Genomic DNA, 72,089 nt, shown 5'->3' on the forward strand with positions numbered 1-72,089 from the left:
GGAGGAAGGACAGATAATAACAACGGCAACATCCGGGATGATTAACAGATCTGCGTAAGACAACAGAAAACATTGTTTGAAATACAGTATCTTTGTGCTAAGAGATGGAAGTGAAGGTGATTGAAACAATATTAAAGCAGAATAGATAAGGAGATGTACATTAGGCAAACAGGATCTCTTTCATCTCCATTTTTTTTTTGAGAGGGAGAAGGAAAACTAACTGAAGACAAGATAAAAGAGGAAAAGACAAGTGCCGAAAGGCAGTGAACAAAGAGAAGGGACAGGCCAGGATACACTCTTAGAAAACAGGGTTCCAAACGGGTTCTTTGGCTGTCCCCATAAGATAACCCTTTTTGGTTCCAGGTAGAACTGTTTTGGGTTCCACGTAGAACCCTCTGTGGAAAGGGTTTTAGATTGGACCCAAAAGGGTTCATCCTGGAAACAAAAATGGTTCTTCAAAGGGTTCTCCCATGGGGACAGCAGAATAACCGTTTTTGCCCTAGCACTAAACAGCTGATTCAAATAATTAAAGCTTGATGATTAGTTTATTATTTGAATTAGCTGTGTAGAGCTAGGGTAAAAACCAAAATGTGCATCCCTTGGAGTTTGGGAAACACTGCGCTAATAGATTTATAAAAATAAGAAATCGAAAACCTAAATGCAGGGATGTGTCTAATTTAAGAGGCTTTTGAGAGAGAATGTCATAGAACACATACTTGATTGATGTAAATTGTGATTTAAAATAAGAAGTTATTTGAAGAAGGGGATTTCTGGGACCCTTGTTAGTATTTTGAGCTCAATGAGCTTATTATAATGACATTAGAAATGTTTATACTCATGACTATACGTGTGTGACTATACAGTACCATTGAAAAGTTTGGACACACCTACTCATTCAAGGGTTTTTCTTTATTTTTACTATTTTCTACATTGTAGAATAATAGTGAAGACATCAAAACTATGAAATAATATATATGGAATCATGTAGTAACCGAAAAAGAGTTAAACAAATCAAAATATATTTTAGATTCTTCAAAGTAGCCACCATTTGCCTTGATGACAGCTTTGCACACTCTTGGCATTCTCTCAACCAGCTTCACCTGGAATGCCTTTCCAACAGTCTTGAAGGAGTTTCCACATATGCTGAACACTTGTTGGCTGCTTTTCCTTCACTCTGCGGTCCAACTCATCCCAAACCATCTCAATTGGGTTGAGGTCGGGTGAATGTGGAGGCCAGGTCATCTGATGCAGCATTCCATCACTCTCCTTCTTGGTCAAATAGGCCTTACACAGCCTGGAGGTGTGTTGGGTCATTGTCCTGTTGATAAAGCAAATCATAGTCCCACTAAGCGCAAACCAGATGGGATGGCGTATCGCTGCAGAATGCTGTGGTAGCCATGCTGGTTTAGTGTGACTTGAATTCTAAATAAGTCACAGACAAGTGTCACCAGCAAAGCACCATCACACCTCCTCCTCCCTGCTTCACGGTGGGAACCACACATACGGAGATCATCTGTTCACCTACTCTGCGTCTCATAAGGACACGGCGGTTGGAAACAAAAATCTCAAATTTGGACTCATCAGACCAAAGGACAGATTTCCACCGGTCTAATGTCCATTGTTTGTGTTTCTTGGCCCAAGCAAGTCTCTTCTTTTTATTGGTCCTTTAGTAGCGGTTTCGTTGCAGCAATTCAATCATGAAGGCCTGATTCACGCAGTCTCCTCTGAACAGTTGATGTTGAGATGTGTCTGTTACTTGAACTCTGTGAATCATTTATTTGGGCTGCAATCTGAGGTGCAGTTAATTGCCGATTTCTGAGAATGGTAACTTTAATTAACTTATCCTCTGCACTCTGCAGCAGTGGTAACTCTGGGTCTTCCTTTCCTGTGGCGGTCCTCATGAGAGCCAGTTTCATCATAGCGCTTGATGGTTATTGCGACTGAACTTGAAGAAAATGTCAAAGTTCTTGAAATGTTCAGGATTGATTGACCTTCATATCTTAAAGTAATGATGGACTATCGTTTCTCTTTGCTTATATTACCTGTTCTTGCCATAATATGGACTTGGTATTTTACCAAATAGGCTATCTTCTGTATACCACCACTACCTTGTCACAACACAACTGATTGGCTCAAACGCATTAAGAAGGAAATAAATTCCTCAAATGAACTTTTAACAAGGCACACCTGTTAATTGAAATGCATTCCAGGTGACTACCTCATGAAGCTGGTTGAGAGAATGCCAAGAGTGTGCAAAGCTCTCATCAAGGCAAAGGGTGGCTACTTTAAAGAATCTCAAATATAAAATATATTTTGATTTGTTTAACACTGTTTTGGTTACTACATGATTCCATATGTGTTATTTCATAGTTTTGATGTCTTCAATATTATTCTACAATGTAGAAATTAGTAAAAATAAAGAAAAACCCTTGAATAAGTAGGTGTGTCCTAACTTTTGACTGGTACTGTATATACTTTATCATTATCAGTATAAGAGATTAGAGAATGGTGACCTACCTTGCTATGCCCTCCAAATTATCCTTCCTTTGGACACAGAAATAAAATACAGTAAATTAACACACTTTTAAGAAATTAAAATGCATGCCACCATCGTATATACTCAATATAACATGAAATGGACACTAAGGACAGTAGTTTTACACATCCTCCTCCAACCTTACACATCTCAATCTCTATCTCTGTCCTGTAGCAGAGAATACCAGTGAAAAACAGGACTAAGCCTATAGCTACACTGAACACAAAAATAAATGCAACATGCAACAATTTCAAAGATTTTACTGAGTTACAGTTCATATAAGGAAATCAGTCAATTTAAATTAATAAATTAGGCCCTAATCTATGGATTTCACATGAATTACAGATATGCATCTGTTGGTCACAGATACCTTTAAAAAAAAGGTAGGGGTGTAGATCAGAAAACCAGTCAGTATCTGTTGTCACCACCATTTGCCTCATGCACCGCGACACATCTCCTTCGCATAGAGTTGTTCAGGCTGTTGATTGTGGCCTGTGTAATGTTGTCCCAGTTCTCTTCAATGGCTGTGCGAAGTTTCTGGATATTGGCAGGAACTGGAACAGTCTATATTTTACGAAATTTGCTTGTACAAAGATTTCTGATTGCGAAGGCCTTTTTTTCTCCCTCGGGCCGCTCATAAACTGTAGCCTACAACTTTTTGGAGTTGGAGCGCGCCGAGTCAGGAGCGTCTGTCCGAGGGTAAGGCCTGCTACGCAAGTGCAGGTGTGCACTGAAGGCTAGGAGCAGAGAAGCGGTTGCCAGATTGGAAAACCTGCTGCACTGTGGGCCGTGGGAAAATCTACTTTGTTCTACAGAATGTCTACTGGTAGTTGCACACCTGTGCTGAAACACCTCTAAAAACCAGCATTATGTATCTGTTACTGTGCCTGCTCTTTACTCAATGCCATACTGGATTAAATAGGCTGAATGATCAGTGGGTGAGTGAATTATCTTTACCTTATGCCCTACAATTTGCAAACACTCCGACGAGACCATCATGTCAATACCACCAGGAACTTGGTCTCTCTCTGCAATTGCATTTGTACCACTCTCAAACGCAAGTGGACCTACACTTGAATGACATTTTTTCTGTGTCGAAAGACAGCTCGTTTTATTGACAGTGATGCTGGCTCCACAAAGTCCTCACTCATTGGGCAACTGAAATGTATTGTTATGTTTTTATTGTTGATCTCTGGTAATGTGCGACCAAACCCTGGGCCGGTAGATACCATGCAATCCCTACCGACTCCCTATAGTTTTAAAAACAGATCAGGTATTGGCCTCTTGCATGTTAATGTCAGAAGTCTATTTACAAAAATAGACATGATTAGAATATGGGCCACTACGACAAATGCAGACATAATGGTTTTATCAGAAACTTGGCTAAAGTAATCTATGTCAAATAACTTGTAAGGTTCTGTATTTATTTTCTTAGTCAACCTTGTGTTCTTGATCGTAGCCCTGTTTCTTTGTGTTCTTGAACGTAGCCCTGTCTTTCATTTTTGTTAATTGATTTCACCTGTGTTAGTTACTCACCTGATCTCATTAGCTACTTATTTAGGTCAGTTCATTCTGTTTGTGCCATGTGAGGTATTGTTCATTTTGGCTCTACTAAGCCGTTTCCTAGCTCGTTTGTGAGAACCTGTTATAGCCTTCAGTCCTAGTTTTTGATTCTCCTGCCTGTTTGCCTACCTGTGACCATGATTCACTTATCCAAGATGGCATAGCACTGCGGTCGTGTTTTTTGTGTGTCTTTTTTGTATATATTTCTCAATCTCCATCCTTTAACTAAATATAATTTCCTGCAACCCGCCTCACCCAACGTGGAACGGATTCTATTATTTCTTCATACATTTTTATCCAGAACCTCTGGCTGAAACTAGCCAGCTAGCCAGCTAACTAGCTACTTGCTATTAGCCACCATTGTCCGTGGCAGTGGCCTGCACTACCTACCAGCCAGCTCTAGCCTGGACAAATATCGGCCAGTCTGCATATCGCGCTATCGAGCCAGAGCATATCGGATTTTCTGCCGGAATCACTGAATCACTGGACCTTAACACCGGATCATCGCAACTAGCTAGCTGCAACAAAATGGCTGTTGTTGGCTAATCACTCTAATCACCACTATCCTGAAGCTAACCCCAGTTAACCTTGAGCTAGCCTCGAGCCAGGCCCATCTCCCGGCTATCTACCTCTCTGTCAACCGGACGGGACCTCCTAGTGTTGACACGGAGTCCCGCCGATCCATCACGACTGGTCTGCCGACGTAATCGTCTGATGTGGTTTCAACAGGCTTCCCTTTGCGACGACTACGAAGATCCATCTGCTAGCCCCGGCCCGCTAGCACACGCAATCAACTACCGTGCCTCCAGCTCGCCTGTAGCGTAGCAGCCACTGAACTGCTCCCGGACTTACTTATTGCTGTTCACTGGACCTTATGATCACTCAGCTACACAGCTGATGCCTGCTGGACTCTTCCTTTATACGGTACCCCATCCTGTTGATCTGTTTAGCCTCAGCTCAAACTTTCTTCACCATTACCAGCTGTTGTCTTAGCTCTCTCGAATAACAACTGTGACTGCTTTATGCCTATCTCCCATGTCAATATGCCTTGCCTATTGCTTTTTTGGTTAGTTCTAACTGTAATTTTTCAATGTAGAGCCCCCAGTCCTGCTCAACCTGTCTCAGATAGATCCTTTGTCCAACCCCCCACAAACGCGGAGACCGGCTCAATCAGTGCCTCCAGTGATGCTATCTCTTTCATCTTTACCCAACGTTTAGGTTTACCTCCACTGTACTCATATCCTTCCATATCCTTGTCTGTACATAATGCCCAGACTCTATTCTACAACGCCTGGAAATCGGCCCCTTTTTTTTCTCTGTACCCAACGCACTAGAAGACCAGTTCTTAAAGCCTTTAGCCTTAGCCTTATTCTATTCCTCCTCTGTTCCTCTGGTGATGTAGAGGTTAACCCAGGCCCTGTAGCCCCCAGTATCACTCCTGCTCCCCAGGTGCTATCATTTGTTGACTTCTGTAATCGCAAAAGCCTTGGTTTCTTGCATGTTAACATCAGAAGCCCCCTCCCTAAATTTGAGTTATTCACTGCGTTAGCACACTCAGCCAACCCTGATGTTCTAGCAGTGTCTGAATCCTGGCTTAGGAAGGCCACCAAAGATTCTGAAATGTCCATTCCCAACTACAACATTTTCCGTCTAGATAGAACTGCCAAAGGGGGCGGAGTTGCAATCTACTGTAGAGAGAGCCTACAGAGCTCTATCATACTATCCAGATCTGTGCCCAAACAGTTTGAGCTTCTACTTCTAAAAATCCACCTTTCCAGAAATGTCTCTCACTGTTGCCACTTGCTACAGACCCCCCTCAGCCCCCAGCTGTGCCCTGAACACCATATGTGAATTGATTGCCCCCATCTATCCTCAGAGTTCGTATTGCTTGGTGACCTAAACTGGGATATGCTTAACACCCCGGCCGTCCTACAATCTAAACTAGATGCCCTCAATCTCACACAAATTATCAAGGAACCTACCAGGTACAACCCTAAATCCGTTAACATGGGCACCCTCATAGATATCATCCTGACTAATTTACCCTCTAAATACACCTCCGCTGTCTTCAATCAGGATCTCAGTGATCACTGCCTCATTGCCTGCATCCGTAATGGGTCCGCAGTCAAACGACCACCCCTCATCACTGTCCAACGCACCCTAAAACAGTTCAGCGAGCAGGCCTTTCTAATTGACCTGGCCCGGGTATCATGGATGGATATTGACCTCATTCCGTCAGTAGAGGATGCCTGGTTGTTCTTTAAAAGTGCTTTCCTCTCCATCTTAAATAAGCATGCCCCATTAAAAAAATTCAGAACTAAGAACAGATATAGCCCCTGGTTCACCCCAGACTTGACTGCCCTTGACCAGCACAAAAACATCCTGTGGCGTACGGCATTAGCATCGAACAGCCCCCGCGATATGCAACTTTTCAGGGAAGTTAGGAACCAATATACACAATCAGTTAGGAAAGCAAAGGTTAACTTTTTCAAACAGAAATATGCATCCTGTAGCACGAACTCCAAAAAAGTTTTGGGACACTGTAAAGTCCATGGAAAATAAGAGCACCTCCTCCCAGCTGCCCACTGCACTGAGGCTAGGAAACACTGTCACTACCGATAAATCTACGATAATCGAACATTTCAACAAGCATTTTGCTACGGCTGGCTATGCTTTCCACCTGGCTACCCCTACCCCAGCCACCAGCTCTTCCCCCCCCCCCCCCCCCCCCGCTTCTCCTTCACCCAAATTCAGATAGTTGATGTTCTGAAAGAGCTGAAAAATTTGGACCCCTACAAATCAGCTGGGCTAGACAATCTGGACCCTTTCTTTATAAAATTAGCCACCGAAATTGTCGCAACCCCTTTCACCAGCCTGTTAACCTCTCTTTTTTATCGTCTGAGATCCCCAGAGATTGGAAACCTGCCGCGGTCATCCCCCTCTTCAAAGGGGGTGACACTCTAGATCCAAACTGTTACAGACCTATATCCATCCTGTCCTGCCTTTCGAAAATATTTGAAAGCCAAGTTAACAAACAGATCACCGACCATTTAGAATCCCACCGTACCTTCTCCGCTATGCAATCTGGTTTCCGAGCTGGTCATGGGTGTACCTCAACCACGCTCAAGGTCCTAAACGATATAATAACCGCGATCGATAAAAGACAATACTGTGCAGCCGTCTTCATTGACCTGGCCAAGGCTTTTGACTCTGTCAATCACTACATTCTTATTGGCAGACTAAATAGCCTTGGTTTCTCAAATGACTGCCTCGCCTGGTTCACCAACTACTTCTCAGATAGAGTTCAATGTGTCAAATCGGAGGGCCTGTTGTCTGGACCTATGGCAGTCTCTATGGGGGTGCCACGGGGTTCAATTCTCGGGCCGATTCTATTCTCTGTGTATATCCATGATGTCGCTCTTGCTGCTGGTGACTCTCAGATCCACCTCTACGCAGACGACACCATTTTGTATACATCTGAATATACCTCCAAATGAGCTTCAATGCCATACAACACTCCTTCCGTGGCCTCCAACTAAATGCATGCTCTTCAATCGAACGCTGCTTGCACCCGCCTGCCCGACAACAATCACTACTCTCGGCGGCTCTGACTTAGAATATGTGGACAACTACAAATACCTAGGTGTCTGGTTAGACTGTAAACTCTCCTTCCAGACTCACATTAAGCATCTCCAATCCAAAGTTAATGTCTATCACAGTGCATTCGTAAGCCTTTTCCTAGCTCGTTTGTGAGAACTAGTTATAGCCTTCAGTCCTAGTTTTTGATTCTCCTGCCTGTTTGTCTACCTGTGTATGACCATTGCCTGCCTGTGACCATGATTCCTGCCTTTAGGGAAGGCGAAATAAACACCTGCCGTGCTCTGTGCGTGAACGCACACCTTTTTCTCATGAGTATTCATTACATAACTCAATTTCTATTGACGGGGACACGGATTTGAGATCGGATGAGTAAAGGAGGAGGGGTTGCAATTTATGTGAAATCCAAGTTTAACACCTCTGAAATTCTTTCGATTACCAAAGCCAAACAGTTTTTAAGTGCTTGCGGTTAAAGTGAATTTATATAAGGACTCCCACATCACTGTAGTCGGCTGCTACAGACCGCCCTCGGCTTCGGGAGACTCATTTAACTCTCTTTCTGATGTTCTGCACAAGCTAAATGACTGAACAGTCCCCTCCTGGACTCCCTGTTCACCCATGACTGCATGGCCAGGCACGACTCCAACACCATCATTAAGTTTGCCGACGACACAACAGTGGTAGGCCTGATCACTGACAACGATGAGACAGCCTATAGGGAGGAGGTCAGAGACCTGGTCGTGTGGTGCCAGGATAACAACCTCTCCCTCAAAGTGACCAAGACAAAGGAGATGATTGTGGACTACAGGAAAATAAAAGAGGCCTGAGCATGCCCCAATTCTCATCGACGGGGCTGTTGTGGAACAGTTTGAGAGCTTCAAGTTCCTTGGTGTCCACATCACCAACAAACTATCATGGTCCAAACACACCAAGACAGTCGTGAAGAGGGCACGACAAAGCCTATTCCCCCTCAGGAGACTGAAAACATTTGGCATGGGTCCTCAGATCCTCAAAAAATTATACAGCTGCACCATCGAGAGCATCCTGACTGGTTGCATCACCGCCTGGTATGGCAACTGCTCGGCCTCTGACCGCAAGGCACTACAGAGGGTAGTGCGTACGGCCCAGTACATCACTGGGGCCAAGCTTCCTGCCATCCAGGACCTCTATACCAGGCGGTGTCAGAGGAAGGCCCTCAAAATTGTCAAAGACTCCAGCCACTCTAGTCATAGACTGTTCTCTTTGCTACCGCACGGCAAGCGGTACCGGAGTGCCAAGTCTAGGTCCAAAAGACTACTCAACAGCTTCTACCCCCAAGCCATAAGACTCCTGAACAGCTAATCATGGCTACCCGGACTATTTGCAATGCCCCCCCACCACATCTTTTTACGCTGCTGCTACTCTGTTAATTATTTATGCATAGTCACTTTAATTCTACCCACATGTACATATTACCTCAACTACCTCAACTAGCCGGTGCCCCCACACATTGACTCTGCACTGGTACCCCCCTGTATATATAGCCTCCCTACTGTTATTTTATTTTACTTCTGCTCTTTTTTTCTCAACACTTTTTTGATCTTGTTTTATTTTACTTTTTTACTAAAAAATAAATGCATTGTTGGTTAAGGGCTGTAAGTAAGCATTTCACTGTAATGTCTACACCTGTTGTATTAGGCGCATGTGGCCAATAAAATTTGATTTGATTTGATGTATTTATTATGTATGTATTTCAATATTGGACTTTTTTGTATTTATTTACAAGATCAATATTCAAACTTACTAATATAACAAGCCAATGGCCGGAGGCCTTTTCATGGTCTTTGAAAGTTGTTAGTATGGCCAATATCAAACATCCCAGGACAATCAAAATCTGTAAAGACAGAAAACAGATTAGAATTCAGGAGATTGTATGAACTGCAATTTGATACCAAAGGTGCCTATATGATGTAATAAGAAAGTTTGCTGCATTAGTACATGGAATTGAATTTTTTATTAACTAATTGTCTACAGTGAACTCAATTTGATACTGTATTTTGTCCTACGCCCAACACCTTTTCGCCATATTGTAATCACAAAGTCTTGCCACTAGAGGGCGCTAAGTCCCTTCTTATGTGTGGGTTACAGACCTCCAAGAATTCCAAGAGATCTCTGCTTTAGTATTTAGTCAACCACCAATTGTGCAAGTTCTCCCACTTAAAAATATGAGAGAGGCCTGTAATTTTCATCATAGGTACACGTCAACTATGACAGACAAATTGAGTGAAAAAAATCTAGAAAATCACATTGTAGGATTTTTAATGAATTTATTTGCAAATTATGGTGGAAAATAAGTATTTGGTCACCTACAAACAAGCAAGATTTCTGGCTCTCACAGACCTGTAACTTCTTCTTTAAGAGGCTCCTCTGTCCTCCACTCGTTTCCTGTATTAATGGCACCTGTTTGAACTTGTTATCAGTATAAAGACACCTGTCCACAACCTCAAACAGTCACACTCCAAACTCCACTATGGCCAAGACCAAAGAGCTGTCAAAGGACACCAGAAACAAAATTGTAGACCTGCACCAGGCTGGGAAGACTGAATCTGCAATAGGTAAGCAGCTTGGTTTGAAGAAATCAACTGTGGGAGCAATTATTAGGAAATGGAAGACATACAAGACCACTGATAATCTCCCTCGATCTGGGGCTCCACGCAAGATCTCACCCCGTGGGGTCAAAATGATCACAAGAACGGTGAGCAAAAATCCCATAACCACACGGGGGGACCTAGTGAATGACCTGCAGAGAGTTGGGACCAAAATAACAAAGCCTACCATCAGTAACACACTACGCCGCCAGGGACTCAAATCCTGCAGTGCCAGACGTGTCCCCCTGCTTAAGCCAGTACATGTCCAGGCCCGTCTGAAGTTTGCTAGAGTGCATTTGGATGATCCAGAAGAGGATTGGGAGAATGTCATATGGTCAGATGAAACCAAAATAGAACTTTTTGGTAAAAACTCAACTCGTCGTGTTTGGAGGACAAAGAATGCTGAGTTGCATCCAAAGAACACCATACCTACTGTGAAGCATGGGGGTGGAAACATCATGCTTTGGGGCTGTTTTTCTGCAAAGGGACCAGGACGACTGATCCGTGTAAAGGAAAGAATGAATGGGGCCATGTATTGTGAGATTTTGAGTGAAAACCTCCTTCCATCAGCAAGGGCTTTGAAGATGAAACGTTGCTGGGTCTTTCAGCATGACAATGATTCCAAACACACCGCCCGGGCAACGAAGGAGTGGCTTCGTAAGAAGCATTTCAAGGTCCTGGAGTGGCCTAGCCAGTCTCCAGATCTCAACCCCATAGAAAATCTTTGGAGGGAGTTGAAAGTCCGTGTTGCCCAGCGACAGCCCCAAAACACACTGCTCTAGAGGAGATCTGCATGGAGGAATGGGCCAAAATACCAGCAACAGTGTGTGAAAACCTTGTGAAGACTTACAGAAAACGTTTGACCTGTGTCATTGCCAACAAAGGGTATATAACAAAGTATTGAGACACTTTTGTTATTGACCAAATACTTATTTTCCACCATAATTTGCAAATAAATTCATTAAAAATCCTACAATGTGATTTTTTTGATTTTTTTTTCTCATTTTGTCTGTCATAGTTGACTTGTACCTATGATGAAAATTACAGGCCTCTCTCATCTTTTTAAGTGGGAGAACTTGCACAATTGGTGGCTGACTAAATACTTTTTTTCCCCACTGTATATTTCAACCGTACTGTGATGTTTTACAAAAGTTCTGAACCTTTCTATTCTCATTGCTTCTACAGATTGTTGCTAAAAGTATTATTATATTATTGATCGATTGACTATGACTTTTCAGATCACCCAGTAATGCTATCTGCAAGGTTAGCTCCAGGTAAATATTGCAATCCTTTAGCCATTCCTGGACCTGTGTCCAAAAATAAACTACAAATGGACAGAACCAAAACAAATGATCTAATGATTCTGTCTCTTCACAGCAAAATCTGCAGAGCTGGGAAGATTGTATCCCCCATATAAATAACATTCTATTGGTAGCAATAATTTTATATATATATATATATTTTTGAATCCGGTGTCGTTTTGCGTGTCAGTTCATAAACACTATGCCATGGGATCGGTACGTCAAAAATCTCTTCCCAACTATTTTGCAATCTATATGGGATGGCTGTCAATCCTTTGGTCCTTAAGTGAAACTGATATACTTTTTTATTTATCACAGTTTTCCTTAACCAATTATGTTCTTTAAGGCAAGGCCGACAGACAAGTTCCTTACTTTCTCCCCCTTCCACTTTCCTCTTCCACTTTTGCGGTAAGGCTGCAATTATTTGGTTGTAATTTTGGGTAGAGCAGACATTTCCATATGTTTTTGTTAGCTGCATGTGCGACATAACTCCACCAGTCCTACCGATGATATCATTTATGAAGATTATACCTTTTTTAAACATTCTGTCAAAAAATTAAGTTTTTTTGTCAATTAGAATATTTGAATTTAACCACAATATTTGTTGCATTATTCGTTCTGTCGTTTCTGGAGGATTAAATTGAAATTGCAACCAATTTTCTATGGCTTGTTTTAGAAATAGTGATATTTGGGAGATGATTTCCTTTTCAAATAACTGAAAATGAGTGGATGTAATCTGAATAAAGGGAAAAAGGCCATTCTTGAACATTGGGTGAGACAATCTTACTAATTTGCTTGAGAACCAGTTCGGATTTAAGTATAACTTTTGTATGACTGAACGTTTTAGTGATAGGTCTAATGCTTTAATATTTAATAATTTCTGTCCTCCGAATTCATATTCATTATATAAATAGGCCCTTTTAATTTTGTCTGGCTTGCCGTTCCAAATAAAATGAAAAAAAAAAAAAAATCTCATATAATTTAAAAAACTGTTCGCTAGGCGTAGGCAAGACCATAAGCAAATAGGTAAACTGGGATAATACTAAAGAGTTAATCAGGGTGATTTTTCCACAAATTGACAGACCTTTCCATGGTAGCATGATCTTATCTATTTTTGCTAACTTTCTATAAAAATGTATTGAATTGAGATCATTTATTTCCTTTATGTATTCCGAGTATATCCATATATTCATGCAGATCTTGGTAGGATACATGTTTTGGAGAATTTCAATTATGAATTTTATTTCAAAATGATAAGTGAAAAATATTTTAAACACTTTTGACCCGAATTAAAAAACATGGCATAAAATGACGTTTGAGACCATGTCTACCATAAAACTAGGAGAGGACTGATATGATATATCAAATTGTGTGTGTTTTAAAGGATACATATAATTTATGATACATTGTTATGATCCAACATCATGTTAGAGGAATTTCCCAACATACAACTCACACAGGAATGGTAGACGACATGAATTGGAGAATTTGAACAGTGGAAAATCTGTTTAAATGATATTAGACACTGTTGTGTGTTTTAAACTTGAAACATTATTTTAAACACAGTTCTGATATGAAGATGAAAATTAAGAATAGGATTTATTTGATTTATTTCGGTTACTTTCTTCATTGTAAAAACAATGTCACAAATAATTCAACACACACAACATAAGCAGATTAACTTGGTCAAAACATGTATTTATTAAAGACTATCAGAAAGAATGTTGCTACTTATTTATTTTGATCCAAAGCCACGAATGAGTGAGTCACTCAGCTTTATGCTGACAAATATAGCTTTATGCTGCGAAATAGCCTACTAAATAGGCCAAGCCTAAACGAATATATTAAATTGCCTAAATAAACTAGTACATTTCAGAAATAAATGAAGTAGCTCAGGTCTTGACAATATGGACAACCTTTTTCCCCTCCCTATCCTCACTGGACTCTCTTTCATTCAGTTTCTTCTTCACATCAGCAAAGAAGGATTCCATGTTTCAGAAACTCACTTTATATAGAGGGGCTATCACTCTTTCACACTGTGGTAAATAAAGCCAGTTTGTTATTGACAATTATTTCTTCCTGTTTTTAGAGGGAGAGAAACCAAAAGCCTATTTTTCGAAAATCGTCAGTCCACATGTCAAGTGTAATTGCGCAATTGTATTTATGCAAGTTCTCTCTCAACTCCTGGACCACCCTCTAGCTATTATTTTTTTTAGCCTGATGCAGGACTTTAGTGCCAGAGAAGAGAGACTCGCCATTCATTTATGAAAATAGTCAATTTTAGACTACCGATAGATCAGCGTTCTAACTCCCCCTTGTGATAGTGTGGTGCAATGACAGAATGTAGCAATTGACCACAATCTGCCACCATCTACCACAAACGGTCACAGCAAAAGCTCGAAACTTTTAGTTGAGGAACTACTGTATGCTCTTGACTGAGGTCAATATCAGGATCTTGATATTCTTTTTTATATGCTTAAAAATGAACATTTCTGATGCTTATTTGAGTTTTGAGAACATGTTCAATAATTTAACAAATATTACATTCAGATAATTATTTCAGACACTAGCTAAACGTTTTGTATTCCATCTTCAGAAAGCACTGTAACTGGTAGCCTAGCAACATCTGTAATCAGAGGTGGGTAGTAACGAGTTACATTTACTCTGTTACATTTACTTGAGTAAGTTTTTGAAAAAATTATACTTCTAGGAGTAGTTTTAAATCACTATACTTTTTACTTTTAGTTGAGTAGATTTGTGAAGAAGAAACTGTACTCTTACTCCGCTACATTAGGCTACAATGAGGTCGTTACTTTTCTTTTTACCTCTTTGGTATTCTACGCATCATTGTCTTTATCCCCCCGCATACGCCTTATTTTCATGTTTTATTTTGACAGAGAGAGAGACTTCCGCTAAGGCTCTACCACGTGACTGTGTTTCACCAATCAAACGTAGTTGTGCAGTCTCGTCACGTTACCATACTCAATCTCAGTGGCGGGACGGGTTAGCTTTACAGTCGTAGCAACACAAAAATGTCAGAATAGCCGTCAGCAATGCAGACACAGACGAGGAGGAACACCCGCACCCCTGGCCTCATATTGAAAGCATGTTTACCTTAGTAAAAGTGCGAAAGAGCAGCTACATTATGCGGTGTCTTCTGTGTCTACCAAAACAAACAGACATTTCAGCATTCAAGAACTCAACATCTAACTTGAGGAAACATGTAGCGGTAAGTTTCCTAAATTCGTTATTTTTTTGCTGTGGATAGGCGAATGTTTGTCTTTTAGGTTACATATGTTTTAAACATTTTCTATATATATATATATATATATATATATATATATATATATATATATATATATATATATATATATATATATATCCAAATTTGATGTGATAATAAGTCTCTTTTAATGTCTTGATCTCCCTGTAGCCTCACAGATTTTTTTTATCCACAGAGGGTTCACCCCAACAAACTGGCAAAGTACACAGACTTACTAGAGAACCACAGAAAGCGTAAGTCCTCCTCTTCCAGTGATACTCTTGTGAAAAATGCAAAAATCACAGCCTTCGCTGCCCCAGGGCGGGTAACACAAGCAACGCTTGACAAGCTCGTGCTAAATTTTGTATGTGAGGCCAACCAACCATTTTCTGTAGTTGAGACGCCATCCTTCAAGACTTTGATAGAAACCTTGCAACCTCATACAGTAATGACAAGGAAAACGTTATGCACAAGAATACAAGAAGCTGCAAAACACAAGAAGAGCATAATCATCAAAAAGCTGAGTGCTGTGAACTATGTTGCTACCACAACAGACTGCTGGTCTGCCAGACAACGTAGCTACTTAGGTGTCACCTGTCACTGGATAGACAACACCTCACTGGAGAGGCACTCCGCTGCATTGGCTTGTAGACCTGTCAAAGGCTCGCACACGTTTGATGTTCTTGCTGCTGCATTAGAGGAAATACATTCTGAGTACCACATCAGGGAAAAAGTGACCAGGACGACAACAGACAGTGGCTCAAACTTCCTGAAGGCCTTTCGATTATATGGTGAGGAGAAAGAGGAGGAAGCCATCAATGTACAAGAGGAGAGTGACTCCACCCTTGATGATGCAACAGAAGATCAGAGTGAGTCAGAGGTGGAGTATCAAGATGTGTCTGCTATTCTGGATGACAACACAGGCCTTGAGTACCAACTTCCAAGGCACCAAAAGTGTGCATGCCAACTCCTCAATCTTATATCCACAGTTGATGCCACTGCTGCAGGAGGAGCTGCAAACGAAACATACAAGAGGCTGTCTCGGTCTGCTTTTGCAAAATGTCATGCTCTTTGGAATAAAACCAGCAGTTCAACCATGGCTCATGAAACAGTGGAACGTGAATGCAAGCTGCAGTTTCTCCGACCCAATCAGACACGCTGGAGCTCCCTTTGTGTATTTAACATGTACAATGCATAATAAAGACATTGTACCAGAAATAGCTATAAGTAATTTTTTTATCATTACATCTTTTATAGGTTCAATCCAGCTGAAATTGGGTTTTTGGTCGAGTATGCTGCTGTGATGAAGCCTGTTGCCATGGCCCTTAATATCCTCCAAGGGGAATCATCTGTGCATATGGGCCTCCTGCTGCCAACACTTTACCAGTTGCGGGACAAGCTGAAGAGGTTGGAGTCAACTTGCAAAATGTGTACACCTCTTGTTCACACCCTGCAGCAAGGGATCCAGAAACGTTTTGAAGACGTCACGAAAGAGCCTGAGCTGATTGCAGCAGCAATACTCCTACCAAGATTCAGAACATCCTGGACCACAGAGGAGAACATCTTAAATGCTGGTAAATATTCTTGTTTATCAATTCAAATGTGAACCAGTAGACATTGACCTATATAACTCTGTATAATGTTACTGTCATTTAGGATTATAGTGTGTCAGTGACAAACCACAGGGTGGCAATATAGTTAGAAGCTCAGGTAGCTTTTAATGTGAAACATCAGCAGCTTGACAGCCTATACAGTAGAAGGGTAAGAATAATGTGCAGACTTAATTAGTTTGAAAAACGATTTATCTTGCCCTAAAACCCACAGGCCTTGACTACATCAGAAATCACCTCGACAACGACTTGGATGATGTCACCAGCGCAAACAGCGGCCTCTCTGATGAAGACGACTTCTTTGCATCCATGGAGTTGAGAAAATCACAAGTAGGAGAGCTGGAGAGGTACCTTTCATGTCTGTCCCCTGCAGGTATGGATCTACTCCACACCTTTCCTCGCATCAAGAAGCTGTCACTCAAAGTCAACACAGGTCTTCCTGCATCTGCAGCCTGTGAGAGACTTTTCAGTCATGCAGGACTCCTGTTCACTGCTAAACGATCACAGCTTCACAGCAAGAACCTTGAGAGCCAGCTACTGTTGAAGCTTAATAGTGACATCACTGAGTGATTCTTTGGTGAAATAGTTTGTTTCTGCATGTTTTTGACACACACACACACACACACACACACACACACACACACACACACACACACACACACACACACTCCCAGTGGGGCCTTCAATATAAAAGGGTTTTCATGTTACTGTGCCAAAGAATTCCTGGAGTGTTGACTCTAGTCAACGGGCCAGTGTCAGCCTAAAGGTTAGAATATTGCCAAATCTGTTGTCTGTCTGTGGGAGTCTAGATGGGGGAAGCTGCTCCTCTCTCAGCTGCTTTTGAGGTGCTTTTGAGCAAAGCGTTTAATCCCCTTAACTGTGTAATGGCTGTGCTAGAGAGCGCAGAGCTATGAATGTATAACTCCATTGTAAAGACACATCATACATGCTTTATGCTGCTTATCTTAGGGGGGGGGGGGGGGGGGACAAGTGTGACTTTTCTTTGCTGACTTTTCTTGTTAGATATTGGAACTGGAAGTAAACATAATGCCCCATCTACAACTACATCACTCTCCTCTGATGCCTTTTAGAGAACATGCATTCAGCTTAATTTGTGTTCTGGGATACTAGGCCTGCAATATTGTTTTATTTGGCCATCTATCATGGACTGGTGCTTTTTCAGTTGATGTGTACTGCTGCTCTTTTCCTCTGCTCAGTGAGATGTGCAGTGTGGCCTAATCACAGATCAGAGTATTAATTTCTAGGCACACAGAAAAAGGGCTGTTGCTTGCCATGCAATACAAAGGTACTGAGTAGGCCTAATCAACACCTATTGATTATTTTACGTTGACCGCTTCCTTCTGGTGTGCAGCTTTCTGTTCAGCATGCCTGGTATGAAATGTTTGTGTGTTTCCTTCTGTTGTTCTGTCACTGTGGAGACATTGTGGAGACACACACACACAGTTTATGAGAGTTTATGGGCTGCCTCGTCCTAGTTCTGCTTGGTAAAAAAAAAATGTTTTATTTAATATTATATTTTTATTTTTTATTTTAAGTACTTGAATTTACCTGAATTATTTTAATTTAAGCTATTTTGTAATTAATTTTAAATAATTTTATTGATTGGATGAACTATAATTTGCCTAAAGATGATTATTTTGTATTTTTGTCTGTCTGATTGTTGTCTAAATCAGACGTTACTCAACAGTTACTCAGTACTTGAGTAGTTTTTTCACCAAGTACATTTTTACTCTTACTCAAGTAATTATTTGGATGACTACTTTTTACTTTTACTTGAGTCATATTATTCTGAAGTAACAGTACTTTTATTGGCTACTCTACCCACCTCTGTTATTAACTGTGTTGTTGGCTAACTCCTCTGAACAACAGTGTCCTGACGAGAGAGCACATTTTCTATGCCAGGCGAAATCGCGCATCATTAGCTCATTGTTATGGATGTATCCAAATAAATGTTACTAGAAAACAGCTTAAGCAAATGCAGCTACTTTGCTGTTATTCTGGCTGCACTGTTTGAAGTGATTGTAAGTTAGCCGTAGTTGGCTAGCTAGCAAGCAAGGGATAAGAACGTTTCCAGACAGTATGGCAATGGAACATTTAGAACAAACGTCCATAGATACAGAACAAAAAGACTGAACGACTGGGTCACGTCTCTGGCAACCGAACCGATAGAACGAACGACCAGCCGGCATGGGTAGTAACCCTAGATTTGTGTCGGGACTATATCTTGTGGAAGGATAATAGGATGGTAACCCGTTGAACAAAAGTGATAATGCCCTCGGGTGCCAATATATCCTCCAAACACCAGCTTCGAGGGCATTATCACTTAAATAATGTCTGGGTTGTAAATCTGGCCAAGACATCAGGATTTAAAATGTGGGGCAAGACGCATAATGGGAGTTGACCATGGGTCTGAAAACCAAACCTTTCTGTTCTTGTGACAGAGCACCAATACATGACACCCTAAAGTGAGAAAATAACTACTGTGAAACAATTGAAAATAAGGTTGCATGATGATACATTAGGGTTAATATTATAAGCATTTGTAAGTGCATTTATAAATGGTTATAATTAGAGGTAAATATTGGCTCGCTATTTGGCATGCACTGACCAGCTAGCGCACTATTTTGACCAATGTGTTATAACTGTTTATAAATGGTTTATAATGCATTTACACATGCTTAAATAACCATTAATAACGTAATTATAAGCCCTTTATAGACCATTTACAAATGGAAACTTATTGTAAAGTGTTTTACATGGAATTGTATTGTACATGTTGTCTATTTATTTTCTGAATATCAAGTCTCTGGATGATTCATATAGACTATTCAACTAGAAATATACCATATCACCAAAATGGAGTTATACGGTTCTTCAGTTGAATGGTTCAACAATGAATGTGGTATAAAATATTTGATCCACTGTGGTCGTTCTATGTTGTGAAAACCTGTTGTGAACTTGATGTAGGCATAGGAAGTTTTGCAACCTGAAACCACAGTAGGCACACCCAAGGTTCAAAAAGAGCAACCTCTTTAATACTAAACATGAAAGAGGAAGGTCAAATTATATTAACGCCCTTTGATGTAGCAGGACACCATTAGGCACGCACATATTATGGGAAAACATTATTGGATCATGCCCAACAATTTCTTTGATATATAAGAGTGGGGCAAACTGATATTGGTAGCTGATATTGAAAGCAATCAGAGCAGGAGCGGTTGAAGACGGATTGACTACGTTACAGTTTAACCAAACAAGTATTGACTATAATCACAATGTACTACAGTGCAGCAGAATATTTTGTTGGTCACTAAACTCTTTTTCATCTGTGTACTAGTATCGATTAATTAATGTATGGTCACCCACATTTGGAATCATAAACACACACGACAATGATTAGCTGTTCCGCAAAGCGCTTCTGTGTCTTAGCGACAGGAGGCAAATTCATTTGATCATAAAATTGTTATCTTAGTTTCATGACAATCATTAGCAGGGATATTTCAGTTACTGTTTTAATATATGACAGTTTGTTCAGTGATCAATTATGAGTACCATCTTCTAGCAGGAGAACATACAGTATAATGGGTCAAATGGGTAAGTTGTTGATGTCAAATGATGTCAAAGCGTGTTCTTTGTCTGTCTCAAGGTTAAATAGTTTATAAAAATGTCTCAAAATCATTTACTAAATTGTATTTTGATTCTAGATTTATAGTATGTATGGCGGCACCATGTCTTCCTTTTACGACAGGAGACGATGATTACGTAACCCTGTCACCACAACAGAGGATGTGACCATTCCCTTCATCATCATCGTCAAAACAACCTGAGGAGAATGGGGCAGAGCAGGAGGTGAGCGTATCGAGGGCCTGGTTTGGGTGCAGCCACTTAGGTCTTCCATCATTATCACAGTCATCATAATCAGTAGGGTTGGAGAGAAGTGGGGGAGGAGGTAAAGAGGGCCTATATGGGTGCGGCCCCTGCTTACTTTAGATATACGAGGCACAATGGACGGATAGAGATGATTATGATGACCCCACACACCTCTCTGTGCGTACTTTAGATTAGTTATTTTTCAAAGGTAGATTTTGGGGTTGTTTTTAGGCCATTCCCCATCTGTAGTGAAGTATCGTTTTTGGCGTCATTACATTTTTAGGGGGATTTTCACCTCTTTGGCCCTGTGGCTCTGTATTTTCTGTGTTTTTTGGGAATCAATTCCGTGTTGTGTGGTTGTGAAACATTTCGACCATGTCGACCGCTGTGGAGGCAACCGGGTTCTTCATTTGCATCGCTAGCTGACTGATCACTGGTGCGGCACTAGCCAATGATTATTGGAAGGTGTCCTCCGTCTCCGGCGGCGTTATCATCTCCCACTACCTGTATGAGAACCTGTGGCATTCCTGTGCTGAAGACAGCTCTGGTATCGCTGAGTGCCACGACTTTGAGTCCCTGCTCGGCCTGCCCGGTAAGAACCAGTAGTCTAACGATTCTAACCGTCACCACCACTGCAGACACTCCAACCAGGGTCCTGTCCAGTAGAGAAAATAACTTTTTGAAACTGAGATAAACAGGGAGGTAAAGTCTGAATTGGTTCAATGACAAACAGTGATTTTTGTTTTCCGTTGGAGTGTGCCTTACCGTTGGAGTGTGCCTTACTGAACAAGACCTGTGGGGGGGGGGTCTTGGATGGTTAAGGGACAGCTCTCTAAGGGAACTGTGGGGGGATCTTGGATGGAAGAAGGCAGACATTTTCAGCTTCCAGGAATTATGTACAGATCCTTGCGACATGGGGCCGTTCATTATCATGCTGAAACATGAGGTGATGGCGGCAGATGAATGGCACGACAATGGGCCTCAGGATCTCATCACGGTATCTCTGTGCTCTGTTCTGAGTCAATTGCAGATAGGCTGTCCTATCTTATCAGGGGCTGAAACTAGCTTGTGGCCTTTTGTCTCTCTCCTCACACAAAGTGATAAAGGGCGGCGCCAGGGTTGAACAGAGTTTAACCTAAACATGAGTGTTTTTGCAAGATAAGGGATTGATTGAGTGTATTACTATTGATTCTGAACTGAATGAAAGTCGAATGTAGCCGCCACCATAGACAAAGGGAGTGAGCGGAGCAATAAAGGAGCGGGAAACTGAGGAGAGAGGGATTAAAAGCTATGGTGTGTGGAGGACACTATATAAGATGGAGGGAGAGTAGAAGAGGGGGCGAATCTACAGATTGGCCTGGCTTTGTTGACATTATAATAAAGTCGTTCTTAATCCCACAAACACTCTGGAAGGAATGATATGTAATAAAGTATAGTGGTTATTTTCCACAACAGTGTCAAGTGCAGTGTCTGTTTGCTCCTCATTACACACCACGGACCAACATATATTCCTTACATTAACAACATAGGAATCACTGCAAAACTTATTGTATGACCTCTTATACACAATATTAGGCCCAGCCTTTGGAACTTTGGTTTTCCTAGAAATGGCTACTTTGAAACCGGGATTCATCCGTGAAGAGCACACTGCTTTCAAACAAATCTCTGCAGCATTAGTAAAGATATGATCAATACATGTTGATGATTTAATTCCTGTACTGTTTGTAACTACCCTGGTAGTTTGAATGATAACCTGAACCAGGTTGCAGGCACTGGTTACAGTTTGAAGCTTTCTCTTGAGTGGGCAGCCTGATGAAAGCCAGTCAATATTGAAATCACCCAGAAAATATACCTCTCTATTGATATCAACACAAATTATCAGGCATTTCACACATGTTATCCAGATACTGATTATTAGCACTCAGTTGTCTATAGCAGCTTCCCACTAGAATGGGCTTTAGGTGAGGCAGATGAACCTGTAGCCATATTACTTCAACAGTATTTAACATGAGATCCTCTCTAATCTTCACATGAATGTGGTTCTAAATATAAACAGCAACTCCTCCACCATTGGCATTTCTATATTTTCTGTAAATGTTATAACCTTGTATTGCTACCACTGTATCATCAAAGGTATTATCTAAGTGAGTTTCAGAGATTGTCAGAATATGAATGTCATCTGTTACTAGCAAATTATTGATTTCATGAACCTTGTTTCTTAAGCTACATATGTTAACGTGGGCTATTTTGAGCACTTGTCTTCTGCGATGCTTACTTGTTTTTATTGCTTTACTGGGAAGCTTAGCAGCAGTAGATGTGCTCATGTTCTTTATGTTAGTGCAGGGTGAGCTGCACACAGTGGACTTCCTCCTAGGGCACACCGGCTCAGTGCTAACAGTATAAATCTGGTTCTTAGGCACATGATTACTGCATACAATAGCTGTAGGATCAGCAGAGGCATTCAGGGCAGTTAGATGGACATAAATTAGGTTACTTACATTGTGTCTACCAATGCCCCTGGTATAATGTCCATTTGCTGAAGCATTATGACAACTCTGCGTCACAATGGTAGGGATTAGCTGAGCTGGGCTTGGGTCATTGATAAGTAATTTTCTTAACGCAGCCTTATAATGAAAGGATCCAGGAACCCAAATGATTTGGGTGGATCCCATCCTCCTTATAAAACGTGTTTTGTTTCCAAAAGGAATCGAAATTGTCAACAAAAGCAACACCCATAGAGCTGCAATAATCACGTAGACAGTTGTGAAGAGCAAGAATCCTGCTAAAGCGTTCAATGCCACGATTCAGAGAGGGCACAGGGCCATATATGATGGGTTTTTTGTTAGTGTCTAGCAGAGAGTCAATCAGCTCTTTAAAATCCAGTTTCAACTGTTCAGAGCTGCCCTTCATAATGTCATTAAAACCCACTACGATAGAATCGATTTCCATGTCTTGACGTAGTACATTCGGGAGCAGCTTAGTAATGTAATTTACTCGAGCTCCAGGATAGGACATTGTTTTTGCACCAGGAACGGTCACATTTCTTACCATGGAACTGCCCAAAATCACGGCTGGCGAGAAGGATGAGGAAATCCGCCCACTCCCACGCTTCACAGGATTTGAAGAACCCTTTATGGACGGGCGAGAGGCAGGATAACTTGAGCCCATTGCTCCCGGCGCAGGTCTCCGGCAGATGGAAAAGCCCCGCTCGATCCAGAGCAGGGAGAGAAGGTTACCGACTTCGAAATTGTAGTAGTAGGCACTGCGGCCGCAGACACATGCACCCCCGGCAACGAAGGTGCAGGAAGATCAGGCTCCAGGACGGCGAAACTATTCGTTGTTTGTATCCGCTCCGGGCCTCTCGTTGGGAGTGTAGACTGCTTTGCCTGAGGTCGTTGTCTTCGATGCTGATGGTCATTAGTAGCTTACCAAACTTGATAACTGCTGGGTACTCAGCACTCTATTGTCCCTCTAATCACTCTGACATCAATGCAAATGTTTCAAAAATCAAATCAAACACTTCTTGAGAGCCCATGAGCTCATGTTGCGCAACATTTATATAGGCTATGAAATTGTGTGAGAAAGCCTTTATTAAAAAGAGGACGCCATCAGCTTTCTATAGGTTAGGACTACTATATTTATTTATCAACTTTCCTAATATTAAGCACATTGCTTCGCTTTACAACAGGAGTGTAGCCTACCATTCGCTATTTAAGGGCACAGATGACGTATTTTTTTCCCCATGCCCCTGTTCCAAGATACAGTGGCTTGCCCCCCTTGGCATTTTTCCTATTTTGTTGCCTTACAACCTGGAATTAAAATTGATTTTTTGGGGGTTTGTAACATTTGATTTACACAACATGCCTACCACTTTGAAGATGCAAAATATTTGTAATTGTGAAACAAACAAGAAATAAGACAAAAAAACAGACAACCTGAGCGTGCATAACTATTCACTCCCCCCAAAGTCAATACTTTGTAGAGCCAACTTTTGCAGCAATTACAGCTGCAAGTCTCTCGGGGTATGTCTCTATAAGCTTGGCACATCTAGCCACTTGGATTTTTGCCCATTCTTCAAGGCAAAACTGCTCCAGCTCCATCAAGTTGGATGGGTTCCGCTGGTGTACAGCAATCTTTAAGTCATACCACAGATTCTCAATTGGATTGAGGTCTGGGCTAATTGGCAGTATTACGGTAGCAGCCTATGCTCATTCAACTCCAAAATCAATTAAGTCAATGAAGAGTATGGCTGTTACAATGATAAAAGTTGTTGTTAACACTTAGTAGGCTATCCTGCGTATGCCTATATACAGCTGTGGAAAAAAGTAAGAGACCACTGCAAATGTTTCTTAAATCAGCATCTCTACATGTATGACAGCCATTCCATTCCAGTGTCTGTTGAATTCCAACACAGGCACACCTCATTCTAATGATTTGGGTACTGATTAGGTGATCACCTGAACCAAATCTTATTTAACGAGGAAAAGTATAAAAACCACTACTGTGGTCATCACTATCCTCTTGCAATAGGACCAGCTGGATGGCAACAACAGTGCTAATAGTACCTCAAAAGTAATATTAATAAAAAAATAACTATTGACCATGCCAAAAGAGTTGAAAAGGAAAGTTTTGAGTGAGGAAAAGAAGGGTTCAATTCTGGCTTTACTGGCAGAGGGATACAGTGAGCGTCAGGTTGCTTCCATCCTTAAAATGTAAAAGACAGCGGTTCATAAGAACAAGGTCAAGCAGCAGACATTAGGGACAACAAAGCTACAGACCGGCAGAGGGGGAAAACGACTCTCTACTGACCGGGATGACCGCCAACTAATTTGAATGTCACTCAACAACCGTAGGATGACATCAAGTGACCTACAAAAATTATGGCAAATGACAGCTGGGGTGAAGTGCACGGCGAGGACGGTTTGAAACAGGCTCCTAGGGGCAGGGCTGAAGTCGTGCAAAGCTAGAAAAAAGCCCTTCATCAATGATAAGCAAAGAAGAGCCAGGCTGAGGTTTGCAAAAGACCATAAGGATTGGACCATAGAGGACTGGAGTAAGGTAATCTTCTCTCTGAGTCCAATTTTCAGCTTTGCCCAACACCTAGTCGTCTAATGGTTAGACGGAGACCTGGAGAGGCCGGTGATGATCTGGGGGTGCTTCAGCAAGGCTGGAATCGGGCAGATTTGTCTTTGTGAAGGATGCATGAATCAAGCCACGTACAAGGTTGTCCTGGAAGAAAACTTGCTTCCTTTTTCTCTGACATTGTTCCCCAACTCGGAGGATAGTTTTTTCCAGCAGGACAATGTGCCATGCCACACAGCCAGGTCAATCAAGGTGTGGATGGAGGACCACCAGATCAAGACCCTGTCATGGCCAGCCCAATCTCCAGACCTGAACCCCATTGAAAACTTCTGGAATGTGATCAAGAGGAAGATGGATGGTCACAAGCCATCAAACAAAGCTGAGCTGCTTGAATTTTTGCATCAGGAGTGGCATAAAGTTACCCAACATCAATGTGAAAGACTGGTGGAGAGCATGCCAAGACGCATGAAAGCTGTGATTGAAAATCAGGGTTATTCCACCAAATATAGATTTCTGAACACTTCCTAAGTTAAAACATTAGTATTGTGTTGTTTAAAAATGAACATGAATGTATTTTCTTTGCATTATTCGAGGTCTGACAACACTGCATGTTTTTTGTTATTTTGACCAGTTGTCATTTTCTGCAAATAAATGCTCTAAATGACAATATTTTTATTTGGAATTTGGGAGAAATGTTGTCAGTAGTTTATAGAATAAAACAAAAATGTTATTTTTTCCCAAACACATACCTAGAAATAGTAAAACCAGAGAAACTGATCATTTTGCAGTGGTCTCTTAATTTTTTCCAGAACTGTATGTTCCATATTTGACTATTTACATACCACCACAATCTTAATGGAAAGTAAATTCCAGATAGGTCTAAACATTTTGAAAAGTCCATTCAGTATTAAATAAGGAGCACTTCGAACAGCAAGTAGCCCATTAAAGTGATTGTAAGAGTAAAATATTTATTTTGATGTAAACAAATATAAAGGTTATTCTTAAAATATGATGTGAAGTTACATTCTACATCATCTCAAAATAGAACAACAAAACTGTGGATAAAAAGGCAACAATTGATTTGACTTCGTTGTCAAATTGATTGAAATAAGGTCAAATATTTTTGAGCTAATATAATGCACATAAACGTACTAATAATCTCTTGCGTCTTCTTCCTTAAGTACATTTTCCTCGGGCGCCACTAAATGATTTTGAGGCTGTTTGGTCATCACCGTTTGCTTAGAGAGATACTGGACTAGCTAGCGGGTAGCTACTGGTAACTATTAGTAACTGTGGATAGTTGTTTCACGCCTGAGAGTACCTGTAATTACGCCAGCTAGCTGCCTACAATAATTATATACAATAATGCCTACCATTCAGCTGTTTTTCTAACCTCATTGTCTGAAGTGTTGACGTTAGGTAGTAAGTGGCTACTGTGCTTGACATTTAGCTAGCTTGTTGCTACCTGGATAGCTACTAAACAATAGCTGGAACGACCTAGCGAACAGACGCGAACTGGCTGAGTCAATTCAGTGACTAGCTTTGCACTTGGCTAGCTAACAGTAGCTGCTAGGGGTAAGTTATAACCTATATTTGTGTTTTGTTTTTACATACTGGTAGCCAGAGTCGTTCAAGGGAATTCGGGACATGGGTGACTAGTTAACGTTAGCTTGGCTCTCTCTGTGTGTCCGTGCCGTGGGAGGAGGGGTTTCTTCTTTGTCTGAAAGCAATGGCTAGCTAGTTATGCTCACTATTCTAGCTAACTAACTGGCTGAATAAGTTGACGACGGACTCGCTCAAGCTGTCGGGACTAACCCACAACGTTAGACACGGACACGAATGATCTGCTTGGCGTGTTGACACACTGGTGGTTTGTTGTGGCCGAGTATTGGTGCTAAACCGTGTTGTTGGAGTCCGGCATGCTAGTGGGCTGTGGCGTCATATGACTAGGTGCCCTGGACGATTTTCACGGAAGAATACTGTACCAAGTTAGCTAGCTGAAAAAACTAAGTTTGTCTATTCCTAGAAAACATTGAACCGCTGTAGTTTACAACAATTATAGTTTCTGAGGTGGAAGTTGGGAGAGTTATATTTGGGTGTTTCAGTGAAACGTAAGTGAGGGAGGCCACGCTCTTTCCTTTCCCAGATGTTTAGTTCATTTCATTCCGATCTCCTTTGGATTATTGTAGCCATTTTCTGTAGCCTGTCAACTATGCCTCTGTCTATCCCTGTTCTCTCCTCTCCGCACAGGCTATACAAACGCCTCACACCGCGTGGCTGCTGCCTCTCTAACCTGGTGGTCCCTGCACACACCACCCACGTGGAGTTCCAGGTCTCAGGCAGCCTCTGGAACTGCCGTTCTGCTGCCAACAAGGCAGAGTTCATCTCAGCCTATGCTACCCTCCAGTCCCTCGACTTCTTGGCGCTGACGGAAACATGGATTACCACTGAAAACACTGCTACTCCTACTGTTCTCTCCTCGTCTGACCATGTGTTCTCGCATACCCTGAGAGCATCTGGTCAGCGGGTTGGTGGCACAGGAATCCTCATCTCTCCCATGTGGACATTCTCTCTTTTTCCCCTGACCCATCTGTCTATCTCCTCATTTGAATTCCATGCTGTCACAGTCACTAGCCCATTCAAGCTTAACATCCTTGTCATTTATCGCCCTCCAGGTTCCCTTGGAGAGTTCATCAATGAGCTTGACGCCTTGATAAGTTCCTTTCCTGAGGATGGCTCACCCCTCACAGTTCTGGGTGACTTCAACCTCCCTAAGTCTACCTTTGACTCATTTCTCTCTGCCTCCTTCTTTCCACTCCTCTCCTCTTTTGACCTCACCCTCTCACTGTCCCCCCCTACTCACAAGGCAGGCAATACACCTACTAGATGCTGTTCTTCTACTAATCTCACTGCAACTCCCCTCCATGTCTCTGACCACTACTTTGCATCCTTTTCTCTCTCGCTCTCCTCCAACACTACTCACTCTGCCCCTACTCAGATGGTAATGCGCCGTCGCAACCTTCGCTCTCTCTCTCCCGCTACTCTCTCCTCTTCCATCCTATCATCTCTTCCCTCTGCTCAATCCTTCTCCCTCCAATCTCCTGATTCTGCCTCCTCAACCCTCCTCTCCTCCCTTTCTGCATCCTTTTACTCTCTATGTCCCCTATCCTCCCGGCCGGCTCGGTCCTCCCCTCCTGCTCCGTGGCTTGATGACTCATTGCGAGCTCACAAACAGGGCTCTGGGCAGCTGAGCGGAAATGGAGGAAAACTAGACTCCCTGCGGACCTGGCATCTTTTCACTCCCTCTTCTCTACGTTTTCTTCATCTGTTTCTGCTGCCAAAGCCACTTTCTACCACTCTAAATTCCAAGCATCTGCCTCTAACCCTAGGAAGCTCTTTTCCACCTTCTCCTCCCTGCTGAATCCTCCTCCCCCTCCTCCCTCTCTGTGGATGACTTCGTCAACCATTTTGAAAAGAAGGTTGACGACATCCGATCCTCGTTTGTTAAGTCAAATGACACTGCTGGTCCTGCTCACACTGCCCTACCCTATGCTTTGACTTCTTTCTCCCCTCTCTCTCCAGATAAAATCTTGCGACTTGTGACGGCCGGCCGCCCAACAACCTGCCCGCTTGACTCTATCCCCTCCTCTCTTCTCCAGACCATCTCCGGTGACCTTCTCCCTTACCTCACCTCGCTCATCAACTCATCCTTGACCGCTGGCTATGTCCCTTCCGTCTTCAAGAGAGCGAGAGTTGCACCCCTTCTCAAAAAACCAACACTCCATCCCTCTGATGTCAACAACTACAGACCAGTATCCTTTCTTTCTTTTCTCTCCAAAACTATTGAGCGTGCCGTCTTTAGCCAACTCTCTTGCTATCTCTCTCAGAATGACCTTCTTGATCCAAACCAGTCAGGTTTCAAGACTGGTCATTCAACTGAGACTGCTCTTCTCTGTGTCACGGAGCCTCTCTCCGCACTGCTAAATCTAACTCTCTCTCCTCTGCTCTTGTCCTTCTAGACCTGTCTGTTGCCTTTGATACTGTGAACCATCAGATCCTCCTCTCCACCCTCTCCGAGCTGGGCATCTCCGGCGCGGCTCACTCTTGGATTGCATCCTACCTGACAGGTCGCTCCTACCAAGTGGCGTGGTGAGAATCTGTCTCCGCACCACGTGCTCTCACCACTGGTGTCCCCCAGGGCTCAGTTCTAGGCCCTCTCCTATTCTCGCTATACACCAAGTCATTTGGCTCTGTCATATCCTCACATGGCCTCTCCTATCATTGCTACGCAGACAACACACAACTAATCTTCTCCTTTCCCCCTTCTGATAACCAGGTGGGGGATCACCACCTCAAGCTGAACCTCGGCAAGACGGAGCTGCTCTTCCTCCCGGGGAAGTACTGCCCGTTCCATGATCTCGCCATCACGGTTGACAACTCTGTTTTGTCCTCCTCCCAGAGTGCGAAGAGCCTTGGCGTGACCCTGGACAACACCCTGTCGTTCTCCGCTAACATCAAGGCGGTGACCCGATCCTGTAGGTTCATGCTCTACAACATTCGGAGAGTACGACCCTGCCTTACACAGGAAGCGGCACAGGTCCTAATCCAGGCACTTGTCATCTCCCATCTGGATTACTGCAACACGCTGTTGGCTGGGCTCCCTGCCTGTGCCATTAAACCCCTACAACTCATCCAGAATGCCGCAGCCCGTCTGGTGTTCAACCTTCCCAAGTTCTCTCACGTCACCCCGCTCCTCTGCACACTCCACTGGCTTCCAGTTGAAGCTCACATCTGCTAAAAAGACCGTGGTGCTTGCCTACGGAGCTGTGAGGGGAATGGCACCTCCGTACCTTCAGGCTCTGATCAGTCCCTACACCCAAACGAGGGCATTGCGTTCATCCACCTCTGGCTTGCTGGCCCCCCTACCTCTGCAGAAGCACAGTTCCCGCTCAGCCCAGTTAAAACTGTTCGCTGCTCTGGCACCCCAATGGTGGAACAAGCTCCCTCACGACGCCAGGACTTATTGTAAAGTGGTTATCCCACTGGCTATAAGGTGAATGCACCAATTTGTAAGTCGCTCTGGATAAGAGCGTCTGCTAAATGACGTAAATGTAAATGTTAAAGTCCAGGATGTTGTTAGGTCACTATCTAAGCTCAAACTATGTGATATCAAAACAATATTTGCATCAGTGGGTTACATATTAGCCTACACCTTCCCCATTAAAGAATTTCAGAGAAATGTGTTATTTTGGCCATATTGGAATGCATAAGAACATCCTTTGGGGGTAATAGTTACTTTTATAGCAGACCCAACACAATATGCATAATAAGTAGGCCTAGGCTACCTTAATATTTGCTTACTGAACTGACATGGAAGACAAAGTTCCTTCAACTAGTGTGTATTGTGTAAACATAGATGGCTGACCCATTGTTCTTTGAAATCCAAATATCCAAAAATCTAATACTTTCGTATTGGCATTATGTTGGTGTGCATACAAATCGTTGAGAAGACTTACGGTCTTGATGATCTCTAAATTCAGCACACACAAAAACAATTAACATGTGGAGAAAGGGTTGACCATCTCAGAAAGGTAGCATGATGTTACAGATTTTCTTATGTAGATATAAAGCAAAAAGCAGACATACTGAAAAAGGTAAAATAGCATACCGTTGCGACACTGGCCTACCGTTTGCGGTGTGGAGTCGCAGAGTCATCATAATTAAGATATTTCTCAATTTGAGAGACAAGAGTAAGAGGTTGCAACTCAAAGACTGCTTGGATTGGCTTCTGCACAAGTGAACTTACAACTGAACTGAAGCCACTGACTCTTGCCCCATATCTGTTATCAGTTAGTAAGTGATTGACTACTAATGGCCAGCATTGGAAATGTTTACAGGTTCACGCACTCCTCAGACAAAGGCATGTTGGAGATTTTTGTATCATAAAATTACTGGTATTTCATTTCATTATTATCAATGTTTAGGAAAGGACTACAGTGACAACCAACATAATGATAACTGAAAATAAGTGTTTTATATGGAGCAAAGCCAGGACACCTTCAGGCCATTTCAGATCACTTTTCACTTCACTGTTATACCCAATATCTGTCATCGTGCAAAAGAAGAGCAGTTTATAAATCAGTTCAGTCAATGTGGTTTCCTCTGTACTGTAATGTAAGAGCAGCCATATCTACACAATCACATTAAGTCGATATTTAATCAGTGCTTAAATCCATGCTATAGGGACACCAGGAGTGTTTTGTTATGTAGGCTTCCCTGGTTCCTTCCCCAGTTGAGAGGTGAATCTAATGGTTTGCTAGCTACTGACTGTTGAGCTATACTGAAGAGGGGAAAAAATCAATAGTTTATTAGTGGTCTGACACAGTTGCTTGGATGCAAGGCTTGGTACTGTAGACAGAGGGGAATTATTGTCAAGTGGTTGGCCCGTCAATATGGTAGACTCAGTATGAAAATGCCATGAGGCACACCAGGGAGAGGTTAAACCCTTTTTCCTGTAGAATACTACTTTGGCCATTAGAACCTTTTAGGTCAGTGGTTTGAAGACTACAGGCTCAATATTTTTATGTCAGTGTCAACAGTGTGAAAACATATGTAGCAGCCCTAGCACAACAGCCAGCATCCTCGTCATGATGCTTAGACCTCTTGGATAAGGTGTTGGACTGAGGGTTGCAGGACCACCAGTTTCCAGTCCCAGTCGGGATACCCCCAAATTGGTAGAAGTATATCAGCAGGCCTTCGTCCTGCGCAGAGTCCCACTAGCAACTAAGCCTACCGACCAACTCTTTTTGTGAGCTGTGAGCTGTCCAGTGGCCGTGGTGCTGAAATTGCTGATCTTTGTTTTACCTCGCACTGATTACGGTAGGCCTACTGTCCGTGGTGCTGAAACATTGTTTGTGTGTGCTATAATTTCATTGCACAACTTGGAGTTACCATTAGATTGCCTTTACTTTACCTGCGGCCTTTCCCATATACAGTGGCTTGCAAAAGTAGTCACGCCCCTTGGCATTTTTCCTATTTTGTTGCCTTACAACCTGGAATTAACATTTTGGGGGTTTGTATCAGTTGATTTACACAACATGCCTACCACTTTGAAACAAACAAGAAATAAGAAAAAAAAACTGAAAACTTGACCGTGCGTAACTATTCCTGCTGGAAGGTGAACCTCCGTCCCAGTCTCAAATCTCTGGAAGACTGAAACATGTTTCCCTCAAGAATTTCCCTGTATTTAGCGCCATCCATCATTCCTTCAATTCTGACCAGTTTCCCAGTCCCTGCCGATGGAAAACATCCCCACAGCATGATGCTGCCACCACCATGCTTCACTGTGGGGATGGTGTTCTCAGGGTGATGAGAGGTGTTGGGTTTGCGCCAGACATAGCGTTTTCCTTGATGGCAAAAAAGCTCAATTTCTGTCTCATCTGACCAGAGTACCTTCTTCAATATGTTTAGGGAGTCTCCCACATGCCTTTGGCGAACACCAAACGTGTTTGCTTATTTTTTTCTTTAAGCAATGGGTTTTTTTCTGGCCACTCTTCCGTAAAGCCCAGCTTTGTGGAGTACGGCTTAAAGTGGTTCTATGAACAGATACTCCAATCTCCGCTGAGAGCTTTGCAGCTCCTTCAGGGTTATCTTTGGTCTCTTTGTTGCCTCTCTGATTAATGCCCTCCTTGCCTGGTCCGTGAGTTTTGGTGGGAGGCCCTCTCTTGGCAGGTTTGTTGTGGTGCCATATTCTTTCCATTTTTTAATAATGGATTTAATGGTGCTCCGTGGGATGTTCAAAGTTTCTGATATTTTTTTATAACCCAACCCTGATCTGTACTTCTCCACAACTTTGTCCCTGACCTGTTTGGAGAGCTCCTTTGTCTTCATGGTGCAGCTTGCTTGGTGGTGCCCCTTGCTTAGTGGTGTTGCAGACTCTGGGGCCTTTAAGAACAGGTGTATATATACAGAGATCATGTGACAGATCATGTGACACTTAGATTGCACACAGGTGGACTTTATTTAACTAATTATGTGACTTCTGAAGGTAATTTGGTTGCACCAGATCTTATTTAGGGGCTTCATAGCAAAGGGGGTGAATACATATGCACGCACCACATATGCACACACCACTTATTTATTTTCTAGACTTTTTTGAAACAAGTTATTTTTTTCATTCATTTCACTTCACCAATTTGGACTATTTTGTGTATGTCCATTAAATGAAATCCAAATAAAAATCCATTTAAATTACAGGTTGTAATGCAACAAAATAGGAAAAATGCCAAGGGGGATGAATACTTTTGCAAGGCACTGTCGTTACAATAGGAACAGGGTTTATAGCGAGCTTAGTACCTGTGCCCTCTTGGTGTAACAGCTAAGGTACCCGGGTTTGAGACCCCGTCGAGCTATGGCAGGATATATTGAGCAGTGTCCTCATAGCTCCATGGGGTTTATTACTGCACAATACTTTTGGTTGTTTTTCTAGATAGGCTATTCTATTCAAAATAAAATATTTTTAATCAATTCTAAAATTGATTAAATCGTTTTTTTTTTTCCCTCATCTATCTACACGCAATACCCCGTAATGACAAAACAAAAACCGTTTTCAGAAAATATTGCAAAAAAATACAAATACAAAAATGAATTATTACATTTACATAAGAATTCAGACACTTTACTCAGTACTTTGTTGAAGCACCTATGGAAGCGATTACATCCTCGAGTCTTGTTGGGTATGACATTACAAGCTTGGCACACCTGTATTTGGGGAGTTTCTCCCATTCTTCTCCGCAGATCCTCTCAAGCACTGCACAGCTATTTTCAGGTCTCCCCAGAGATGTTAGATCGGGCTCAAGTCCAGACTCTGGCTGGGCCACTCAAGGACATTCAGAGACTTGTCCCGAAGACACTCCTGTGTTGTCTTGGCTGTGTGCTTAGGGTCGTTGTCCTGATGGAAGGTGAACCTTCACCTCAGTCTGAGGTCATGAGGGCTCTGGAGCAGGTTTCATCAAGGATCTCTCTGTTCCCTTGCTCCATTCACCTTTCCCTCAATCCTGACTAGTCTCCCAGTCCCTACCGCTGAAAAGCATCCCACAGCATGATGCTGCCACCACCATTCTTCACTGTAGGGATGGTGCCAGGTTTCCTCCAGATGTGATTCTTGGCATTCAGGCCAAAGAGTTCAATCTTGGTTTCATCAGAACAGAGAATCTTGTTTCTCATGATCTGAGAGTCCTTTGAGTGCCTTTTGGCAAACTCCAAGCGGGCTGTGATGTGCCTTTTACTGAGGAGTGGCTTCCGTCTGCCCTCTTCAGAGATGGGAGAACCTTCCAGAAGGACAACCATCTCCACAGAGGAACTCTGGAGCTCTGTCAGTGTGACCATCGGGTTCTTGGTCACCTCCCTGACCAAGGCCCTTCTCCCCCGATTATTCAGTTTGGCTGGGCGGCCAGCTCTATGAACAGTCTTGGTGGTTTCAAACTTCATAAATGTAACAATGATGGAGGCCACTGTGTTTAGGTACCCTTCCCCAGATCTGTGCCTCGACACAATCCTGTCTCGGAGCTCTATGGACAATTCCTTCGACCTCATTGCTTGGTTTTTGTCTCTGACATGCACTGTCAACTGTGGGACCTTAAATATACTTAAAAATGTATGCACACATTACTGTATGTCGCTTTGGATAAAAGCATCTGCTAAATGCCATATTATATTATTTATTATAAATAGACAGGTGTGTGCCTTTTCAAATCATGTCCAATTAATTGAATTTACCACAGGTTGACTCCAATCAAGTTGTAGAAACATCTCAAGGATGATCAATGGAAACAAGATGCACCTGAGCTCAATTTCGAGTCTCATAGCAAATGGTCTGAATACTTATGTCAATAAGGTATTTCTGTTTTTTATTTTGTATACATTTACAAACATTTCTAAAAACCTGTTTTCACTTTGTCATTATGGGGTATTGTGTGTAGATTGATGAGGAGTTTTTATTTATTTAATCAATTTTAGAATAAGGCTGTAACGTAACAAAATGTGGAAAATGTCAAGGGGTCTGAATACTTTCTGAGTGCACTGTATAGGTCTACACTGAACCAATGATAGCCTACTAATACTTTATACAGGATAGAAGGCATGCAGGATTATAATTTGTGAGCTCTGTTTAAATCTGACTATGCCTTCCTTTTGTAAAGTCAGGGGGTATCACCGTTTTTCTGTCATAATTCATTTAACTCAAAATCACAATAGAATAGAGTGTTAACCAGCTCTCAACTCCAGTCAAGACAGGGTGATTGCAGTTTGCAATTTGATAATTGACTTAAATGCTGATTTGGGGAGAGATTGACAAAATACGGGAGATGAGGTGTTTGACGGATTGTGAGGGGCTGTCCACTTGTTCAAATGCACCCACTTTATCAGACAGACTAACAATTCCCTCCATTCAAAATCAGGGACACTTCAGCAAGGAGTAGAGGAAATCCCAATTCAAACGGAGCAAAACTTCTAAGGATTTTGAGCAGTCAGTCCTCGCACTGTGTGGTATGGCTGAGATATGCGTAGGTAAATGACTGGAAGCTCAAGGACGCCCCAGAGAGGCATTTGAAATTAATTCAGCACTGGGCTAGGTGGTCAGCAACCCAAACACGAGGGATGTAACCGCTTCATGCGCCAAAGGCAAAGAGGAAAAAAGGGGAAAAATCAGAGTCTGGAAAAGGGAGAGGGATGCTTTCAGGACAAGGAAAGAGAAACATGATGGGCAAAGAAGTCCCATCTTCAATTCTATACCTGACCATTTGTGTACCTTCGGAAGCAAAGATAATCTGTGTCATTGTGCAGGGAGCGGAATGGGAGACATTACCAAAAGCGGTTTGGATTGTGGAAAAGAGGGCAGCGCTATTGTTGTGAGAAAGAATGACGACACTGGGACACCGGCAAAGAAACAGAGAACAAAAAAGGTAAGCTTAGTGCATGTTATTAAAACACATACCAATCATTATCTTATTAGCTTAATTTCAGTGGAATAATTTTTTCATATGAGAGGAAGGCTTACAGGATTGTTGCCGATTGGCAGATGTTTTATGCATCAGTGAGGTAGCAGCCTAATAGAGATACATTGCAATTACAGTAATCCTGTATGTGCACAGAACACACACAGCTGTTCAAGAATAATGTTCCAAGGGCCCAGGGCCATCCCCCAAAACATATAGGCTTTGAATGATAAACTAATATGTGGTGCACAGTGATGTGTCAACAAAAACATTGTTAATTACAAAATATGATGTTATTTACAATATAGACAATGGTTTAATCAATAATACAATGACAAGATACCCTGAGCACACAAGCAAGCATGCAGCCAGATAGGTTTTGCATAGCTTTGAATGGTAGGCCATTCTGTCTCAAATGAAAGGCTATCATTTCACAAAATGAAACATAGCATAACAGATAACCAGATACAAGCCTGGGGAATCAACACAATATCAGACCCATCAGAGGCAGCCTAATCAGATTCGTTTATCTTTTTAGCATGTCCTCTGAAACTCCACAGCAATAGGAAGGGAATTTTTGTCAGGTAATTATTTCTTAAACGTATCCTTTTACATCATCTGTAATTTATGGTTAATGTTAATGCTATTTGAGGATTGGTTGTTCCACAGCATTTATTGTTCTAATACAGGGTACAGCCCCACACTCCCCACATTTTGCTTTGATTGATCTTAAATAGCTTAGTAGGGACAACCCCAAGTCCCAATATGCATAGGCGGTTGCTTGTTGATGATTTAATCTCAGTTGTTACAAGGGAGGATACCTATCTTTATTCATGAGAGATTCCATCAGTAATTAGTGCTTTTCACTCAGCAGCAGGGGAATTGGAGTGTGTGAACGGCGGTAGCCATATTTTCTCCCTGCTGTTGGCTATCAGCCCCTCACCGTGCTGCATATTAAAATCCCACCTGTCTCTAACAATGAACACTTGTGTTGCTGTTATGGGTAAAAGACAAGGCATCCATGATGTAGCCGTATGTTTTTGACTTATCATTGTGATCAATGGCTGAGACTTGCACACTTGAGTATGCACCAGTCTTTGTTTTTGTCCCATTATACAGTGCATTCGGAAAGTATTCAGACCCCTTGACTTTTTCCACATTTTGTTACGCTACAGCCTTATTCTAAAATGGATTTAATAAAACAATTTCCTCATTAATCTCCACTCAATACCCCATAACGACAAAGTGAAAACAGATTTTTAGAAATGTTTGCAAAATTATTAAATATTAAAAACAGAAATACCTTCTTTACATAAGTATTCAGACCCTTTGCTATGAGACTCGAAATTGAGATCAGGTGCATCCTGTTTCCATTGATCATCCTTGAGATGTTTCTACAACTTGATTGGAGTCCACCTGTGGTAAAATCAACTGATTGGACATTATTTGGAAAGGCACACACCTGTCTATACAGTGGGGAGAACAATATTTGATACACTGCCGATTTTGCAGGTTTTCCTACTAACAAAGCATGTAGAGGTCTGTAATTTTTATCATAGGTACACTTCAACTGTGAGAGACGGAATCTAAAACAGAAATCCAGAAAATTACATTGTATGATTTTTAAGTAATTCATTTGCATTTTATTGCATGACATAAGTATTTGATCACCTACCAACCAGTAAGAATTCCGGCTCTCACAGACCTGTAACTTCTTCTTTAAGAGGCTCCTCTGTCCTCCACTCGTTACCTGTATTAATGGCACCTGTTTGAACTTGTTATCAGTATAAAAGGGCTATGGCCACTATGGCCAAGGGATTTTGGCCCACTCCTCCATACAGACCTTCTCCAGATCCTTCAGGTTTCGGGGCTGTCACTGGGCAATATGGACTTTCAGCTTCCTCCAAAGATTTTCTATTGGGTTCAGGTCTGGAGACTGGCTAGGCCACTCCAGGACCTTGAGATGCTTCTTACGGAGCCACTCCTTAGTTGCCCTGGCTGTGTGTTTCGGGTCATTGTCATGCTGGAAGACCCAGCCACGACCCATCTTCAATGCTCTTACTGAGGGAAGGAGGTTGTTGGCCAAGATCTCGCGATACATGGCCCCATCCATCCTCCCCTCAATACGGTGCAGTCGTCCTGTCCCCTTTGCAGAAAAGCATCCCCAAAGAATGATGTTTCCACCTCCATGCTTCACGGTTGGGATGGTGTTCTTGGGGTTGTACCCTTCTTCTTCCTCCAAACACGGCGAGTGGAGTTTAGACCAAAAAGCTCAATTTTTGTCTCATCAGACCACATGACCTTCTCCCATTCCTCCTCTGGATCATCCAGATGGTCATTGGCAAACTTCAGACGGGCCTGGACATGCGCTGGCTTGAGCAGGGGGACCTTGCATGCGCTGCAGGATTTTAATCCATGACGGCGTAGTGTGTTACTAATGGTTTTCTTTGAGACTGTGGTCCCAGCTCTCTTCAGGTCATTGACCAGGTCCTGCCGTGTAGTTCTGGGTCTTGGGCATTGTGGAGAGGTTGGAGTCTGTTTGATTGAGTGTGTGGACAGGTGTCTTTTATACAGGTAACGAGTTCAAACAGGTGCAGTTAATACAGGTAATGAGTGGAGAACAGGAGGGCTTCTTAAAGAAAAACTAACAGGTCTGTGAGAGCCAGAATTCTTACTGGTTGGTAGGTGATCAAATACTTATGTCATGCAATAAAATACAATGTGATTTTCTGGATTTTAGATTCCGTCTCTCACAGTTGAAGTGTACCTATGATAAAAAATACAGACCTCTACATGCTTTGTAAGTAGGAAAACCTGCAAAATCGGCAGTGTATCAAATACTTGTTCTCCCCACTGTATATGGTCCCACAGTTGATAGTGCATGTCGGAGCAAAAACCAAGCCATGAGGTCAAAGGAATTGTCCGTAGAGCTCCGAGAGAGGATTGTGTCGAGGCACAGATCTGGGGAAGAGTACCAAAAAATGTCTGCAGCATTGAAGTTCCCATTCTTAAATGGAAGAAGTTTGGAACCACCAAGACTCTTCCTAGATCTGGCCGCCTGGCCAAACTGAGCAATCGGGGGAGAAGGGTCTTGGTCAGAGCTCCAGAGTTCCTCTGTGGAGATGGGAGAACCTTCCAGAAGGACAACCATCTTAGCAGCACTCCACCAATCAGGCCTTTATTGTAGATGGCATATTGAGGAAGGAAAATTATGTGGATATATTGAAGCAACATCTCAAGACATCAGTCAGGAAGTTAAAGCTTGGTTGCAAATGGGTCTTCCAAATGGACAATGACCCCAAGCATACTTCCAAAGTTGTGGCAAAATGGCTTAAGGACAACAAAGTAAAGGTATTGGAGTGGCCATCACAAAGCCCTGACCTCAACCCTATAGAAAATGTGTGCGTGTGCGAGCAAGGAGGCCTAGAAACCTGACTCAGTTACACCAGTTCTGTCAGGAGGAATGGGCCAAAATTCACCCAATTTATTGTGGGAAGCTTGTGGAAGGCTACCTGAAACGTTTGACCCAAGTTAAACAATTTAAAGGCAATGCTACCAGATACTAATGGAGTGTTTGTAAACTTCTGACCCACTGGGAATGTGATGAAATAAATAAAATCTGAAATAAATCACTCTTTACTATTATTCTGACATTTCACATTCTTAAAATAAAGTGGTGATCCTAACTGACCTAAGACAGGGAATTTTTACTAGGATTAAATGTCAGGAATTGTGAAAAACTGAGTTTAAATGTATTTGGCTAAGGTGTATGTAAACTTCCGATTTCAACTGTAGATGTGTGAAAGTTAGTGTATAAGCTAATGATCCATCATGTATGACATTCCTGGGAGTGTGTAAACTTAAATTTTGTATCACCATAACATTTTTGTATGTTCTCTATAGTTACAGTGGGGAAAAAAAGTATTTAGTCAGCCACCAATTGTGCAAGTTCTCCCACTTAAAAAGATGAGAGAGGCCTGAAATTTTCATCATAGGTACACGTCAACTATGACAGACAAATTGAGAAAAAAAATTCCAGAAAATCACATTGTAGGATTTTTTATGAATTTATTTGCAAATTATGGTGGAAAATAAGTATTTGGTCACCTACAAACAAGCAAGATTTCTGGCTCTCACAGACCTGTAACTTCTTCTTTAAGAGGCTCCTCTGTCCTCCACTCGTTACCTGTATTAATGGCACCTGTTTGAACTTGTTATCAGTCTGTAAGACACCTGTCCACAACCTCAAACAGTCACACTCCAAACTCCACTATGGCCAAGACCAAAGAGCTGTCAAAGGACACCAGAAACAACATTGTAGACCTGCACCAGGCTGGGAAGACTGAATCTGCAATAGGTAAGCAGCTTGGTTTGAAGAAATCAACTGTGGGAGCAATTATTAGGAAATGGAAGACATGCAAGACCACTGATAATCTCCCTCGATCTGGGGCTCCACGCAAGATCTCACCCCGTGGGGTCAAAATGATCACAAGAACGGTGAGCAAAAATCCCAGAACCACACGGGGGGACCTAGTGAATGACCTGCAGAGAGCTGGGACCAAAGTAACAAAGCCTACCATCAGTAACACACTACGCCGCCAGGGACTCAAATCCTGCAGTGTCAGACGTGTCCCCCTAATTAGGCCAGTACATGTCCAGGCCCGTCTGAAGTTTGCTAGAGTGCATTTGGATGATCCAGAAGAGGATTGGGAGAATGTCATATGGTCAGATGAAACCAAAATATAACTTTTTGGTAAAAACTCAACTTGTCGTGTTTGGAGGACAAAGAATGCTGAGTTGCATCCAAAGAACACCATACCTACTGTGAAGCATTGGGGTGGAAACATCATGCTTTGGGGCTGTTTTTCTGCAAAGGGACCAGGACGACTGATCCGTGTAAAGGAAAGAATGAATGGGGCCATGTATCGTGAGATTTTGAGTGAAAACCTCCTTCCATCAGCAAGGGCATTGAAGATGAAACGTGGCTGGGTCTTTCAGCATGACAATGATCCCAAATACACCGCCCGGGCAACGAAGGAGTGGCTTCGTAAGAAGCATTTCAAGGTCCTGGAGTGGCCTAGCCAGTCTCCAGATCTCAACCCCATAGAAAATCTTTGGAGGGAGTTGAAAGTCCGTGTTGCCCAGCGACAGCCCCAAAACATCACTGCTCTAGAGGAGATCTGCATGGAGGAATGGGCCAAAATACCAGCAACAGTGTGTGAAAACCTTGTGAAGACTTACAGAAAACGTTTGACCTGTGTCATTGCCAACAAAGGGTATATAACAAAGTATTGAGAAACTTTTGTTATTGACCAAATACTTATTTTCCCCCGTAATTTGCAAATAAATTCATTAAAAATCCTACAATGTGATTTTCTGGAGAAAAAAATTCTCATTTTGTCTGTCATAGTTGACGTGTACCTATGATGAAAATTACAGGCCTCTCTCATCTTTTTAAGTGGGAGAACTTGCACAATTGGTGGCTGACTAAATACTTTTTTTCCCCACTGTATGTACTTTAAAATGTATCAATTGACCAATTCGGCACATTTGGGCAGACTTGATACAAAATAGTCAGGTATTGAAATGCTTCACTTGATCAATCTGAAACTTTGCAGACACGCTGCTGCCTTCTAGTGGCCAAAATCGCAATTGTGCCTAAACTGCAATATTATATTGTGGGCTTTCTCTTGCATTTCAAAGATGATTTTTTTTTAAACAATTTTAAAAAAATAAAAAAATATTTTGTTTGTATTATCTTTTACCAGACCTAATGTGTTATATTCTCTTACATTAATTTCACATTTCCACAAACTTCAAAGTGTTTCCTTTCAAATGGTATCAAGAATATGCATATCCTTGCTTCAGGTCCTGAGCTACAGGCAGTTAGATTTGGGTATGTCATTTTAGGCGAAAATTGAAAAAAAGGGGTTGATCCTTAAGAGGTTAATCCATTTTAGAGTAAGGCTGTAACGTAACAAAAGGTGGAAAAAGTCTAGGGGTCTGAATACTTTCCGAATGCACTGTCCTTATCTGATAATAATAATAATAATAATAATAATAATAATAATAATAATAATAATAATAATAATAATAATAATATGCCATTTAGCAGACGCTTTTATCCAAAGCGACTTACAGTCATGTGCGCATACATTTTTACGTATGGGTGGCCCCGGGGATCGAACCCACTACCCTGGCGTTACAAGCGCCATGCTCTACCAATTGAGCTACAGAGGACCAAACACAAACAACACTGTAGGAATGATTTATCTTTCAAATGGTGTAATATTTATACAATTACAGTACCAGTCAAAAGTTTGGACACACCTACTCATTCAAGGGTTTTTCTTTATTTTTACTATTTTTCTACATTGTAGAATAATAGTGAAGACATCAAAACTATGTAATAACACCTATGGAATCATGTAGTAACCAAAAAAGTGTTAAACAAATCAAAATATATTTTATATTTGAGATTCTTCAAAGTAGCCACCCTTTGCCATGATGACAGCTTTGCACACTCTTGGCATTCTCTCAACCAGCTTCACCTGGAATGCTTTTCCAACAGTCTTGAAGGAGTTCCCACATATGTTGAGGACTTGTTGGCTGCTTTTCCTTCACTCTGCAGTCCAACTCATCCCAAACCATCTCAATTGGGTTGAGGTCGGGTGATTGTGGAGGCCAGTTTATCTGATGCAGCACTCCATTACTCTCCTTCTTGGTCAAATAGCCCTTACACAGCCTGGAGGTGTGTTTTGGTTCATTGTCCTGTTGAAAACAAATGATAGTCCCACTAAGCGCAAACCAGATGGGATGGTGTATCGCTGCAGAATGCTGTGGTAGCCATGCTGGTTAAGTGTTCCTTGAATTCTAAATAAATCAACAACAGCGTCACCAGCAAAGCACCCCCACACCATCACACCTCCTCCTCCATGCTTCACAGTGGGAACCACACATGCGGAGATCATCCGTTCACCTACTCTGCGTCTCACAGACACGCAGTTGGAACCAAAAATCTCAAATTTGGACTCATCAGACCAAAGGACAGATTTCCACCGGTCTAATGTCCATTGCTCGTGTTTCTTGGCCCAAGCAAGTATATTCTTCTTATTGGTGTCCTTTAGTAGTGGGTTTTTTGCAGCAATTCAACCATGAAGGCCTGATTCACACAGTCTCTTCTGAACAGTTGATGAGATGTGTCTGTTACTTGAACTCTGTGAAGCATTTATTTGGGCTGCAATTTCTGAGGCTGGTAACTCTAATGAACTTATCCTCTGCAGCAGAGGTAACTCTGGGTCTTCCTTTCCTGTGGCAGCCTCATGAGAGCCAGTTTCATCATAGCGCTTGATGGTTTTTACGACTGCATTTGAAGAAACGTTCAGTTCTTGAAATCTTCCAGATTGACTGACCTTCATGTCTTCAAGTAATGATGGACTGTCGTTTCTCTTTGCTTATTTGAGCTGTTCTTGCCATATTATGGACTTGGTCTTTTACCAAATAGGGCTATCTTCTGTATACCACCCCTACCTTGTCACAACACAACTGATTGGCCCAAACGCATTAAGAAGGAAAGAAATTCCAGAAATTAACTTTTAACAAGGCACATCTGTTAATTGAAATGCATTCCAGGTGACTACCTCATGAAGCTGGTTGAGAGAGTGCGAAGAGTGTGCAAAGCTTTCATCAAGGCAAAGGTTGGCTACTTTGAAGAATCTCAAATATGAAATATATTTTGCTTTGTTTAACACTTTTTTGGTTACTACATGATTCCATGTGTGTTTTTTTATAGTTTTGATGTCTTCACTATTAGTCTACAATGTAGAAAAATAGTAAGAATAAAGAAAAACCCTGGAATGAGTTGGTGTGTCCAAACTTTTAACTGGTACTGTTCATAATACAAACACATTTTCCCAGAAGTACAAACATATTACATATTTTTGCAGTTACAACACAGATAAATAATAGTATTTCGTATTCATGTCATGCACAAATGCTCTTTTCACAGAATCTTTTCATAAAATTAACATTTTTGAGAGAGGATGAATTGTCATTAGCTGCTAATATTTTATGAAAATTACCAAAAGGCTTTGAAAAACGTTGTATATTACCATCCCTATGATGGAAGTAGATATGGGATTATTTATGAATAGACGGCCAGGTTGCTTAAATTGAAAGGTCAGAGGTGATATTCTACTCTTCCTCCTTCCTGTAGGTGGATTCAATGTTCATAGTGTATGCACCGCCGCCACCCGGCCCTCAAGACCCAATGTCCAATGCCCCCTTCTCTCCACCCATCTCAAAGCAGCTGCTGGTGAGGACCAGATCCATAGGAACCAACACACAAGAAGGAGGGCCAGACACCGACTCATGTTGCCTGGGCCCTTGTCAGCCAGGCACTAGTGTCAACCTGGAGGGCATTGTGTGGCATGAGACTGAGGAAGGTGAAGATTCCATTCCTCCAACTCTCCTACAATTTTAGCATTCCACCATATGGTTCAGCATGTACATGATTGAAATGCTGTACAGTAGTTTATATCACTGCGCATAGGACAGTTTATTCAGGCGAAGTATTATTAACGGTAAGATAGTATGCATAATTATGATCAGGTTTCCCAAACTCGGTCCATGGGCGCCAGAATGTGCACCCAGGTGGGGCCCCAGGACCGAGTTTTGAAACCCTGAGCTAGAAGATGCTTTTGTATTGAAGGCTGGTTTTTATTAAAGGAGCTATGCTGATGTAACAGTGTAACAGACCATGAGAAATTCATCAGATCATCATTCATTCTGTTTTTAAGAGGCCTATTATTCCTGTCAAACTCGAATTTGAAGAGAAACGTTTTTGCTGTCTCATTAGAAAGCTATGCCATGGGACCTCCCTAGTAAGACTGAACCACCTTCTTTAGCATTCGAGGGCTGCAGAGACGCCGAGTATCAAAGCTCAGGATAAGACCCAGATGCAGACAGTTCAAAATAGCAAAACGTTTATTTACAAAAACAGGGGGCAGGCAAACGACAGGTCAAGGGCAGGCAGAGGTCAGTAATCCAGAGCAGAGTCCGTAAGGTTCATGAAACGGCAGGCAGGCTCAGGGTCAGGGCAGGCAGAATGGTCAAAACTGGAAAACAGAGACTAGAACAAAACAGGAGTACGGGAAAAACGCGAGGTAAGCTTAACAAGACAAGACGAACTGGCAACAGACAAACAGAGAACACACAGGGGATAATGGGGACAAATGGGAGATGCCTGGTGGGGGGTGGAGACAAGCACAAGACAGGTGAAACCAATCAGGGTGTGACAGTACCTGGGCACATACCTGGTTGACCGGGGTGCCGGCAGTGGAACTCAGCGATGAGGCCTGGGTCCAGGATGTCCCTAGCGGTGACCCAGCACCTCTCCCCCGGGCCATAAACCTCCCTGTCAACCAGGTACTGGAATCCCCTGCCCCGCGTTCAAACCTTCAGGGGCGCCTCACCATGTACGCCGGTTGGCCGTCGATGAGACGGGCAGAGGGGTGGGCCTGGAAACAGGAGACAAAGGGCTGTGAGACATGGGTTTGATCCTAGACACATGAAAAGTGGTATGTATACAGAGGGTACGGGGCAAAAGAAGACAAACAGCAGAGGTGCTAAGGATCTTGGAGATGGGGAAAGGGCAGATAAAATGGGGGGAATGTTTGCGGGACTCCACCCAGAGGGGTAGATCCCGAGTGGACAGCCATACTCTCTGCCCGAGACGATTCTGGGGAGCCGGGGTCCGGTGGCGGTCCGCCTGTCATCAATACCTGGAGGTGGTCTTGAGAAGAGCCGACTGTGCTCTCTTCCAGGTATGGTAACAGCGATGGATGAACATCTGGGCCGACCTCTTCCTCTTGCTCCGGGAAACAATTGTTTACAGACAGACCTTTTCACTTATAATTCACAGTATCACAATTCCAGTGGGTCAGAAGTTTACAGACAATAAGTTGACTGTGCCTTTAAACATTTTGGAAAATTCCAGAAAATGATGTCATGGCTTTAGATGCTTCTGATAGGCTAATTGACATCATTTGAGTCAATTGGAGGTGTACCTGTGGATATATTTCAAGGCCTAACTTCAAACTCAGTGCCTCTTTGCTTGACATCATGGGAAAATCAAAATAAATCAGCCAAGATCTCAGAAAAAAATGTTTAGACCTCCACAAGTCTGGTTCATCCTTGGGAGCAATTTCCAAATGCCTGAAGGTACCACATTCATCTGTACAAACAATAGTACGCAAGTATAAACACCTTGTGAAGATGCTGGAGGAAACAGGTACAAAAGTATCTATATCCACAGTAAAACAAGTCCTATATCGACATAACCTGAAAGGCCGCTTAGCAAGGAAGAAAATACTGCTCCAAAACCGCCATAAAAAAGCCAGACTACGGTTTGCAACTGAACATGGGGACAAAGATCGTACTTTTTGGAGAAATGTCCTCTGGTCTGATGAAACAAAAAATAGAACTGTTTGGCCATAATGACCATCGTTATATTTGGAGGAAAAAGGGGGAAGGCTTGCAAGCCGAAGAACACCATCCCAACTGTGAAGCACGGGGGTGGCAGCATCATGCTGTGGGGGTGCTTTACTGCAGGAGGGACTGGTGCACTTCACAAAATAGATGGCATCATGAGGAAGGAAAATTATGTGAATATATTGAAGCAACATCTCAAGACATCAGTCAGGAAGTTAAAGCTTGGTTGCAAATGGGTCTTCCAAATGGACAATGACCCCAAGCATACTTCCAAAGTTGTGGCTTAAGGACACAGTCAAGGTATTGGAGTGGCCATCACAAAGCCCTGACCTCAATCCTATAGAAAATCTGTGGGCAGAACTGAAAAAGCATATGCGAGCAAGGAGGCCTACAAACCTGACTCAGATACACCAGCTCTGTCAGAAGGAATGGGCCAATATTCACCCAACTTATTGTGGGAAGCTTTTGGAAGACTACCCGAAATGTTTGACCCAAGTTAAACAATTTAAAGGCAATGCTACCCAATACTAATTGAGTGTATGTAAACTTCTGACCCACTGGGAATGTGATGAAATAAATAAAAGGTGAAATAAATCATTCTCTCTACTATTATTCTGACATTTCACATTCTTAAAATAAAGTGATGATCCTAACTGACCTAAGACAGGGAAATGTTACTCTGATTAAATGTCAGGAATTGTGGAAAAACTGAGTTTAAATGTATTTGGCTAAGGTGTATGTAAACTTCCGACTTCAACTGTAGGTCGGGGCCAATCCACCACTGCTCTCACCTTTTCGGGATCCATCTGTACATTCCTCGCAGCGATGATGTAACCAAGGAAGGGGATGGTGGAGCGATGGAATTCGCATTTTTCCGCTTTCACAAAAAGCTGGTTCTCCAGGAGGCGCTGGAGGACCTGTCAGACATGGAGCACGTGTTCTTGGGCTGAGAGGGAGAAAACAAGGATGTCGTCGAGAAGAGACAAAGACAAACCAGTTCAACATGTCGCAGAGAATGTAATTAACCAGGGCCTGGAACACAGCTGGAGCGTTGGTAAGAACAAATGGCATGATCAGATGTTCGTATTGACCGCTGGCCGTGTTGAAAGCAGTCTTCCACTCGTCCCCTTCCCGTATCCGCTAGGTGGTAGACGTTCCGCATGTCCAACTTGGAGAAAACGGTGGCCCCCTGGAGCGGCTCGGAGGCTGAGGCGATGAGTGATAGCGGGTAGCGGTTCTTAACCGTGATGTCATTGAGGCTCCGGTAGTCGATGCACGGGCACAGGGTTTTGTCCTTCTTCTCCACAAAGAAGAACCTGCGCCGGCGGGGGAGGCAGAAGTCCGGATACACCTGCAGCCATGATGGCAGTCCAGTTGATGAGGGGATTGTGTCGCTGGAGCCAAGACAATCCCAATATCACGGGAACCTGAGGGGACTTAATAAGCAGGAATTGGATAACCTTGCTGTGTTCCCTGACACTCGTAGGTTGATGGGAGTGATATTGTGGGTGACCCTGCCTATAGAGCGTCCGTCCAGCGCTCTAACGTCCATGGGAATGGAGAGGGGCTGAGTGAGATGTCCAGCTCGGAAGCCAGGGTAGCGTCCATAAAATGCTCATCGGCTCCTGAGTCAATGAGTACCCGCAGAGACTGGTTCCCCCACAGCAGAGTGGCATGGAGAGGGGTGCGGGGAGAGGGAAAGTTCTCCGTATGGCCCACCAGAGTACTCGCCCCTACCGGTGGGCCTGGTCTTTTAGTGGACAGGAGGACATGAAATGACCAGTAGTCCCACAATACAGACAACTCTTAGTGTTAAGCCTGCGTAAACGTTCGGCTGGAGACAACCTAGCTTTGCCTAGTCGGAAAGAGCCGAATCGGCAGACTTCGGAAACTCTCGGGGAAACTCCGGTAGCCTCGGATTCTCTCGGAGACAGAGATGTCGGGGACTTCCGGGATACCTCGGAGGTGAGGTGGAATCCTTGGGCGGGCGAGTGGAATCGGACCTCCTTTCCATCCTACGTTCCTGCAGCCGGCCATCGATCCAGATAGTCAAGGCGATAAACAAGTCGAGATCTGTAGGTAGTTCCCGGGCTGCTAGCTCGTGCTTAACTTCCTCCGATAACCCGCGCAGGAACGTGTTGAACAGCGATTCCGGGTTCCATGCACTCTCAGCCCCCAACGTGCGGAAATCCACCGTATAGTCTGTCACACTGCGGGAGTCTTGCCGAAGCTGGAGTAACTTCCGGACAGCCTAGTAACTCCCGGACAATTCAGAATCAAAAACCTTATTCACCTCGTCCACGAACTCCTCCAGACTGAAGCACATGGAAGACTGTTGTTCCCACACTGCCGTAGCCCAGGCGAGAGCCCTTCCGGACATCAGCGTGATGAGGTATGCTATCTTCGACCAGTCCAACGGGAAGGAGGAGGGCTGCAGCTCAAAGATGAGGGAACACTGAGCGAGAAATACCCGACAGGTTCCCAACTCTCCAGCAAAGCAGTTCCGGTAGAGGTAAGCAGGGTCTGAAAGGTACAGAAATGGCAGGCAGGCTCAGGGTCGGGGCAGGCAGAGGTCGGTAATCCAGAACAGTGTCACAAGGTACAGAACGGCCGGCAGGCTCAGGGTTAGGGCAGGCAGAATGGTCAAAACCGGAAAACAGGGACTAGAGCAAAACAGGAGTACGGGAAAACCGCGGGTAAGCTTGACGAGACGAACTGGCAACAGACAAACAGAGAACACTGGTATAAATACACAGGGGATAATGGGGACAAATGAGAGACACCTGGTGGGGGGTGGAGACAAGCACAAGACAGGTGAAACCGATCAGGGTGTGACAGCCGAGTGCATATTGATTAAGCAAATGTTAATTGCAGACCACCAACTTCACATCCCAGACTGAAAGCTAGCTTTTGATGAATGCATATCAAAATGCAATTGCAGAGCTCCTTAACATTGTCACAGCAAACAAAGACATTTGTATCTGTGGTTCACAGCTTTTAGTTTTTACTTTAAAGACAATGGGACAGAATTCAAAGTAATTCATACAGCCATTTTCCTCTAAGATACATTTTCATAAGGCAAAATGTGATATTATTTTGTTTTTAAAAAAGTCTGACAAATCAAATGCTATGAAAGCATTTGAATATACGGCAGAGTAAAATAATAATGTGCAATAACTATATTATTCTCGACTCTCAGTTGTCTTGGAGAAATCACAGTGGGGGATTTGTTTTTAAAATGCCATCCATTCTTGGTGTAAAAATAAAACAGTACTACATCATTCAGCCTTGTTGTTGCTGTGGTAAAAACAAGACTATGTCCCAAATGGTACCCTGTTCCCTATTTAGTGCATTACATGGGTCCTGGTCGAACGTATTGCACTATATAGGGAATAGGGTGCCATTGGGGACGCAATTCAAGCCTCCGTAAAAGCCCCAAAAAGAAGATCCCATCTCTTAGTTCGATGTAATCACAATGCAATCGTGGTTGTCTACTGCACCTCCATCCATGCCTAGAGCTGTTACAGTGACCGTATTACTGCCACACCGGCGGTCACGAGTCAAGACGGCAGTCAAATTCCACGTGACCATTTAGTCACGGTAATTAGGATTCTCCAAGCTCTGATGCTGCTGATGGTCATTAGTAGCATGCCACAGTTCAAAACACATCATTGTAACATTTCTTTAATGTAACATACTACTCATTTGCTGTTTGAATTGTAGGTGTCCTTGTAGTCAACGTAACATGGAGAAAAAGAACCTACGTGGGGACTCTTTTGGACTGTACCAAGCATGACTGGGCACCACCCAGGTAATATTGACGGGAGACAGTAAATATTCATAATTCTAAAAATAGTATATGATGACAATATGACTATGCTATTTTGCTGTTTCCAAGAAAGCTGTTAGTGACTGTATTACTTGCATGCCATTACCATTGTAAGTATTCAATAATGAGTAGTTATATTATTAACATTTTGTATGGTTGACTATATATACAGTAGATATATATTTTTTAAATAGATTTTGTGAGTCACCGTCCAGTGACTCTGATCTACCAGGTGGACGTGGCCGTGGTAAAAGAATGCGCCTGGCCATCCCAGATCGACCCTGTGTTGAACCTGTGCTCGCCAAGATCAGAGGGCTGCCACATAAGAGCTGCAGCGGGGGCATTCGCAGCAAGGGCAGAAGAGGGAGTCTCAATCTGATTAATAACTGCAGGACACCCCCTTTCTTCACAGTGGAGGAGATCAAGCCAAACTTCCTCCTGTCTGGGAAGAGGGAAAACAAACCACCGGCTGATCTGGATTTGACTTTAGTCGCCGAGGACATGAAGAATGGAAATGGGAAGAGGATCCGTGCCAAGTCCCAGAGTGCTCCTTCCACACCACAGGGAATGTCGGAACCTACATTTATGGAGCCGGTGTGCACCTCTCCCATACTGATAGACTGCCCCCATCCGACCTGTAACAAGAAATACAACCTTATCAATGGGCTGCGGGACCACCAGACACATGCACACTTAGATGTGGACCGAAAGCCAGAGCTTGAGGCTGAGAGTGAGGACAAACTGTCTGACTGTGAGGAGTCCCTCATTAACGTGATGTTTGACTGCTCCGAAATGACCAATAGCTTATCAAAGAAGCCCAGCCCTCTACATAAGGTTTCTACAATAGGGTCTCCAAAGAGCAGGCGATTAATGCTCAATAGTGACCATAGTCCCACTGTGAATTCTAAAGCGAGGAGGAATTTGTTGATCAAAGAGGGACTCATTGATGACTTGAGTAACTTGCCAATCATCTCGAACATGACAGTGGTGCTGGAGAATTGCCTTGTTACTGATAGGAACTCCTATGTGGAGATGCCTAAGCTTGAAGCCGAGGGTTTGATCGATAAGAAGGGAGTGTGTGATAAAGGGAAAAAGGCTAATGGGAAAGTTGAGAAGTGTTTTTCTCAATCTAGGACCAACAGGCCTATAGCTCCTGCTCCTGCTCCCCCAAAGCTGATTGCAATCCCCTGCACTGTGTTCTCAACTAACACAACAGAGGCCACTACCCAGTAGTCCCCCACATCAGCAGCTGTTAGTGTCACCACAACAAAGAACCTCTCACTTAAACCCATCAAGCCAAAATGTAATATTATGGTAGAGACAAGTCTGGTGAAAGCAACCCTAGTCACTTGCAAAGAGACCAGGAAAAAAGAAAAACAAAGATTAAAAGACAAACGTAATGAAGACACAAGGACCTCTAATGGCGATAGCATTCAGCAAAAGATGGAAGAGGCAAAGATGTTGGAAAAGGAACCTTCTGGAAGCCTTCTGAAAGAACAGTTGAGCAAACAAGATGTTGTGAACGGTCTGAAAGAGTTTCAAGAGAGTAGAATGGCCAGCATCAGAGCCGAAGCTGACAAAGTGTACACGTTCACTGACAACGCTCCTAGTCCTTTCATAGGTAGCTCTTCAAGACTGGATTGTGGCTCCCTTGGAAGTGGAGATGGCACCACCACCAAGACTACCAGTCCTGCATACTCAGACATATCGGATGCAGGTGATGATGGGGTATCAGACTGCCGTTCAGGCACTCCTCCGGCTGCATCTATTCCTGCAGGGCCTGTCAAAGACCCCCAGTCTCCTTTTTACCACAGATATGACCACTACTATATCCAAAATTACATGCAGACAGGCCAGTCAAACACAGCTGCTTTCCATATGGCCTCCACCCCTCAAGACGGTAAATACAAAAAGGAGGACTCAAAGGATGGCAACGAGAGGAGAAACACCCCGGAATTCATCGATTTGAAGAAGACCGATGTCATCAACTCAAGTTCGCAGTCCCAGATTCAGATGGCTATGACACAAACACAAACAGCTCTATCCCAGTCCTTGTACTACGGCCAGTATGCCCGCGGTCTTTACATGAACTTTACATGAACTGTAGATGTACTTTTGGATAATGTTTTCAAGAAGACAGATGAGGGAGATAAGTTTTATTTTATTGGTCACATCCAAGATGGCCATACCACTAAAGGACGTACACCAATTTTAGCTGTAAATGTAAACATTTAACATAAGTACGTAAAAAACTTTTGAAAAGAAATGTTGGTTTTGATGTTAGTGTTGAATATGCATTTGATGGATTGTCTTTCAATTCACAAATTGGGATTACTGGTATTCAATTAAATATCTTGCGAATCCCATCACAAACAACACTTTTCCTCATCGATTTAGCATGCAGAAGTTCAATTCTGGTCCCGCCTTAAGCAATCCAAATATGTGGAGCAGCAAAGTGAAGAACTTAGCCAGAGCTCAGAAGAGTTAAATGCTGAGTGGTCTAAAGAGTGAGAGATGCCCTCTGAGACAGTGACAAAGATGGGAGTAGAGTTTAAAAAGGCCCCGACTCAGGACGCCAGCACATCAGACATAGAGGACTGTGATAGGCTAGAGGAGTAGCAGCCAATGGGGGTCATGCCTGACGACTCACAGGGTGCCAGGGTGGCCGTATCACCACCGATGAGCCCCAAACAACAACCCTACATCCAGTACCTGCATTCCTACCAATACATACAGATGTGTGACCATTAACTCTTACATGGTCATGTCACATACCCTGGTGCATAACTACCCAGATAAGTCTGTATGGTTTGAGAAATTATATGAATACAATGGCAATAGAAACCTTTGCCTTTTTGCGTCATCATATTATGTGTATTCAAGATTTGGGATTATATCATATGTTCAAGATTCATGCCAAGTTTGTGTCAAGGATCCCTATTTGGCCTGACATTGTGAATGAATGTATTGAAGGACTGTTTTGTACTGTACATGTTAGGTTTCCACTATCCTCTCTATGGGAAAACAGCAGACAGAGAGGAGTCCGATTTGTCTCCAAATATCCATAGTGTGAGCAGCAAGCCAGCCAGCGAGTCTACCACAGGAGGTTGGTGGCACCTTAATTGGGGAGGACGGGCTCATGGTAAAGGCTGGTGCGGAATAAGTGAAATGTTTTCAAATACTTCAAAACACATGGTTTCCATGAGTTTGATGCCATTCTACTCCATTCCAGTCATTATTATGAGCCGTCCTCCCCTCAGCAGCCTCCACTGGTACTGCCCTTGAGCTTCTTCAGCACCACAACCTGCCATATTGCAAATCCCCTGCGGTGAGTGTCCATCAAGTATAGGCAAAATCGAGGCAGAAAATGCAAAGCAACAGGAAATCCATGAAATTAACTTCAGACTAATTGCTTGATCAGTTTATGAGAGAAGTTAATTGAATTCAGTATATGTGAGATACTAGCCCTATTGCAAGTCTGATCTGTGACATGCTGATATAATGATGATATTAATGTGCAACATATAATCCAAAGACTTATATTTGAGTGAAAATACCCCTTTTTGTTAATAGCCTGGTGAGAAAGGATCCCCTGAAGGAGAGAGAGAGACAGACAGGGAGAGGACCAATGTTCCCTTTGCCAGGCACCTTCACACACATCACCATATACATCTTGGTATGAGCTACCCACTCATGTCTGGGTAGTACAATATTTTCCCTAGGTAAACAAAACCTTTCCTGAAATATTAAAATGTAATGTGAACATTTTATATAATGTGAAAATATAATATATTTCATTTCTACAAAGGAAAAGTCAGTGATTGTGAGGAAGGCATGCTCATCATGTCCATCATATTTCATGATCTTTACCTATACTAAATCACAATAGTAAATTAGGTATAGCTAGAACTCTTGTCTCTCTTTTGAAGGTTTAAGCTTTACAGCTCTGGTTTCCAGCCAGCAGGTGTTGGCACACTCATATTCAATTAGTATGTTCTCTTGGTTGGCCAATCCACACCCTCTGTATGATAGGCCTATTGTTTGATCCTTTTGACAAAAGAGAAAAAGATCAGTACTGAATAATGATGTGAGGTAGATGTATCTGGTTGCATTCAATTCTCTTCATTGTGAGAGGTAGTTATTGTGTATGAAATCATTCTGAAATCAACCAAGATGTTTATCTCTGCTTCTACAGATAATGAAGGGAAGACCTAAAACCATGTGACTGGCTCACATGAGGATAAGAAGATTTACAGACATCAATTCCATGGTGTTCTTCATTGCCTCCATGGGAGGCAGAGTACCAATTTCATTTGCGATTTAATACATATTTTATAAGAGTCACAGAGCAGTGGTACTGGAATATTGGTGGAGATACAGTGGGGAAAAAAAGTATTTAGTCAGCCACCAATTGTGCAAGTTCTCCCACTTAAAAAGATGAGAGAGGCCTGTAATTTTCATCATAGGTACACGTCAACTATGACAGACAAAATTAGAAAAACAAATCCAGAAAATCACATTGTAGGATTTTTAATGAATTTATTTGCAAATTATGGTGGAAAATAAGTATTTGGTCAATAACACAAGTTTCTCAATACTTTGTTATATACCTTTGTTGGCAATGACACAGGTCAAACGTTTTCTGTAAGTCTTCACAAGGTTTTCACACACTGTTGCTGGTATTTTGGCCCATTCCTCCATGCAGATCTCCTCTAGAGCAGTGATGTTTTGGGGCTGTCGCTGGGCAACACAGACTTTCAACTCCCTCCAAAGATTTTCTATGGGGTTGAGATCTGGAGACTGGCTAGGCCATTCCAGGACCTTGAAATGCTTCTTACGAAGCCACTCCTTCGTTGCCCGGGCGGTGTGTTTGGGATCATTGTCATGCTGAAAGACCCAGCCACGTTTCATCTTCAATGCCCTTGCTGATGGAAGGAGGTTTTCACTCAAAATCTCACAATACATGGCCCCATTCATTCTTTCCTTTACACGGATCAGTCGTCCTGGTCCCTTTGCAGAAAAACAGCCCCAAAGCATGATGTTTCCACCCCCATGCTTCACAGTAGGTATGGTGTTCTTTGGATGCAACTCAGCATTCTTTGTCCTCCAAACACGACGAGTTGAGTTTTTACCAAAAAGTTATATTTTGGTTTCATCTGACCATATGACATTCTCCCAATCCTCTTCTGGATCATCCAAATGCACTCTAGCAAACTTCAGACGGGCCTGGACATGTACTGGCTTAAGCAGGGGGACACGTCTTGCACTGCAGGATTTGAGTCCCTGGCGGCGTAGTGTGTTACTGATGGTAGGCTTTGTTGCTTTGGTCCCAGCTCTCTGCAGGTCATTCACTAGGTCCCCCCATGTGGTTCTGGGATTTTTGCTCACCGTTCTTGTGATAATTTTGACCCCACGGGGTGAGATCTTGCGTGGAGCCCCAGATCGAGGGAGATTATCAGTGGTCTTTTATGTCTTCCATTTCCTAATAATTGCTCCCACAGTTGATTTATTCAAACCAAGCTGCTTACCTATTGCAGATTCAGTCTTCCCAGCCTGGTGCAGGTCTACCATTTTGTTTCTGGTGTCCTTTGACAGCTCTTTGGTCTTGGCCATAGTGGAGTTTGGAGTGTGACTGTTTGAGGATGTGGACAGGTGTCTTTTATACTGATAACAAGTTCAAACAGGTGCCATTAATACAGGTAACGAGTGGAGGACAGAGGAGCCTCTTAAAGAAGAAGTTACAGGTCTGTGAGAGCAAGAAATCTTGCTTGTTTGTAGGTGACCAAATACTTATTTTCCACCATAATTTGCAAATAAATTCATAAAAAATCCTACAATGTGATTTTCCGGATTTTTTTTTTCAATTTGTCTGTCATAATTTATGTGTACCTATGATGAAAATTACAGGCCTCTCTCATCTTTTTAAGTGGGAGAACTTGCACAATTGGTGGCTGACTAAATACTTTTTTTCCCCACTGTATGTATCAAGTAAAAAGTATTTTAAGTATTTTGTATTTGGATGCCTGTCTGAAAACACATGTGAGTAAAGCTATAGTGCCATAGAATCAGTCATAAATGGCCATGCTACAACGTTTATATGCACATGTATTGTAGTGTTAGCTTATGGTTGAATGTACTGAAATGTGCAATATCCCCAATGTTTTTTTCCATTGGGAAACTCAGTAGAAGTGCGAGGGTCTATAAAGCGGTCCTCCCAGTATTACTTAATTACATTTGTATACGGTACTTGGCTGTAGCCACTTCATTGTCTTATGTGAGAGTATGATTGTGTGATTGTGTGACTGTGTCATTTGCAGGGCAGAGGTTTATGAGAGAGCTCCTCACTCTGCCACTGCTTACTGGAGACTGAGCTCAGAAACAGAAATGGGGGAACCACCAGGTAAGGCATGTGATTGGCTGACCCCATGGGTAACCCTGGCAACCTGGTCCTTAACACAGCGGTGTGAAGTGCCCTGTGCCACTGGACAATGAGTCAGGCTGAGGCGGTGGATGGTAGCCTACCTCAGTAGTAAAAGGCTACATTTACATTATTTAGCAGACGCTCTTATCCAGAGCGACTTACAGGAGCAATTAGGGTTACGTGCCTTGCTCAAAGGCACATCGGCAGATTTTTCACCTAGTTGGCTCGGGGATTCGAACCAGCGACATTTTTGTTACTGGCACAACGCTCTTTTTATTATAATATTTTAACCTTTATTTAACTAGGTAAGTCATTAAAGAACAAATTCTTATTTACATTGACGGCCTACTTGTAAAGCCCCCCTGGCCAAACCCTCCTCTAACCCGGACGACGCTGGGCCAATTGTGGGTTCAATTCCCACGGGGGGCCAGTATAAAATATATATATATATATATATATATATATATATATATATATATATATATATATATATATGTATTCACTAACTGTAAGTCGCTCTGGATAAGAGCGTCTGCTAAATGACTAAAATGTAAATGTAAATGTAAGACACTACACCACCACTTCCACCTCACTAGGGAGAACCCTTTCCTGGGAACCACCATCTAGTTTGGCAAAGAATGCTTCCTCTTGTGAAACATCACAGTAGTTGAAAAATATATGGCAAATAGAAATCCAATATGTGGATAGGTGTTAAGAGATAGATGGGAGGTGTTGAATGGAGCTGAAGGATGGCGACAGTGAAATGCGGTAGGCGAAGTCATACGCAGGACACGGACGGAGCTACTGGAAACCGTACTTTTAATAAAAGTCGCCAGTGAAATATACAATACAACATAATGGGGAACAGCATAATCGGTGGCAGCTAGTACTCCGGGGACGACGAACGCCGAAGCCTGCCCGAGCAGGGAGGAGGAGCAGCCTCGGCTGAATCCGTGACATAACTAACAACAACTAATAACAACAAGATCACTAATGTAAAGCATACTGTGTCCATACTAAGTATATAGGTTATAGGTTGAGAGCTTTTGTGAAAGAGCACAGTTAGAAAGATATGGCATGTAGAGGCAGACAGGATGGAAATCATGAAGATGATCGGAGGGGTTGAGGGTAGAGGAAGTTCATGAGTAAAACCAAACAAAATATAATTATTGTAAAATTGACTATGTCCATAAAATGTATATAGCATGTACAGTTGAAGTCGGAAGTTTACATACACCTTAGCCAAATACATTTAAACTCAGTTTTTCACAATTCCTGACATTTAATCCTAGTAAAAATTCCCTGTCTTAGGTCAGTTAGGATAAACACTTTATTTTAAGAATGTGAAATGTCAGAATAATAGTAGAGAGAATTATTTATGTCAGCTTTTATTTCTTTCATCACATTCCCAGTGGGTCAGAAGTTTACATACACTCAATTAGTATTTGGTAGCATTGCCTTTAAATTGTTTAACTTGGGTCAAACGTTTCGGGTAGTCTTCCACAAGCTTCCCACAATAAGTTGGTTGAATTTTGGCCCATTCCTCCTTACTGAGCTGGTGTATCTGAGTCTGGTTTGTAGGCCTCCTTGCTCATACACGCATTTTCAGTTCTGCCCACAAATTTTCTATAGGATTGAGGTCAGGGCTTTGTGATGGCCACTCCAATACCTTGACTGTGTTGTCCTTAAGCCATTTTGCCACAACTTTGGAAGTATGCTTGGGGTCATTGTCCATTTGGAAGACCCATTTGCGACCAAGCTTTAACTACCTGACTGATGTCTTGAGATGTTGCTTCAATATATCCACATCATTTTCCTTCCTCATGATGCCATCTATTTTGTGACGTGCACCAGTCCCTCCTGCAGCAAAGCACCCCCACAGCATGATGCTGCCACCCCCGTGCTTCACGGTTGGGATGGTGTTCTTCAGCTTGCAAGCCTTCCCCCTTTTTCCTCCAAACATAACGATGGTCATTAAGGCCAAACAGTTCTATTTTTGTTTCATCAGACCAGAGGACATTTCTCCAAAAAGTACGATCTTTGTCCCCATGTGCAGTTGCAAACCGTAGTCTGGCTTTTTTATGGCGGTTTTGGAGCAGTGGCTTCTTCCTTGCTAAGCGGCCTTTCAGGTTATGTTGATATAGGACTCGTTTAACTTTTCGCACCAAAGTATGTTAATCTCTAGGAGACAGAACGCGTCTCCTTCCTGAGCGGTATGGCGGCTGCGTGGTCCCATGGTGTTTATGCTTGCGTACTATTGTTTGTACAGATGAACGTGGTACCTTCAGGTGTTTGGAAATTGCTCCCAAGGATGAACCAGACTTGTGGAGGTTTACAATTTGTTTTCTGAGGTCTTGGCTGATTTCTTTTGATTTTCCCATGATGTCTAGCAAAGAGGCACTGAGTTTGTAGGTAGGCCTTGAAATACATCCACAGGTACACCTCCAACTGACTGTGTCAATTAGCCTATCAGAAGCTTCTAAAGCCATGACATCATTTTTTGGGATTTTCCAAGCTGTTTAAAGGCACAGTCAACTTAGTGTATGTAAACTTCTGACCCACTGGAATTGTGATACAGTGAATTATAGGTGAAATAATCTGTCTGTAAACAATTGTTTGAAAAATTACTTGTGTCATGCACAAAGTAGATGTCCTAACCGACTTGCCAAAATGATAGTTTGTTAATAATACATTTTTGGAGTGGTTGAAAAACGAGTTTTAATGACTACAACCTAAGTGTATGTAAACTTCCGACTTCAACTGTATATGGGTAAGGGGACTAGGCAACAGGATATAAGATAAACAGAGTAGCAGCAGCTTGCATTGAGTGGGTGTGCGGGTGTGTAAAGTCAGTATAAATGTATTTTTATTTATTACAACCACAACAAAGGATTTGTTTTACATACGTAAAAATGTATGCACACATGACTGTAAGTCGCTTTGGATAAAAGCGTCTGCTAAATGGCATATAATAATAATAATAATAATAATAATAATAATAATAATAATAATAATAATTATTATTATTATTATTATTATTATTATTATTATTATTATTATTATTTAAGAAACAAACTTTCAAATGAAAGGAAACTTCTTGGCAGGGAAAAAACGAATTTGAATACATGTGGGTTTTTACACTCTTATGTAGGTATCATAACCAGCAATAAAATAACGCAATATATATCACAACAGGTGTAAATATATGGGTCATAACAGTGTTATGACCATATTAACAGTGTTATGACCATATTATGGCAGGTTATGACAAGTTATGTCAGCTGTTATGACATATTATGACATGGTTATGACCGCTTAATAACGTGTTTTGACACTGGGTACCAAGTAAAGTGTTACGATTTAAAGATATTTCAGTCAAGCACGTTGCCATGATGCGCAGAAGCTGTTATTGACAAAAGGCACTATTAATCATAAATACATAGAAAATGTTGTTGTTCCATGTACAATAGATTGAGGGGATTTAAATTTGAATGTAGTCCACTCCAGATCAGCTATACATTCACATTTGCAAAATAAGGATCTACAACCCCAACACAACACTCACTGTTCTTGCTACAAATGCATGACTATTGTCTCACATTAAATCAGGACAGCCCTAATCAACAGTCGCAAATTGCTTTACAGATACCCAGCCTAAAACCCAAAGGGCAAGCAATGCAGAGGCAGAAGCACAGCGGCTACACTTACATTTACATATTACATTTTAGTCATTTAGCAGACGCTCTTATCCAGAGCGACTTACAGTTAGTGCATACATATATTTATTTTTTTATACTTGCCCCCCCGTGGGAATCGAAACCCACAACCCTGGCGTTGCAAACGCCATGCTCTATCAACTGAGCTACATCCCCTGCCGGCCATTCCCTCCCCCATACCCTGGACGACGCCGGGCCAATTGTGCGCCGCCCCAATGGGTCTCCCGGTCGCGGCCGGCTGCGACAGAGCCTGGATTCGAACCAGGATCTCTAGTGGCACAGTTTGCACTGCGATGCGGCGCCTTAGACCACTGTGCCACTCGGGAACTTGATCAGCAGGGGTCTGGGACAAGGTAGAACTCACGGTGAAATCAGGCCATAGGTCCACAGCTGCAGTTGGAACAGCAGCACGACCTGGGGCTCAGGTCATCCGGGATCTGAAAGAGAGGCACAACATTATTTGAATGAGAATTCAGTCCACTTGACAATTCATACAGAAATCAATGTCTTCATGCTGATGAGTTGTACAACTTGAGAAAGATAGCGATAAAGTACAGATATATCAAAACATCATATGGAATGTAACACAGACACAGATGATGTGCATGAGGTGGTTTAAAATAATACAATACTACAGGTAGCTAGCTCTATCCATGCTTTTCCTGAAAATGTTTATCTGATACTGCAGCTAGCTAGTTGATGTTGTCCTAGATAGCTCACCCAAAGCAGGCTTTTCTCCTCCGAGCTAGTCTGCTGATGCATGACAAAATGATAATGATGTTGTGGCTGTAACATTTAACAGACAATAGAACAACAACAACTAGTTATTTCAGATATGCATTTTTAGGAAAAGCAGCTCATATTGCAAGCCAATAAAATGAATATAATTGCATTGGTTCGACATTGACATCAAGCTAGCTAATCAAGATAGAATCTGAGAGATCTCACCTTTTTATTCTGTAACACTCTAAAACACTTTCTAAACATCTAAAGTAATCTGACAATGGGTCGTTTTTGCGCACCACCATGTTTGTTTTTTCGTGTCAACCAAAGATAGTATGCATGTTGAAGAGTGTGTGTCATCAACCATCATTCACTTCTGGAAGTTCACTCGAAAGATGAGTGAACCAGCCCTTCACGTCGTTTTGTTATAACATCTGTAGTCTGACAGACATTTACGTGACAACCAGAATGCATTGTATGATGTCAACAAACACGGCGCCAAACAAAGCTGGCAATTAGCTTAGCTCATCATAATCAGTACAACCTTCAAAAAAGTATTTTACACACATCATATGTGTCCATTACAATCTATTCAAGAATCGGAATGCATGATTTGTTACTAGTACTTGAAAACGTGAATAAACAGTAAATACATTATACTCCATACATACAGTACATACGGTGCGCTACTTTAGAAATGACAACACGATATACAGAAACAATAATTATAACATAATAAAGCTGCAACAAGGTGAGTAGGACAGAGCCAGGCACAGGAGGTGTGAATCAAAGAATATGGTGTTTTGGCCAATACAGCTGTCCGCAGCAATGCGTAAACCAAATACAGTGCGACTTAAATGCGTACTGGGAAAACAAAACACACGGGTGAATATCCCGGCGATAAAAGTAACATAACAAGCTAGCAACACCTCCACATGGAACAATAACACACAAAGACTTGGGGGAGCAGAGGGAATAATTATACAGAGACTGATGAGGGGATATGTACCAGGTGTGTGTGTGAAACTGTCCTGTTGAGTAACAATCACATTTTGGAACAATGAATTCTGACATCACACGCATAAGAAAATCTCATGCTGGCGCGACCTATAGATATTTGGAACTCAAGCGTGAAAAGGTTAAGGCACTATTTTACCTTCATATATAGGGGTGTGTTTTTCAGGAGTGATATCGGTTCTTGTAGAATCCGTTTCATTTCCTTCCACATTCTTATAGTGTTCTTAACTATGAAGTTGTTAATTTTATTAGCTCCATCCTTTGAAAACACACGTAAAAATATTCTGGGGATGAGCATGCGCATCTTTAATATGTAGCCATTGTTCCTCTTTAGTGCATTTAACAATATGTCGCAAGTAAAAACCTTGCGTGGCGAGTTGATACAATTCCATGTCTGGACGTTTAAAACCACACTCAGACTTAGGTACATGTAAAACTTTCCTATTTATTCTATGAGTTATTATTATTTATACAACGGGTGGGTCTAATCATTAATTCATTAGCTCATTGTAATGGTTGTGTCCAAATAAATGTAACCAGAAAACAGCTTCAACAAATGCAAATGCAGCTACAGTTGTTATTCGGGCTGCACTGTGTGACGTGACTGTAAATTAGCTGTAGTTAGCTAGCTAGCAAGCAAGGGATAAGAATGTTGCCAGCCAGTACGGCAATTGAACATTTAGAACGAACGACTGGGTCGCGTCCATAGATACAGAACAAAAAGACTGAACGACTGGGTCGCGTTTCTGGCAACCGAACCGATAGAACGAATGACCAGCCGGCTTGGGTAGCAACCCTAGATTTGTGTTGGGACTATATCTTGTGGATGGATGAAATAGTATGAATAAATTCATAAAAATAACATTTTTAATGAAAATATGTCAATCATTATTTGAATATGTTGGTAACCCGTTGTATAAAAGTGATAATGCCCTCAAAGCCAATATATCCTCCAAATACCGACTTCTTGGTCATTATCACTTAATTGTACATACAGTATAAAGTTGTGTTATGACCGAGTATACTTTTTTAAAGAATGTCTTCGGTGGGGTAATTGGTATTACTGAAAATAAATATAAAAACATTGGTAGCCATGCAATGTTTATGGGATGATTGTTACATTTAATTATATCTACTTTCATATTGTTGAATAATGGGATAAAGTTATCTTTATATATTTGTTGTCTGTTGTCAATTAAAAGATTACAGGTGACAGGCCAAGCGACGAGGGTGCAAAAGGGGGAAATGCCCCTTAGTTGGAATGTTGTGCCCCCTCAGTTTTGTATCCCTATTCTGTCCCACAATCAGCCCACTCCATCATGCCCAACCAATTTGTTGTGTATGCTTCATTCATGCAACTCCCTTGCACGCATCATATGTACATCAAACACATATTTAATCTGATGAAGAAAAAAAAATTTTTATTGGCCTTCACAGTAGAAGGGCGGGGTCAATTTGACCGTTTAAGTTTACTTTCAAAGTTACCTACTACAAAAAAATTGGTTTCACCATGCAGCTGGATGAAATGTAGCTAATTTTAACAGTTACAGTGGCTTGCGAAAGTATTCACCCCCCTTGGCATTTTTCCTATTTTGTTGCCTTACAACCTGAAATTAAAATGGATTTTTTGGGGGTTTGTATCATTTGATTTACACAACATGCCTACCACTTTGAAGATGTAAAATATTTTTTATTGTGAAACAAACAAGAAATAAGACAAAAAAACAGAAAACTTTGTAGAGCCACCTTTTGCAGCAATTACAGCTGCAAGTCTCTTGGGGTATGTCTCTATAAGCTTGGCACATCTAGCCATTCCAAGACATTTAAATGTTTCCCCTTAAACCACTCAAGTGTTGCTTTAGCAGTATGCTTAGGGTCATTGTCCTGCTAGAAGGTGAACCTCCGTCCCAGTCTCAAATCTCTGGAAGACTGAAACAGGTCTGCAGCTCCTTCAGGGTTATCTTTGGTCTCTTTGTTGCCTCTCTGATTAATGCCCTCCTTGCCTGGTCCGTGAGTTTTGGTGGGCGACCCTCTCTTGGCAGGTTTGTTGTGGTGCCATATTCTTTCCATTTTTTAATAATGGATTTAATGGTGCTCCCTGGGATGTTCAAAGTTTCTGATATTTTTTTATAACCCAACCCTGATCTGTACTTCTCCACAACTTTGTCCCTGACCTGTTTGGAGAGCTCCTTGGTCTTCATGGTGCCGCTTACTTGGTGTTGCCCCTTACTTAGTGGTGTTGCAGACTCTGGGGCCTTTAAGAACAGGTGTATATATACTGAGATCATGTGACAGATCATGTGACACTTAGATTGCACACAGGTGGACTATTTAACTAATTATGTGACTTCTGAAGGTAATTGGTTGCACCAGATCTTATTTAGGGGCTTCATAGCAAAGGGGGTGAATACATATGCACGCACCACTTTTCCATTATTTATTTTTTTGAATTTGTTGAACGTTTTTCTTTTCATTTCACGTCACCAATTTGGACTATTTTGTGTATGTCCATTACATGAAATCTAAATAAAAATCAATTTCAATTACAGGTTGTAATGCAACAAAACAGGAAAAACACCAAGGGGGATGAATAATTTTGCAAGGCACTGTAGGTAGGTAGCTGATAGTATGATGGATATTAGAAAGTGGCTTCGCCAGGGCACAACGGCAGCATCGGATCAAAGCGGCGGGGCAGGGGAGAAGCCTGCCACAGAGGCCAAGCTAGGCCGCTGAGCCGATGCTAATCACAGAGGCCAAGGCCGCCGAGCCCAGCAGCAAAGGCACCTGCGCAATCGTCTTGCAGCCTAGTGACATAGGAGGTAACCAACCCGAGGAGAGGCCTGCAGCCACCAAGACTGAACCTAGCAGCAGTACCGCCAGGAAATTACAAGCACCGACGCCTCTGTTAGTGCCTGACGACCTCGGTGATGAGGAGCCATCGCAGGTGTGTCTGGGGAAATACCCAACCAGCCTGTATTGTGGGAGAAAAAGGGCATTTTGTAGCGCGTGGTTCAAAGGCAGAGAGTGACTGGAATATTCCTGCAAGGCAGATGCACCTTGATGAGTTATGGGAGAAATACAAGCACACGGAAATCCCGCTCCAAGCAAATGCAAAGAGTAGTGAATAGTAATCTGAAAGAATATGTGGTCGAAACAACAATGGGCCAGCAAGAAGAGGATAATGAGAGGGAGTGCGAAAAATGTATGAAAATGTATGCACTCACTAACTGTAAGTCGCTCTGGATAAGAGCATCTGCTACAGTGGGGAAAAAAAGTATTTAGTCAGCCACCAATTGTGCAAGTTCTCCCACTTAAAAAGATGAGAGAGGCCTGTAATTTTCATCATAGGTACACGTCAACTATGACAGGCAAAATGAGAATTTTTTTTCCAGAAAATCACATTGTAGGATTTTTTATGAATTTATTTGCAAATTATGGTGAAAAATAAGTATTTGGTCAATAACAAAAGTTTCTCAATACTTTGTTATATACCCTTTGTTGGCAATGACACAGGTCAAACGTTTTCTGTAAGGTTTTCACACACTGTTGCTGGTATTTTGGCCCATTCCTCCATGCAGATCTCCTCTAGAGCAGTGATGTTTTGGGGCTGTCGCTGGGCAACACGGACTTTCAACTCCCTCCAAAGATTTTCTATGGGGTTGAGATCTGGAGACTGGCTAGGCCACTCCAGGACCTTGAAATGCTTCTTACGAAGCCACTCCTTCGTTGCCCGGGCGGTGTGTTTGGGATCATTGTCATGCTGAAAGACCCAGCCACGTTTCATCTTCAATGCCCTTGCTGATGGAAGGAGGTTTTCACTCAAAATCTCACGATACATGGCCCCATTCATTCTTTCCTTTACACGGATCAGTCGTCCTGGTCCCTTTGCAGAAAAACAGCCCCAAAGCATGATGTTTCCACCCCCATGCTTCACAGTAGGTATGGTGTTCTTTGGATGCAACTCAGCATTCTTTGTCCTCCAAACACGACGAGTTGAGTTTTTACCAAAAAGTTCTATTTTGGTGTCATATGGTCAGATGAAATTCTCCCAATCCTCTTCTGGATCATCCAAATGCACTCTAGCAAACTTCAGACGGGCCTGGACATGTACTGGCTTAAGCAGGGGGACACGTCTGACACTGCAGGATTTGAGTCCCTGGCGGCGTAGTGTGTTACTGATGGTAGGCTTTGTTACTTTGGTCCCAGCTCTCTGCAGGTCATTCACTAGGTCCCCCCGTGTGGTTCTGGGATTTTTGCTCACCGTCCTTGTGATCATTTTGACCCCACAGGGTGAGATCTTGCGTGGAGCCCCAGATCGAGGGAGATTATCAGTGGTCTTGTATGTCTTCCATTTCCTAATAATTTCTCCCACAGTTGATTTCTTCAAACCAAGCTGCTTACCTATTGCAGATTCAGTCTTCCCAGCCTGGTGCAGGTCTACCATTTTGTTTCTGGTGTCCTTTGACAGCTCTTTGGTCGTGGCCATAGTGGAGTTTGGAGTGTGACTGTTTGAGGTTGTGGACAGGTGTCATTTATACTGATAACAAGTTCAAACAGGTGCCATTAATACAGGTAATGAGTGGAGGACAGAGGAGCCTCTTAAAGAAGAAGTTACAGGTCTGTGAGAGCCAGAAATCTTGCTTGTTTGTAGGTGACCAAATACTTTTTTTCCATCATAATTTGCAAATAAATTCATTAAAAATCCTACAATGTGATTTTCTGGATTTATTTTTCTCAATTTGTCTGTCATAGTTGACGTGTACCTATGATGAAAATTACAGGCCTCTCTCATCTTTTTAAGTGGGAGAACTTGCACAATTGGTGGCTGACTAAATACTTTTTTTCCCCACTGTAAATGACTAAAATGAAAATGTAAAATGAGTGCAAAATACTGTTTTTCAGCACTCTGGATGCTGTACTGGGAGAAATATCAGCATGATTTAACGAACGAAACAGCCAACTTGTTGAGGCCCTTTGTGCCTTGCACCCAGAGAATGAAACCTTTATGGATGTGGAAAAAGTTAAGTTCCACTTTGTGGAAGCTGAGTTTACTGTTGTGCTGTGATGATGGCATTGAAGCTGGGATTAACATTTGGAGCATCCACGGCAACTTGCGTGAACTCTTTTTCAACATTGAAAAACGTATTCAGTGAGCACAGACGGAGCATGTTGCAGAGGACAGAGGAAAGCGCAACTGATTCAACTGGCATTTGAGAGGGATCTTACAAGCAAATTCCATGGGGAGTGGAACGAGAGACTGCTGAGGAGGTTCAACACAGCATCAAGGCGGCTGCACATGTCCATCTGCAGCGGGCTATCAGGCGGCAAAAGGCGAGCGCCGATCGCCACCGCAGTGAGGCTCCGGTGTATGCACCGGGAGATCGGGTCTGGCTCTCGACCCGAAACCTGCCCCTTCGCCTGCCCTGCCGGAAGCTGGGTCAGTGGTTTGTGGGCCATTTAAAGTCCTGAGGAGACTGAACGAGGTATGCTATAGGTTACAACTGCCCATTAATTACCGCATTAACCCCTCGTTCCATGTGTCTCTCCTCAGCCCGGTGGTGGCTGGTCCACTCCAGAAGAGTGAGGTACGAGAGCCTCCTCCGCCCCCGTTGGACATCGAGGGGGCTCCGGCGTACTCAGTCCGTTCCATCTTGGATTCGAGGCGTCGGACGGGGGGCCTGCAGTATCTCGTGGAGTGGGAGGGGTACGGTCCGGAGGAACGGTGCTGGGTCCCCAGGAGGGACATCCTAGATCCCTCCATGTTGAGGGACTTCCACCGGAGTCATCCGACTCGCCCTGCTCCGCATCCTCCTGGACGTCCCCGGGGTCGGCGCACGGCTGGTGCCGCGCGTCAAGGGGGGGGGGGGGGGGGGGGGGTTACTGTTACGGCATCAGCCGAGGCTGCTCCTCCTCCTTGCTCGGGCTGGCTTCGGCTTTCGTCGTCCCCGGAGTACTAGCTGCCACCAATCTATGTTTCTGTGTTTTACTTGTTTTGTCTTGATTGTGTACACCTGTTTCCTATTATGTTGTATTGTATTCCCTATTTAACCCTCTGTCGTTCATTGTGTGTTGTGTGTGATTGTTCTCGTCATTTTCGGCAGTTGCTAGTGTGCGGGTATTCCCCTCCCTGTTTGGAGGTTGTTTTGTATTCTGGTTACTTTGTTAGTAAAGTATCGTTTCCAGTAGCTCGGTGTCCTGCGTTTGACTTCGCCTACCGCATTCACGTCGCACTTTGACACACATGATCTTCAGCAACACATAAAAAGGACTTCCGGGTCATGGAATTTCAGACATTTTCTAAATAAAAGTCCACCACGTAATAGTAGAAAAGTGTCAATAACCCTTCATGATATATGACAAATAATTGTCAAAAAATTAACAATTATTCATATGTGTTCATATTTAAGTGATATTTCCATAAAATGTGGGTTTTGAAACATGTTCCAATGTCAACTAAATGCAAATACATATTGACTTAGAGCAAGAACTATTCCTGGTGCCGCAGTAAAATTATTGCAGGGAATACTCAGTAGGGTCTGTATTCGTTTTCCACATTTTGTTACGTTACAGCCTTATTCTAAAATTGATTAAATTGTTTTGTTTTCTTCTCATGAATCTACACACAATACCCCATAATGACAATGCAAATGTAGAAAAAATTAAAAAACTGAAATATCATATTTACATAAGATTTCAGACCCTTTACTCAGTACTTTGTTGAAGAACCTTTGGCAGCGATCACAGCCTCAAGTCTTCTTGGGTATGACGCTACATGTTTAGCACACCTGTATTTGGGGAGTTTCTCCCATTCTTCTCTGCAGATCCTCTCAAGCTCTGTCAGGTTGGATGGGGAGTGTCGCTGCACAGCTATTTTCAGGTCTCTCCAGAGATGTTCGATCGGGTTCAAGTCCGGGCTCTGGCTGGGACATTCAAAGACTTGTCTCGAAGCCTCTCCTGCGTTGTCTTGGCTGTGTGCTTAGGGTCGTTGTCCTGTTAGAAGGTGAACCTTAGCCCCAGTCTGCGGTCCTGAGCGCTCTGGTGCAGGTTTCTCTGTACTTTGCTCAGTTCATCGTTCCCTTCATCTTGACTAGTCTCCCCGTCCCAACCAAAACGCAGATTGAGGAAGCCTTATCCAACTCAGACCGAACAATCATCTAAGAGGGACATTACCGAACAACACACTCTGCTCACTCATGACGTTGAGTTTTATCACTCCCAAAAGGGGACCCGAACCAACATTATATTGCACCCTGTGCCTTAACAAGCTTTGTCTCTTTGGACTGAACGAATTGAGAATTGAACCGAGAAAGAACGACGAGCCTATGCATCAGCCCCGATGAGGGAGTTGCTTCTTTTTACCACAAGCTCCAACGCCAGGACCAGAAACCCTTTCCCTGTCAATCACTCCATCATAACAAAAACTCAATTGAACCAGACAACACTCAGATTCACGTAAATACCTCGTTGTATTGAATTTCCCTTTTGTGTGGCACTGTGTCTGTGTAAAAGTGGTGTCAGTAACTGATTGTTGTCGGTCTTAATTACACATCATGATTAAGACTGTCACTGCATTGTCTACATTCAGACGCAAACAGATAGCTTAGCCACTCATGGTGGATGAGCCTAGAGTTTCACGGCTGTGGAAATTGACTGATGTAGCCTCTCCTTCACTCCTCCTGTTTTCACAAGTTAAGTATTTCCAACTCTCCAAAGTCATGTGTTGTCATATCTGCCGATGAGTCCGTAAGCCTGTTCCATTGATCTGTAGTGTTTCTCATGTCAATGATTGTCCTCATTTCATTTGTATCTTGTCTATTAAGACAACTTTAGCACATTTTCCACCTATGTTAGTCTAGTAATAAAACCTTGAAGTGAATCCTTTTTTGCATTGAAGTCCTTAAACAAGCAATTTGATTCTTGAAGTCTGAAAGCTCGACGACCTTTCAGAATGAGAATAGAGGAAATTGACTATTGATTGAGACTACTATTAATATAAGTATTAATAGTATAACGGTTAATGATAAATATTGATATAGTCAATTCAAGGGGCCTTTTTATTTCAAAACCCTTAATGGTGCCCCTACTTGATTAATTTGGATAGACCAAATTAATTAGGATAAATTAGATCATTTAATTTTTCTAGAAATTAATCAATAAGTGATCTGAAATATCCATAGCCAAAGTCACAACATACTGTATTTTGGTGCCCCGTGCGAGGAAACTAATAGAGAGTTGTTCCCTCGTTTTGAACTTTATGGCACAAATGGTTACACTGTAATTCATGGTTCATAACTTAGGGTTGATCAGTGAATTGAATTCCGTGGTTCCCATATAGAAAATTAAGGAGATTGTTTGTATGTGTTGCAATCTAACTGGCATAGTCAAGATTGTAGTTTGCTTGGAGAATTTAAGCAGATTTATGGTCCTAATGAGAATAGTATTTTTCATAGCTACAGTGGGGAAAAAAAGTATTTAGTCAGCCACCAATTGTGCAAGTTCTCCCACTTAAAAAGATGAGAGAGGCCTGTAATTTCCATCATAGGTACACGTCAACTATGACAGACAAATCGAGGAAAAAAAATCCAGAAAATCCCATTGTAGGATTTTTAATGAATTTATTTGCAAATTATGGTGGAAAATAAGTATTTGGTCACCTACAAACAAGCAAGATTTCTGGCTCTCACAGACCTGTAACTTCTTCTTTCAGAGGCTCCTCTGTCCTCCACTCGTTACCTGTATTAATGGCACTTGTTTGAACTTGTTATCAGTATAAAATACACCTGTCCACAACCTCAAACAGTCACACTCCAAACTTCACAATGGCCAAGACCAAAGAGCTGTCAAAGGACACCAAAAACAAAATTGTAGACCTGCACCAGGCTGGGAAGACTGAATCTGCAATAGGTAAGCAGCTTGGTTTGAAGAAATCAACTGTGGGAGCAATTATTAGGAAATGGAAGACATACAAGACCACTGATAATCTCCCTCGATCTGGGGCTCCACGCAAGATCTCACCACGTGGGGTCAAAATGATCACAAGAACGGTGAGCAAAAATCCCAGAACCACACGGGGGGACCTAGTGAATGACCTGCAGAGAGCTGGGACCAAAGTAACAAAGCCAACCATCAGTAACACACTACGCCGCCAGGGACTCAAATCCTGCAGTGCGAGACGTGTCCCCCTGCTTAAGCCAGTTCATGTCCAGGCCCGTCTGAAGTGCATTTGGATGATCCAGAAGAGGATTGGGAGAATGTCATATGGTCAGATGAAACCAAAATATAACTTTTTCGTAAAAACTCAACTCGTCATGTTTGGAGGACAAAGAATGCTGAGTTGCATCCAAAGAACACCATACCTACTGTGAAGCATGGGGTTGGAAACATCATGCTTTGGGGCTGTTTTTCTGCAAAGGGACCAGGACGACTGAT

General features: G+C 42.5%; 2 pseudogenes across 2 annotated transcripts; both read left to right on the top strand.

Annotated features, from left to right (window-relative positions):
• Positions 1-15,982: 15,982 nt before the first annotated feature.
• LOC311146920 (zinc finger protein 608-like) lies at positions 15,983-52,883 on the top strand (annotated as a pseudogene). Its single transcript has 7 exons — positions 15,983-16,004; positions 16,711-16,869; positions 20,926-20,979; positions 36,051-36,430; positions 44,679-44,907; positions 50,678-50,765; positions 50,978-52,883. The product of its transcript is annotated as a zinc finger protein 608-like (transcript).
• A 79-nt stretch (positions 52,884-52,962) lies between these two features.
• LOC311146921 (zinc finger protein 608-like) lies at positions 52,963-54,488 on the top strand (annotated as a pseudogene). The gene is made up of 5 exons: positions 52,963-52,983; positions 53,181-53,578; positions 53,782-53,875; positions 54,054-54,111; positions 54,357-54,488. The product of its transcript is annotated as a zinc finger protein 608-like (transcript).
• Positions 54,489-72,089: the final 17,601 nt, after the last annotated feature.

This window comes from Coregonus lavaretus (assembly GCF_964263955.1).
Source record: "Coregonus lavaretus genome assembly, chromosome: 19".
NCBI classification, from domain to species: Eukaryota; Metazoa; Chordata; class Actinopteri; order Salmoniformes; family Salmonidae; genus Coregonus; species Coregonus lavaretus.